The sequence below is a fragment of the Lissotriton helveticus genome, chromosome 7 (genome assembly GCF_964261635.1).
Source record: "Lissotriton helveticus chromosome 7, aLisHel1.1, whole genome shotgun sequence".
Lineage (NCBI taxonomy): Eukaryota > Metazoa > Chordata > Amphibia > Caudata > Salamandridae > Lissotriton > Lissotriton helveticus.
The window spans coordinates 61,653,097-61,725,185 of NC_136068.1; the positions used below are offsets into that span (position 1 = coordinate 61,653,097).

Below are 72,089 nucleotides of genomic sequence, written 5' to 3' on the forward strand. Positions count from 1 at the left end.
ACTTACACCATTGTGTAAATGTATGATTGGTATTCACAAAGGGATTTGTGAATAGTATCTTTAAGAGTACAGAGTCATTGCAAATAAAAGATACAGCCCTCTATCTTTATATATGTGAGGACTCCACGCCTGTAAAAATACGACGCATAAATCCCTTTGTGAATACCTACCGTTCATAAACTTACACAAAAGCGTAAGGTTACCAGTGTAAATCAGGCACAAAGGTGCTGAATACTTTGTCTGGCGGAAAGCCTGCGCCCGACACTGACTCGTGGTCAGCAGTTCTGACTGCCCAATTACAATGCAACTGAACACTGTTCGGTCGAGTCCCAAGGTTCCCTCTGGGAGCTCGTTTTCTGCCTGACAACTGGCCGTAACAAAGGCTTTTATGGGGAAATGGGGTGTGTGTAAAACCAATCACCCTCATGACTTCTACTTTGATATCCTTTATAATATCACTGTAACATTTTCAGTAAAATTATTGATGAGAAAACTGTGCATGGCGAGGGCACTGTGGCAAAACTCCCACTGCAAATGGCCAGGGGTTGGTTTTACAGATGGTAACAAAATATTACTTATGTCATAAAAAACACTAGAAATTCACTTAAGAAAACAAAGGTTACATTTCCATTGTAGCTAAGTGACAATGTCAGTTTTAAAAGTACAAAACCACTGATATCCAACAGTTAGGCTTATCTCTGTTAACTATAACTCTAACCCGTGCTCTAAGTTAACGTAACTCGGTCCCTTGCCATGCACTGTTAAATACCCACATATTACATCACTCATGACATCTATGACACCATTGATAATATCACTATAAGATTTTCAATTAAGGTATTGATCAGAAAACTATTCATGGCAGGGCTGCAAGAAGGCTGTTTTCTCATAACAGTTATGAAAGGTACTATGGTAGCTAATATTAGATCACATTTTCTCTATGTTTACACTTTGTTCCTTATTATTGGGGAAGTAAAAGCAGATATTCTTAGTAAAACATGTACATCCAACACCAGAAGTTGTCTGTCACTTGATTTACTTGTGTCCATCTGCAGCTTTAACACAGTGTCCTAATAAACAACTCGAGTGCTAGGATTCTGTATCTATGACAAAACTGTGGTACACCTATAGCCAGCTTAATGCAATTAAAGCTGTAAAACATGAAGCATTACTTTTAGAAATAAACAAAATAAAGGGGTGTGTTTTTGTTTGAGCGCTTGAAGGCTAAAATTAGAACAAGTTTTCTATGAGTTCTCAAATATCTTTCCCAATTATGTCAGTAAAACATTCTGAGATGCAGACTGAAACATGTACTTTCAACACTAGCAGCAATAGGTCAGTGAACTCTGTGAACTATGTTATGGATTTATATTTTTGTGCATCATTAACAATGGGCAATATGCATTTACACACACAATTTCACATAAACACATGGATTTCATATAATTGATTTTTAGATGGATTACCTATGATATGTTAAAGTGTATATTATGATATATTTTAGTTAGGACCCATTTCTGTGCAAAACGTAAGTTTAATTAACATGCAATCCATATTTGTAACTCACTAAGTGCTTCCCCCTCATGCACATCCATTCTCCACAAGTTCTGCAAAAGACAGTTAAGCTAGCTTGCATTAGAATATTTTTCACTTCTGTTATTTTTTTGTATTCATGGTGAACTTTTCTAACTCAGATGTAACTATGAACATATTATGATGTTTACTGCTACTTCAATGAAATCTATTAATTCAAGCAGCGTGAAATTGTAAATGTAACTTTTTTGCTCAGATATCTCTGGATGGAATTAGCATAGAGGATGCTCAATAATCTATATCTATACTACTATTAGAAAGGAAGAACTTTGAACCTTTGAGGCGGGTAAACTCGGGAACCACAGCGCCAATCCACACACCCGATACATCGTTGAAATTGTCAGGGTGTGCAGATTGACATAGGCTATATAAATTTAAAAAATATACGTTATTTAAAAAATGTACGAGAAAAAAATTAATGACGTGTTGTTGGTTCCTGCAGAGACTGGGAGCTCTGTTTGAATGTATGCAGTACTCATGGCGCAAGAAGAAATGTGTGGGACACGTTAATGATTTGTAGATCCAGTCATCTAACCACTGATTGCTCTTACCTGACCCAACACTACAAGAATGGGAGTAGAGCACATGAGTTTTGCTTCTAGGAAAAGACGTCTTCGCTGTTCTTTTTCCAAAACTCGGGTAAGGTTCGTAGCTAGGCCTCCCTCTGCACACCTCTTTTCACGTTTTGGGGGGTCTAAGGAGAGTCTTCCTGTGCAAGTGCTTATAATCACGGTCACTGCACTCATGCTATTTTCGTGTCATTTGCACACATTTGACACATTATCCGTCAACTGCTGCATAATCTGAAGATTTTAACAAAAAGAATGTTTTGTTTGTAGCTCACACCGATCAACAGTGACTAAAAGTGTGGTTACAAGTTGCAGTGCAATGGAAGGCCCCTCACAAAGTTTGACTGGTCACCTTTCTCTTGAATATTGCTATGTCAGGGTGTTAAACTTTTATTAATGAAGTAAAACCGACGCGCAGACAGTGTTAAGAATTGTAATAACGAAGTAATACTATCACAAAATGCGATGCATTATGCTGCATAGTTTGCCTTTTCTTGCCATCAAATGAAGTCAACTCTGAGGCATGATCGTCCCCGCCACATAGTTCAATTAACCCAGATTATAATTAACTGGTTCTGCCCTGGGTCTAATGAATTAGTGCCCCTCAGGCAGCTGTGCGCATGTTTAAATGTATGAACATTTATGTCCCACTTGCTCCCCGGACATTTTGATTTCCAGCAGCAATCGGGGCGAAGAAAACATTTTCATGGTCGAAATTCACTGTCCAGGTGTACACTATAGCGCTGTGTGATCTTCATAATGCCCGTCTGTAGCAGCAGAGGTGTTACCGCTCTTTCCTGTCACTTTTCTGTGTGTGGGGGTTATACTGCAAACCACAGACTCTAACATGCAGTCACAGCTGTTGCTCGCCCCCCTGCTGCAACTGAGCAGGAAGGACTAATCTTCTCAGACCACTGAGCAGTGATGGGAGATTAGCCCACAACACAATTACACTGAGAGGAAAGAGAAAGCCAGTGGCGTAGTGCAAAATGATTGCCCCCCCTACAGAATGTGATATGGTACACCCAAGTCTCCCATATCGATATCGAGATCGTCATTAGTCTTTGGGCTGTATGGGGCCACCCACTGAAGAATTTTGGGCACACTGGTAGTGACAGTCGCTCATTCCCAAAGCATTATTATAAATGGCACTGAGTTGAGGGCCCTTGGAGAATCTGCTCAACCCCTTACAGGAGATTGTGGGAGAGAAAATAATGCCAACTTATTTTTATTTAGCAACCCATACCACCATTTTGTCATTTTAAAGTGCTGTTATCAATGAGTTCTTCTTTTCACAGATTTGATGGTTCTCAGTTGACTGTCCTCGGAAGGATGGAAGGTTGTGTTGGCCGTGGTAGGATTCAAACTTATGGCCTGTAGTCTGGAACAGGCATTAGCAGTGATTATTTAACTAATAGAGACACATTTCCTACTAAATGAGGTAGAAAACAGAGGAAGGGGAAGCAGGATTTCAAAGAATACTGGCATGGAAATCTATACTACTATTATAAAGGAAGAACTTTAAACCTTTGAGGCGGGTAAACTTGGGAACCACAGCGCCAATCCACACACCCGATACATCGTTGAAATTGTCAGGGTGTGCAGATGGACATAGGCTATATAAATTTTAAAAATATACGTTATTTAAAAAATTTACGAGAAAAAAGAAAGTAGTCCCATGGAAGTAGCACCGGCCGCGACGTGCGTACTGACATCAGGAGCGCGGGGAGGAGCGACATCCAGGAGCGCGAGGAGGAGCGGCGGACATGAGCGCGGGGAGGAGCAGCGGACAGGCGGGGAGGAGCGCTGAGGAGCAGCGGACAGGCTGGGAGGAGCGGTGAACAGGCGAAGAGGGCAGGGGAGGAGCGGCGAGGAGCGGCGGACCGGTGAACTCAGGAGCGCGGGGAGGTGCGGCAGATGAGGTAAGGCTCCGGGGGACCCACGGACAATGTCGGGGCGGGCGGGGGCCCTGAGGCCAAGGTCGAGATGGGCTGCTACTCCGGGGGACCCACAGACAATGTTGGGGCGGGCGGGGGCCGGGGCGGGCGGGGGCCCTGAAGCCTGATTGCTCCCAGACAAGGTCAGGACGGGCTGTTAGTAAATCAATAAATGGAGAAAAAGGAGGGCCAATGGCTGAAGAGAAAAAATCTGGTAATCAGTACAGAAAGATAAACTTACATAGAGTGTAGCCAGGTAGTCAACATTAAAAGTAGGTATCAACCTACCACATGGGCATGTGGCCTGAAGCGTCTTATAGATTCACTTGCAAAAAATGTCAAACAAGAGCCTGATAGATGTGGTTTAATTATCATAACAAGCCCATGGAAGTAGCGCCGGCCGCGACGTGCGTGCTGACATCAGGAGCGTGGGGAGGAGCGACCTCCAGGAGCGCGAGGAGGATCGGCGGACATGAGCGCGGGGAGGAGCAGCGGACAGGCGGGGAGGAGCGGTGAGGAGGGGCGGACAGGCTGGGAGGAGCGCCGGACAGGCGGGGAGGAGAGGGGAGGAGCGGCGAGGAGCAGCGAGGAGCGGCGGTCCGGTGAACTCAGGAGCGCGGGGAGGTGCGGCGGATGAGGTAAGGTTCCGGGGGACCCTCGGACAATGTCGGGGCAGGCAGGGGGCCTGAAGCCAAGGTCGGGACGGGCTGCTACTCCGGGGGACCCACGGACAATGTCGGGGCGGGTGGGGGCCGGTGCTGGCGGGGGCCTTGAAGCCTGATTGCTCCCGGACAAGGTCGGGACGGGCTGCTAGTTATTCAAGAAAACAGGACATTGCTTAGGTGTTAAGGTAATGGCATTATATTATGTGCTCAGCTGATTTGGGGAAGAAATTATGCATTTGCTCACCCCACAATGATTCTTTCAAATGTCTTATTTCACATGCAAGTGTTGTACAAACAAAAAACCTTACATTTTGGGTTGAGCCAGAATACTTTCTTTTTCTACTATGGATGATGGCCTTTTTTTGTAGCTGTACATTGGGATTATTTTCAGATTTTTACTTAATCTATATAACTCTGGCTTTGAGAGCTTTTATAGCATTGAATATGCATTGCTTGTTTTCAAATGTTGTGATTAAAACCCTTTAACTTTTAATTTGTCTGGAACTAAGTTATTGAGTGAGCACAATGGTAGATTATGCGCAGGTTGGCAGACGTGGTCTGCCTGTTTTATTATATGCAGACGACGCAGTACTTTAATCTAGGACCGCAAGGGGGTTACAAGCATTGCTCGACTCCTTTTCGTCTTTTATGGCAAATTTGGACTTGACAATAAGTGATTCTAAGTCATATGTGATGCAGGTGGGACTTTGCTCGAACTTTGGGAGTTCCTCAAACTGACATTTTGTCATACTTGGGAGTCCTAATGGATGATCAAATGAACTGGGGCCCATTAAAACAGATGAAAAGGGGAGACCTAGTGTGTGCAAATACGGCTTTTTAACATTTTGCTCCAAATTAGGCAGGAGACCGATTGCTGTACTTTTAAAGATATACCAGGCCAAGAGGGTCGCTAAAGCCGCTTACGGTAGTGAAATATGGGGTTATGTTTCCACGAATGAGTTACAAGTAGTTGAGAACTCAGATGTGCCTCGAGAAATGTCGAAGGTGGTGTCCCGTGATGAACTGGGGGTGCCCTATCTTTGTGATTTACTAGGCTCACGCCTTTTAACATTTTGGCTAAAGATTTGGCTGAATGAGGGTACAATTTTGAGTCGTTTAATCCTGAAGGAATGTTTGTCCCTTGATTATGCCCATTACATTCCCTGGCTCAGATACATCAAAAGTAGTTTTTAAAGTTTGGAAGAGTAGAACTTTTTACAAACCGAGAATCGGTGATTAAGAGTGATCTGGGGTGTGTCAGGGAGTCCTTTTGCATCCTAAGGAAAATGGAGAGGGAAGAGCTGGAACTGAGGAAACCTAGTGTCCGTAAATTTTTATTGCTAATAACAACACATATGATCGAGCCATATCTTCTGGGAGCCTTTAGCACTTATGAACATTTTCTATTGACTAGGTTGCGATTAAACTTAATTCACCTCCTGTTGGGCCTACCAAGTGGGAGTAGTAGAGGCCAGATTTTAGAATCCTGTGACTGCAACGGTGAGTCTCCACATACATGTATTTAATATATAGCTCCCCGGAAAACTTTTATTATTCCGGTCCTAATGAGGTTGAAATTTAAGCAGGTGCGCCCAGCTTTTATTCATTTACAATTTTTGTATAAACATTCTATTTTTTATGTTCTTAATTTCTTAAAATCTGCAGTGAAGCTCAGAGCTGGCCTTGATTAAATGTTTGTAGCTATAAGGGCATATGTTTATTATTTGAGCCACTCTGCCAATATATATAGTCTAGAGGTGGCTTCTAGAATCATCCTTTCGACTGTCTTTTTATCTTTCATGGTTTATGATATATGCATTATAACAGATTGTATGCATTGTATAAGAATTTCTAGGGTAGTATTGTCTTCAATGTGACGTTTGTAAAAATATTTTATCCTTGTTATCAATGACGGCATTTTAGAATACGTCTATGGTTTGATATGTGAAAACCGAATAAAGGGGTCCATTAGGATGGCGGGCGGATTGCCACCGCCAGCCTGGCGGGGGCAATCCGCCCGCCATCCTTCCCTGTATTCCTCCCCGCCATATTAGAATGGCGGGGGGACCACGGCGGAGCAAAACACCACCGCCACTTTTCCGCCCAGGGACCAAGGGGGTGGCACATGGGGGGGGTACCTGTGGTACCCCCCTGCATTTGCATAATCAAAGCGGCATGCACCGCGCGGTGCCTGCCGCTTTGATTATGTAAATGTTGCAAAGCATTTTTAGTATTGTGGCGGGCGGAGCAGAGAGCTCCGCCCGCCACAATACTATGAATACAGGATGTGCCCGCCACTGTGGCGGGCACATCCTAATGGTGTGTGCAGGACCCCCGCCCTTAGGGCGGGCGGTCCCGATTTCCGACCGTAATGAGCCCCAAAGTGTGTTTGATTGATTGATTGAGTGAGCACAAATTATTTTTAAATTGAAATTATTTAACCCAATTAGATTATACTGATTCTGATGCTTTAGCAGCAGTCTTAATGCATGGACACATTGCTTAATGGATTTGAGTTTTAACACCCTTTCTGATCCAGATGAATGTGGGAGATCGACTTAAGGTACATTTTGGGTTGTTTTGGCTTAGGAGTATAGTGGTTTGCTCTCTATGCTCTCTCAACTCCCCAATGTTATACTACAGCTTTGCCAGAGTTCAAATGAACATCCATATTGCTAACGATCTGTGTTTATGACAAAAGTGTGTCACACAAGAACCCATCTAGAACAAGGCTGTAAAATCTAAAGCATTTCCATTTGGAATGACAGTCTGAGGGGGTTATTTTTGTCATGAAAATTATGGTGAGTTCTCCCAGAAGCTAAAATTATGGCATATTGTCTATGTGTTCTCAAATATGTTCCTCATCTTTATAAGTAAAACATTCTCACATGCATAGTAAAACACCAGCAGCAGTCTGTCAAATAACTCCCTAGTAATGAACTACAGTTTCCCACAGTGTTACCTGGAATAAATAGGGCAGTAACATTCTGTATTTATGAAAAAAGTGTGGTATGCCGTATGCCATCTTGTTTGGTTGGCTGATTGGGTGGCTGTATCTGGTGGGTGCTGGCCATGGGCAGGAAGAAAGTAACTGCGCAGAGCCCACTGCCCAGTTACAGTAAGAGCATTCTAAATATAAAGAACATACTTTCCTGCAAGGCTTGGATCAAGACATGCGGGACCTGAATCTCTGTTGAGGCTGTGATACCTGCACAAGCCTTCCAATTGCAGTGGTGGTGTGCACCTATTATTCTTATTTTGTTTCCAAAATGGAGGCACAATGTGCAATTCATCACCTGCATTACACTTTATTCCTAAACATGATAACCATAAAACCCATGTTACCCCTGATTATTGTGCCCTTGCCCAATCAAAAAATGCTGCTCCTGCAATCTAGCCTTAACTGTCAATGGAGTGGTTCATGAAGAAGGACGTGGCAGGATCTTCATGGGTAACACAGTGACTTGTTACCATGACAAAACAAAGTGCCCTCACTTTTCCAGTCTTTTTCCAAGTTGAGTTTCCCAAAAAGCATTTTTCCAAGTTGAGTTTCCACTTCACCAAAAGGTTGTCTCTGATCAAACAGGATCACAATAGATTTGTGGTACTCACATTTTTGTGCAGCTAGCTAAAGATCCTGCAACCCTGGATAAAATGCACCTACTATCAGATTTTTGATACATGCCATTCTCACAATTCTATGCTATCCTTATCGGACTTTGTGGAATACATTTATCCATCACAAGAAATGTTGCGGTACTCAAGTACTCGATGAAGTGGCAAATTTGACTGCACTTGAGCTAATATCTGATTGCTTGATGCCTCAACAAACTGTTTATCTCACAGAATGACTCTGTGTTGTATTTAAGCTGCACAGATCCAGATTATGAGTATAGCTTTTATTTATCACCCCTGATACACAACAATACCTCAATGTACTTTATTTATTGGGTGCAATACATAAAACCTATAATGAGTTTATGGGGAATAACATGCTGGTTACAGGTGTTTAATGCACCAAAATCTGCATGCTACAGTAATTACTGTATGTTTTCCCCTGTAAAATCTCAGCACGTTTGACCTGCTGAAATGTAATAATCCTTGAGGTATTTAATGTATATGATAAATATTGGATGTGTTAAAGATCTTCAAACTCATAATTCCGGCCAATGTGCAAGCAGGGTTTAATTCATGGGTCGGAACATTATGAGCAACTCATGATTAGGCCGTAAGGGTGGAACTTGTGCTAAAATTGGGAAAAGTGTTGTCCCTATGATCACCGCTATATCTATGGGGATCCACAAATGGAAGGAAACTATACAGGACTTGCACAACTGATGATGGTCTTGAAAGGTGCGACCTCTAGTCATGGGTGAAAAGTGCAACCGTTAGGGTCCAGCCTTCGAGCCAACTACAGCATCAGTAGTTTGGGTAAGTTCCATTTCCTTTGGCACCTTTAGATATATTCCTTGATATTTTTTCGCTGGGTATTTTATTTAATATGTTCCCTTATTTTTAGACTTTTCCAGCAAACTGGGCTTTGACAGTGGTAAGTGCCTCCTCCTGCGTCACCCTTTTTTCAACCTGTGTGTCATGTTTTTCCATTGTGTCATTGCCACATCTATCAGGCTCTTGTTTGACATTTTTTGCAAGTGAATCTATAAGACGCTTCAGGCCACATGCCCATGTGGTAGGTTGATACCTACTTTTAATGTTGACTACCTGGCTACACTCTATGTAAGTTTATCTTTTTGTACTGATTCCCAGATTTTTTCTCTTCAGCCATTGGCCCTCCTTTTTCTCCATTTATTGATTTACTAGCAGCCCGTCCCGACCTTGTCCGGGAGCAATCAGGCTTCAGGGCCCCCCCCCGCCCCAACATTGTCTGTGGGTCCCCCGGAGTAGCAGCCCATCTCGACCTTGGCTTCAGGGCCCCTGCCCGCCCCGACATTGTCCGTGGGTCCCTCGGAGCCTTACTTCATCCGCCGCACCTCCCCGCACTCCTGAGTTCACCGGTCCGCCACTCCTCGCCGCTCCTCCCCTGCCCTCTTTGGCTGTCCGCCGCTCCTCCTAGCCTGTCCGCCACTCCTCAGCGCTCCTCCCCTTCTGTCCGCTGCTCCTCTCCGCGCTCATGTCCGCCGCTCCTCCTCGCGCTCCTGGATGTCGCTCCTCCCCGTGCTCCTGATGACAGTACGCACGTCATGGCCGGCGCTACTTCCATGGGACTACTTTTTTTTTCTCGTAAATTTTTTAAATAACGTATATTTTTTAAATTTATATAGCCTATGTCCATCTGCACACCCTGACAATTTCAACGATGTATCGGGTGTGTGGATTGGCACTGTGGTTCCCGACTTTACCCGCATCAAAGGTTTAAAGTTCTTCATTTATAATAGTAGTATAGATTTCCACGCCAGTATTCTTTGAAATCTTGCTTCCCCTTCCTCTGTTTACTACCTCATTTAGTAGGAAATTTGTCTCTATTAGTTAAATAATCACTGCTACTGCCTGTTCCAGACTACAGACCATAAGTTTGAATCCTACCAAGGCCAACACAACCTTCCATCCTTCCGAGGACAGTCAACTGAGAACCATCAAATCTGTGAAAAGAAGAACTCATTGATAAAAGCACTTTAAAATGACAATATGGTGGTATGGATAGCTAAATAAAAATAAGTTGGCATTATTTTCTCTCCCACAATCTCCTGTAAGGGGTTGAGCAGATTCTCCAAGGGCCCTCAACTCAGTGCCATATATAATAATACTTTGGGAATGAGCGACTGTCACTACCAGTGTGCCCAAAATTCTTCAATGGGTGGCCCCATGCAGCCCAAAGACTAATGACGATCTCGATATCGATATGGGAGACTCGGGTGTACCATATCACATTCTGTAGGGGGCAATCATTTTGCACTACGCCACTGGCTTTCTCTTTCCTCTCAGTGTAATTGTGTTGTGGGCTAATCTCCCATCACTGCTCAGTGGTCTGAGAAGATTAGTCCTTCCTGCTCAGTTGCAGCAGGGGGGCGAGCAACAGCTGTGACTGCATGTTAGAGTCTGTGGTTTGCAGTATAACCCCCACACACAGAAAAGTGACAGGAAAGAGCGGTAACACCTCTGCTGCTACAGACGGGCATTATGAAGATCACAGAGTGCTATAGTGTACACCTGGACAGTGAATTTCGACCATGAAAATGTTTTCTTTGCCCCGATTGCTGCTGGAAATCAAAATGTCCGGGGAGCAAGTGGGACATAAATGTTCATACATTTAAACATGCGCACAACTGCCTGAGGGGTACTAATTCATTAGACCGAGGGCAGAACCAGTTAATTATAATCTGGGTTAATAGAACTATGTGGCGGGGACGATCATGCCTCAGAGTTGACTTCATTTGATGGCAATAAAAGGCAAACTATGCAGCATAATGCATTGCATTTTGTGATAGTATTACTTCGTTATTACAATTCTTAACACTGTCAGCGCGTCGGTTTTACTTCATTAATAAAAGTTTAACACCCTGATATAGCAATATTCAAGAGAAAGGTGACCAGTCAAACTTTGTGAGGGGTCTTCCATTGCACTGCAACTTGTAACCACACTTTTAGTCACTGTTGATCGGTGTGAGCTACAAACAAAACATTCTTTTTGTTAAAATCTTCAGATTATGCAGCAGTTGACGGATAATGTGTCAAATGTGGCAAACAACACGAAAATAGCATGAGTGCAGTGACCGTGATTATAAGCAGATGCACAGGAAGACTCTCCTCAGACCCCCCAAAACGCGAAAAGAGGTGTGCAGAGGGAGGCCAAGCTACGAACCTTACCCGGGATTTGGAAAAAGAACAGCGAAGCACGTCTTTTCCTAGAAGCAAAACTCATGTGCTCTACTCCCATACACAATCTTATTGCGCCATGAGTACTGCATACATTCAAACGGAGCTCCCGGTCTCTGCAGGAACCAACAACACGTCATTAATAATTACGGCGCAGAGGCACAGCACTGACGAACCTTACCTGAGTTTTGGAAAAAGAACAGCGAAGCACGTATTTTCCTAGAAGCAAAACTCACGTGCTCTACTCCCATTCTTGTAGTGTTGGGTCAGGTAAGAGCAACATGACTGGATCTACAAATCATTAACGTGTCCTACACATTCTTCTTGCGCCATGAGTACTGCATACATTCAAACGGAGCTCCCGGTCTCTGCAGGAACCAACAACACGTCATTAATAATTACGGCGCAGAGGCACAGCAGAGGCACAGCACTGACGTCAGCAAACACGTCGCGGCCGGCGCTACTTCAATGGGACTACTTTTTTTTTCTCGTAAATTTTTTAAATAACATATATTTTTTTTTATTTATATAGCCTATGTCCATCTGCACACCCTGACAATTGCAACGATGTATCAGGTGTGTGGATTGGCGCTGTGGTTCCCGAGTTTACCCGCCTCAAAGGTTTAAAGTTCTTCCTTTATAATAGTAGTATCGATTTAGGTGTTCCATGTACCTCTGACTCCTTCCATATTTTAGTGTTGATGATGATTCCTCATTTCTTGTGGTATTGAAGGGCTGTTGATTATAGGTGCCAATGTAAAAATAATGATGATTATCGAACAACACTGCTCTTTGTGTGTGCAAGGCTTACCCTTCTTTCTTAACACACATATTTTTCTTATTGTCACCCCTCTGTGTGAACAATGAGGACTGAGCACCTATACCTTATTATATCTTGTTGCAATTTTTAATGCAATGAATCCCATGATAGATAGCTTGATAAATAATGATTTTCATCTGTAATATTTCTGGCAGACTGTTATATATCTTTTTGTTCTATTGAACTGCATGGTGGCAATTTAGTCCTCTAATGCATTGCATTTGTATTTATATATTTTTCTGTGAGTAGTTCTGTTATATTGTCCCAATATATTTTGGTAGCTCAATTTTTCAGTAAACAATATTTTCATCTACAACTGTACAAAGCTTTCTTCTTTTTTTTTTATTATTCCCCAGTTGGGACAAGTCAACAGCAAAAAACCAAAAACAAACATATCACAAATTATATAATTCCATCTAACACCGTTTGTACTAACAGTTAACATTTCAGCATTTCACGGCTCTAATTGTTCATGAATTGCACCCCAAATTAACATGCCGAGTTTCCGTTTTTTTGCCCCCTTTAAAGCATACAGATTCCATTCTAGTTCATAAAGATTATATAGTTTAGCTCTCCAAAAATTCAAATGCTGGAGGTTCCTCTTGTAGCCAATCTGAGGCAATACATAAGCGAGCTGCAGTCATAGCAACAAATAAAAAAAAGCTATGTTTATATAAAACAGTCCCCTTTTTCACATTTTCCCCTATACCTAGTAACATAAGTGCCGGAGAAATCTTCACAGTAGTCTGAGTGATTATGGTAAGGAACTTTTCAATGTTGATCAAGAACTGATGCAATTTACTACAACTAAAAAATATATGAATACTGTCAGCTCCTTCAGATTTGCATCGGAAGCATTTCCCATAATATTGTGACCCCCATTTCATCATCCGCTCTGGGGTGTAATATAATCTAAATAAAGTCTTAAAAAACTGAGCCTTCAAATTAGCCGATAGGAAAGCTTCCTTAGACAGTGAGATTGCATCTTCTATTAAAAGACTGGGGGCCTCATTTATGAGGCTTTGCGTCAGTTTTGCGCTTCTGATGCGTCACTTTTTGTGACGCATCGGCAGCGTAAAACATGCCTTCTGTTGGGCACCATTTACAAAGTGACGCATCTAAGCAGATGCATCACTTTGTAAACCCCTGCACCACATTATACCTGCGCCAGGTATAATGTATGCAGGGTGGGGGCGTTCCTCCGCAAAAAGCCTCGTAGAAGTGACGCATTGAAATCTATGAGATTTCACTGCGTCACTTCTAGGATGCTGTTGCGTCAAAATCTTGCGCCTGCATCACAGCAGGCGTAAGACTGACGCAGGCCCTTTCACATGTGGCTTGCCCCATGTGAAAGGACGCATTGCTGGAGTTGCGTCACTTTAGTGACACACTCCAGCAATGCGTCACTTTTGCGCCATACAGATACGTCAGAAATACTGCTTGCGACATGATGCGTCATACAGTAAATATGACATATCAGGTATGTCGCAAGGAGGGCGCACTGAGAAATGACGCATCGTTGCTTTCACGCAGCGATGCGTCAATTCTCATAAATGAGGCCCTGGGTTCCCCCAACTGACTCTGCCAACACTTATTATTCTTCTGTAAATCATCAGATCTGTATTCCATAAGCATATTATACAGGAATCCAATTTTTTTTACGGCTGCGAATAGCCTCTACTATGGGATTAGCTACTACTTGAATATGCTTTGGAATAAAAAAGTCCCTAAATTGAAGATATTTAAAAAAGGACGATCTAGTTAATTGGTGTTTTAATGTCAGACTTTCATAAGTTGCTATCGAGCCGTCTGATTCAAACAAGTCCCCAATTTGCGTTATCCGAGTGTACGACCATTCTCTTGCCACCCGAGCCCAAAAGACAGAGGGTAGAATTTTATCAGCATTAAATGGTGTATATTATGCCAGTTTCACTAGTTTTATCATTCTGGATACATTCCTCCACACTCTAAAAGCCGAATCCAGAACCTTAAAGCGTGTTCTTTTATAATAATTACCTTCAAGTTCTCTGAATAAACTACGTCTAGCATGAGTCCCTAAAAGTAAATAAAATATGGATGGTGCTTCTGCCAAGTCCTCTTCAGACTCCCCAGTCAGTAACAATCGCAATCTTTGTAAAAAACATACATAGAAATATAACAAGAAATCAGGAATAGCACGACCACCTCTATCAACCAGAAGTGTTATTAGTCTCATTGCCCGGCGGGGTTTACCCGGGGCCCAGCGAAATCTCGCACATGGTGATTGCAACTGTTGGAAATAGTTTTGTGGAATTTCTAATGGTATAGCTCTGAACAAATATAAGGCTTTTGGTAAAATAATCATTTTGATGATATTCCCTCTTCCAATTATTGTTAGTTGTAAACGTCCCCATCTGTCCAGCGACTGCTTGATATATTGTAATGTGATGGCCCAATTAGTATCAACAATATCTTTCATAGAGGTCTTAATTATAATATTTATTTTTATTTATTTGCGAGTTTGTAACGCGCTAGGATCACCTCCCGAAGGAGTATCTCCGCGCCTTTGGCATCCTTGAAGCAAATAAACAACCTGTCACTGTGTCTCCATGATTTAAAATAAAAATGTTTTAAGCTGTCGCCTAAAAGAGAGATGCTCCTTGCAGAGTCTCAGGGAGAGTGGGAGAGTGTTCCACAGCGTAGGACCCGCAATGGAAAGAGCTCTGTCCCCTTGTCTCACCTTCCTTGCTCTAGGTATCTGCAGCAAGGCCTGATCACTAGATCTCAAGGACCGTGGAGGCACATAAGGAGAAAATTTGTTAAGCAAATATAAAGGGCCTTTCCTCAGGAGACACTTGTGCATAATGCAACACACCGTAAACTTCACCCTCTGTTTCACGGAGAGCCAATGCAACGCAGTCAAGAGGGGTTTAGAGGGTGTTCGAGGGGGTTTATTAAGTACAAGGCGGGCAGCCGTATTTTGTACTACCTGCAATCTAGAAGTTACCCCCTCATTTGCTGAGAGGAGCAACCCGTTGCAGTAGTCCAACCGACTTAGTACCAGGGCCTGTGACAGGGTCTTCCTGGTTGAGTATGGAAGTAGTGGAAATACCTTCCGCAACATCCCAATTATGTGGAAACAGGACCCTACCACTTGTGCAGTGTGGATTTTAAAGGAAAGGTCCTGATCTAGACAAACACCGAGATCCTTGACCACCTGTTTAGGCTCGGGGACTGGGCCAAGATCCTGCGGCCACCAGTCCGGGGACCAAAGGATTTTGGCTTCACCGAACAGCATCACCTCCGTTTTAGCAACATTACATTGCAGGAGGTTAGATGCCATCCAGTGGGCCACTGCCTTCATCCCCTGGGAGAAGGAGTTCTTGATCTCATCCGTAAGGGATTTAAAGGGGAAGAGGAGTTGGGTATCATCCGCGTATGACACAGGGATGAACCCATGGGATCTCATGATGTTAGCAAGGGGGGCCACATAGATATTAAACAAAGTAGGGCTCAAACAAGAGCCCTGTGGCACCCTCCCTCGAGATTCCCAACTCCTCTGACCGATAGGCACCCAAGGTGACTGTTTGGGTGCGATCCGTCAAGAAACTCCTCAACCATGCCAGAGCCTTATTTTCCAGGCCGATGTTAACAAGCCTGGCGGTCATGATGTCGTATGACACAGTATCAAACGCCGCAGACAGATCCAACAGGACCAGGATAACAGAGTGACCTTTATCCTGGAACCTGTGTAGATCGTCTGCGACTGGCAGCAAGGTGGTCTCGGTGCTGTGTCCTGGCCTGAAACCCGACTGGGAGGAATCCAACCCATTTGTCTCTTCGATGAATTTAGACAAATGTCGATTGACGTATTTCTCCACAATCTTTCCCATAAAGGGAAGAAGAGAAATCGGTCGTAGGTTGGCTAAGTCCGTCCAAGGAATGGTGGAGTTTTTCCTCAGAGGTCTCACTAGGGCCCGTTTCCAGTCTCTAGGCACTTCTCCAGTGCTCAGAGATAGGTTTATTAATTTTTGAATTTCCGGGCCCAGGACTTCAGACAACATGGGCATAATGCGAGCTGGAATGAGATCAAGGGGGCTGCCACTCTTGATCTGAGTAATTAGTGTAGTGACCTCTTCTAGTGAAATAGGGGGGAAGCTTTTGAGGCTAGCTGGGGTTGAGTTCAAGGAAACATTATTATGAGGGAGATTTATGACAGCTGTCTCACTTAACTTAGAAGCTATTATTTTGTCATAGATGGCACGAATTTTCTTCGAAAAGAATAGTGCGATCTCATCACAGAGTGCCTGAGAGGCACTCTCTGTGGTTTCACAAGCTGCCGGTTTGGTGAATGTTAATAAGATTTTATACAACAACCCTGAGTCTTTCCCAGCCTCCGCTAGTTGAGTTCCTATATAGTTTTTCCGGGCTATCCTAATAGCCTTGTGATAGGTCCTTAGGGAAATTTTATTCAGTTCCTTATCCTCCAACCTTCGAGACCGTCTCCATGCTTTTTCTAGCTTCCTGGTTTTTTGTTTGAGCAGTCTCAGGTTTTCGGAAAACCAAATTTCCTGTCTGTTTGCCTTGCGAGCTTTATATATTTTCAGTGGAATGGCAGAGTTTATGGCTACACTAACAGCCTGCTCGAACCGCTGGAGCTCAGTGGTTATTTTCGCTGAGTGGTTGGTGGACGACAGGTGAGCTTTATACACCTCTCCAAAAGCCTCCACAGTTAATTTATGCCAAGGTCTTCTTTTGGTGGTGAGGACAGTCTGTGTGCCTGGTGTATTCATGGCATCAGTGTAGAATTCTAGAATAAAATGGTCTGTCCATTCCACCTGGGTGGATGCCACACATGTTGTTCGAGGTGAGTTGGAAAACACTAGGTCCAAAGTATGGCCTGCCTCATGTGTGGGCCCATGATTAATTTTTTTTAGACCTAAGGTCTCAAGATCCGTTAGGAGGGTTCTAACATCCAAGCAATCTTCCAGTTCTCCATGCAAATTAAAATCTCCTGTTAACAGGAAGTTTTGATTTTCCTCTACAAAAGGTGCTAGGGCTTCCATGAGGGAGATAGAAAAATTGCCACTCGGGCCTGGGGGGCGATAAACCAGGGCACCCTTTCTCTGTTCCCTAGATGTGGAACTAAGTTTAAAATCTAATAATTCCATCTGCGGAGTACTAATTTCGTCCAGAATGGTAATTTTAAGTTCCTCCTTATGCACTATTGCAACACCCCCTCCTACTTTGTTGAGGCGATCCATTCTGACTATTTTGTATCCTAATGGGATGCTCAGCGCAATAGCGGGGACTAGGTGGGGCTTGAGCCAGGTCTCCGTTATAAAACAGATATCTGGTAGCTCCATGTCTATCAAGTCCCAAATTTGTGTGCTATGTTTTACTAATGATCGTGCATTACATAGTAGATTTTTGCTCCCCGCAAAAGAATTGCGCTTACTATGAGGTCCATCAACAGTGTTAGACACTGTGGTGGGCCTAACGTTGGTGTTCTGCTGTTGAGCAATTCCCTCAGTATTGTGGCAGAACTGCGTTCTACACGTAAGACACGAAAAAGGTCCTTCTAGGTGATGCTCTATCTTACCGGCACAGACAGTCGGTAGACGCTTACATACAGCTAATAGCGTCTGAAAAATATATGTGATCCTCTTATGTCTAGGGGCCTCAACCATACCGCCAGGGAGGGTCGCCATATCCTCCTGCCCCTAGCCCCGTCCTGTCGCGGACGGGCGCAGACGGGCTGGTCTTTGGCTCGTCTTAGGCGCTGGAATAGGCGCCACCCTGCGCGCCAACGCTGCGCGCTGGAGCCGACGAGGGGCTAAATAGCCCTGGAATGCTGGAGGTCTAGAGCGCTAACCGCTCGACTCTCCGTGTGTCCCGTCTCTGCCCCGCCCTCCAAACACCGCGATTGGCTGCAGTGCCGGTTCAGGGGTCAGGAGGCAGAAAGGAACAATCCCACTATTAAGCCCTGTGTGAGTGCAGGTAAGTGGAATTTATCAGCAGCGTGATAATACACAGCTAGTTGCAAACAATTGTACAGTACAGTTTCAATATTTAAAAGTAGTGACTACAGTGCCAGGTGAATTTTTAAAATCATTCAATTGCTCTGCTCTAGCCACCTCAGAGTTTCCACAGCGTGAGGGATGTAAAAAATGCAGGGTCGGCGCCAAGCGGGGTGGGAGAAGCTGCCACCAATATGTTATGTCAGCTACTACTCTGGGGTCATAGATTTGAATATTACCGGTACATAAAACTTGCGTCTTCGAGGAGTTTAATTTGTAGCCTGATATTAAACCAAATTCAAGAGCCAACCGCTCAATCTCTATTAAGGCCTCACCTGGCTTAACCGTCGCCACCGTGTCATCGTCCACATAAACAAATACTGTATGCGGTATATTTTGAGCAATAAATGGTTTAATAAATGGGCTATTAGATAATCTATTTGAAAAGTGATTAATAAACAAGGCAAAAAGTAAAGGGGAGCAAGGGCACCCTTGCCTGGTCCATCTTGTGATTTTGATCATTGCTGATTTCCTGCCCATAGCGGCAATTCTTGCATTCGGATCAGAATATAACACTTGAATTGCCATTAAAAAATTGTCTCCAAAACCTGATCTATTCATAATCTCCCATAAATAGTGCCATTTTACGCGGTCAAACGCTTTCTCGGCATCTAATAATATTAAGGCTAATTCGCGATTTTCTGCTTGAGCTATGTCAAAGAGAGTAATAACTTTATTTATATGAGTAACAGTGCTTCTATTAGGAATAAATCTGTCTTGATTTAAGGAAACTAAAGGAGTAATGACTTTAGAAATACAGTTAGCTAAAAAAATTTAATACAATTTACTATCGCAATTAAGTAAGGAAATTGGGCGATATGAGCCCGGCATCTCTGGAGGCTTACCCTTTTTACTGAATACAACAATAGTGGCTTTGTTCCATGATTTTGGTGCATTACCTAATTGTGCCGCTCTGAAAGTATCCAACATGATATGTTTTAATTGTTCGAAAAACAGTTGATAGACTTCTCCAGGAATGTAATCTGGTCCTGCAGCCTTACCAGACGCCAAACTGTTTACGGCCACTTCTAGTTCTTCCATGTCAAATGGGCTATCCAACCACTACTTATCATTGTCAGTTAATTGTGTAAACCCGCCTAAGTCGAATACAGAATCTAATCTGTCTACTTTTTGTTGCGTGTATAGTTCAGTATAGATTTGCTGAAAAATATCAAGAATTTTGTCTGGCTCATGTTGTGCAATACCATACTGATCCTGTAATTTCGCAATAGATCTTGATGTTGCCTGCACCTTTAAGCGTAAAGCCACGGAACTCCCAATTTCCTCACCATATTCATGTAGTTGTCGTTTATGCACCAAATACTTTCTCGCATTCTCTTTGCTCCAAATCCCCAATATCCTAGCCCGAGATCTAGCTACCTTGTCCTCGGCTTCTTCTATATTACATTGGTTATCCCCTTTTTTTATCTCCTTTATTAAATTCTCTTCCGAGCTCTTTAGCGACATATACAAATCTTTTATTACCGCCCTTAGCTTCTTCTGATGATAATCGCCATAGCTCAACACCTCGCCTCTAAAACAGGCTTTAAATGATTCCCATACTATGTCAATGCTAGCCGAGCATAAATTAAAATTAATAAATTCCGTTATCCTGCTTGACATATAGGATTTAAACTGTTCATCTAAGCAACATTTTCTGTCAAAGGGGAAAGTTTTATTCATATAAAAGATCTTTAAATCAGGTAAGTTTATCACAATTGGGGCATGATCGGATGATACTTTAGGAAATAGTTCTACTTGGGCACCAGTTAATAACGATAAAGGAGCAAAAAAAGAATCTAATCAAGCCAGTTTCTTATGAGGGAATGAATAATAAGTATAACCTGGTAGTGTAGGATTCAAGTTACTCCAAGTATCCACTAAACCATGATCTGTTATCAGATTATAAAGGGCTTTAAACACACGAGGATTGCGCCCACTATAGTTGTCCGGACCTCCTGTTAGCTCTGTATTGTTCAAGTTAATATTTATGTCACCACATATTATCAACGGTGTTGCCCAAGTTGCTAATTCCATGTTCAAATTCTCTAACACCTCAGCTTCATCCAAGTTTGATCCGTAAATTGAGCATATAGTGAACCGAGAGGAATTCATCTTTAACTCAGCGATAGCCCATCTTCCCCATTTATCAGTCAAACTGCGTATAGTTGTACATAGTCGTGGCTTAGATAAAATCATCACCCCCGGGTCATGGAAGTCTGTTGTGATGCACATATTAGGGAATATCCTATAACTCCTACTAGAAATCGATTACTCCATGATAGATGTGTCTCCTGAAGACATAAAATATCTGGTTGTATGTAACGAATTTCCGAGGCAACCCAATGTCTTTTACTCAAATTGTTTAGACCAGACACGTTTAAGGGGCATAATTTAATATTACGAGCCATTAGAATTTATCGTGACACTCAAACCTGAAGTTAATTTATTACATATTCTCTCAAAACTCCTTAAAAAGGTTAACATTAAGTTGATAGTATTTTTTCCCTTATGCTGTGTCTTGTGCCAACCGAGGATTTTACCCCTTTTATCCCCCATCGTGCTACCCACCCCTGCCAAACCCCACCACCCTAGTCGCCCACCCCACATCCCCCCTTCCCCCCCTTACCGAGACTGTACAAAGCTTTCATTCATACAAATGAACAATGCTTCTATTCATAGTAGCAGTTTCTAGAGTGAAGGTGCATCGTCTAAATCACATGGGCCAACGTGATTAAACAATTCACTGGAAGCAGTTCAGATTGTGGAGGGTGCACTGTACATTCCAAACAGATGTTGTGACTGTAGATCCAAATTATTATAAGTACCTGGATACCTTGGCGTTGTCCTAACGCATAACAATTCAGTCACTAAATTAAGCCTGCTGTTACTAGACTAAACACTGTGGTTTCCTGTCACCCACAGGTAGTTACAAGAAGGTGCACAGGACCTGGCACCTGGGGATGTACGTTGTTACAACGCAGGTTGTAACAACGCATACCTTTACCACACGGCCGCTACATCGCAAGTCGTTACCACGACTTGCGTTGGAGGGCGCGGATTTAGGATTTTTATAATTTTATATTCCAACACCAGTCCCCGTAACAGTAGGGAAGGTGTTGGAATATAAATTTATAAAATTCCTTATCCCACAGCGCCCTCCAGCGCAAGTCGTGGTAACGACTTGCGTTGTAACGGCCGCGTGGTAAAGGTACCGCGTGGTTAAAACTTCGTGGTAAAGGTTGTTTACCGTGTCCAGACTGCATGGGGGCAGATCCAACAAAAATCCTCTTCTGACGCTATAACTGGGCAGTTGAGGCAATGTCTTGGAATATGAGGATGGAGGTGAGATGGAGCATTTGAGGCTGTACTTGGGAATATGAGGACCACATTTTAGAAGATGACTGTTCCGCCAGCCAATGATTTGCTTGCCCTTAGTCTATTATATTTGCAGCTTTTACTTACTATGGCAGGACCATAGTTAATTTATGGCTGGTAGTATGAGTAACCTTTCATCAGTTTTAGTATATTTATTTTTACCATGAGATTCTTGTACGTTTTGTTGATGTTGAGTGATGTCACTTCCTGTATTATCATCCGGCCCAAAGGTTTGGTAGAGCAACTTCCTGTGATGACATCAGAGTCAAAGTTCATGTGTGGTAATTTCCTCTGCTATCATGAGGAGAGAGGTCAAAGTAATTGAAGCCACTTTTGCTACCCTGGCACTTTGGTAAACATCCAGTATATCAGTGCTGTGATGGTGACAATAAAGTTTTCCAATTCAAAATAGTGATTACACAAATGCACTCTTGAACTGTTGAAAATTGGGCTTTATTCGTTCTCAACCAGAAACAGATATAATCAAACAGGAAATGAAAACACTGATAATTGACTAGATTCCAATACTGGGGAAAAACCCATGGCAGAAAGTAATCCTTATTTTACACAAATGTACAAAAATGTACTTTGTTAATTTCATTTCATGGGGTGTTATTTGTTTAGATTTAAAAGAAGTACACAAATATTCTACTTAAACCAGCTAAAATGTAATATAATGAGAAAAAATGGCAAACAATCTAAAGTCGAGTAATCCAGTACAGCTGCACTTAAATGTTTCTCAATTCAGGGATGTAGCTACCATAGGAGCAGCAGGTGCAATTGCACCTGAGGCTAGGATCCAGCAGGGCATTCTGCACCAGAAATATCACTGGGTTTTTTCCTCACAAAAGGGGGCATTTTTGATGCTTGCATTTGGGCCCTACGGTGACCTTGTTATGCCACTGTCTCATTGATTGGATGAATATTGACATATGTTAATGTACTTCAGTTGCACCTGCAAGGAACTCATAAAGTGATTCCAGGAAGGCATTAGCCTATTGGTGTGCTCTGCAGCTACACATTCCAATCAAGGGTAGGAAGTGGGCATTCCAGGCAGGGTTAGTGATGTTTATGGGCATTCACAAGTTCTTCTTCTTCCTCTTTCTTGTCTGGACAGAGTTGTAGATCAGCCATGTGAGAAGAGGAATTATCATCTGGAAATGTGCTGGGTTTGTAGGTTTCCAAGGATGAAAACAAAATCAAAAATATGTATTTGCACAGGGACTTCTATTCTCTCTGTGTAGAGTGCGCTGCTATGGGTAACACTGCAGAGGAGTGGGATATATCTGTGAATGTCACATGACCATCCAATGATTGGAAATTCTATACCGGGACCATGCATATTCCTGGAAAAAATGTAAGCTTTCAAGAAAGCTGTAAATCTACAATTTAATGTATGTGTAAATCTACGAGTACAGCTTTAGGTCCTTCTTTGTGAATTGGTCTAAAATTCTTCAAGTGTGCTTTTCTGATATTGAAAACCATAGAGATGGTCCTACTCACCCAGGGACTTATGCTCTTGCTTCCAGTATTTGGCTGATACAAAAACATTGAGCAGGGCACCAGTAATCTAATATATAGTACATCAACTAAAGCCTTTGGGACAGATGTTCGACTACAGAGAACAGTAACACACAGTCAGAGTATGGATTTAACTCCTGTTATGTGGACAGCAGATGATTACATGTGCAGCTCTGGCAATTGGGTTCTAGGGTATGAATTAGTCTGATTTGCACAAGTTTTCAGCAAGAGATTTTTCAAGCAGAGATGCTTAGGGGATATATATATAAATATATATATAGCATGGAGTAATGCTATGTGCTGTACAACATATCCATTGTTGCTGCAATGAAACAAAATGGGCAGACAATTGTCCTAGCAGAGTTTTCGCTGAGAGCAGACAGACATTGATGCAGCAGTAGACATCAGTAGCAAGGTATGGCACACCTGCAGGCACAAGCGAATCACTGCCGCAAAGCACCTCAAGTGTGCAGTCAGCTTGAAGTGCATCATAAATGCACACTGGCCAATCACAGCACAGCCTTAAGGTATAAAACAACCAGCCATACATCAGTACCCCAGTGACTGCCGTTGAGAGGTTAGAGTATAGCCTTGTCTTTCTGACTCGGGGATACAGTCTTACTGCTATGCAGCAATGACAACCAATGACCCAGTTCATATATGCCATTGGTTGATATTCTTGTAAGGGGTCAGCATTCATTGTGAACCTACCAGAAAAAAACAAATTTTATGTCATTGAGCATTAGTTGGGTCCTAGGACGACTGCCTGCGATCTAATGATGTTTTGTGAAATATGGTGTGTGAAAATGAAAGCCCTAAAAGAATCCTTTAAATATTTCTCAGTTTAAAAAAAAGCACAAATAGCAAATCAATGTTGAGATATAGCCCCTAACAAGAAGAAGGTGTGGCAGGTACTACTATTTACTAATGGTTTCAGATTCCACATCTATGTAGATATCTGTGCCAGACTCACAGCGGTATGTGCCATATTCAGTCACCGTCTTACTCCCCTGGAACATTTTCAGCTCCACTGGAACTGAGATGGTAACCTCCTTGCTCATGAAACTGACTGTTATTTTTGAGCGTGGTGGTACCTTCATCGGCACACTTAACTCTGCCTTCATCCTCGTGGTGACTGCCTCAACCTCATCTTTCTTTACTGAGAAGGTGTTGGACGCCTCTGCTGAAATATTGGCCACTCCTCCCAAGCTAAATTCAGCACCCACCCTGATTGAAGACTCATTGCTGAATTCAAAGCTATGGGAGACATATTTCTCATACTCTTTGCAAGAAGCAGCAGTGAACTCCTGCTCACTGTCTGTGTTGTTGACGTAAAAATACTGATCTGCCTGAATGTTCTTTTCACTCTCTATCTTTTTCTTGCCCCACAGAAGTGTGGCGGTCACAGAGGCTTTCCCACGGCGCAAAGGATACACATGGGATACTTGATCGTTGAAACCAATATCACAGTAGTTTGCCAGATATTCACCAGTCCTGGCTACAATATACCTCCCCCCTCTATTTGGATGCTCGTACAGAAGCCATGCCCCACTCTGGACTCTGTGGGAGGATATCTTATCACTCATGTTTCCAAACATTAGATTGGTCTCTTGAGTCAGAACTGTTTGACTACCAGCGGCATTGGGATGCTCATAGACTGTGATCTTTGGATTGGTCAGGTCATCAGTGATCAGCTTAAGAGAAGATGCCTTGTCATTCATGTCAAGCGAAGGATGTTCTCCCTCCTCTAGAAGAATGAACCCTCCTTGGTAGTTGGGATGCTCGTACATTAGCCATGGCTGCCCCACCACCTTCACAGACGAGATGCAGTCTCCGAAGTTCTCCAATACCAGATTCACAACATCTGCTGTAAATGTTCTACTGAGCCCCTTGAACTGGCCATTTTCATAGACAGTGATGGTGTTCATGGTGATCAGCTATGAAGTTTCCAATGTGTTTACTGTAGCTGACCCTGTGATACAAAACAACAGCTGGTCAGCGGAGAAACATCATACGTGATTGTGTGAAAACTCACATCACTGTCTCCTCTTTTTAAAAAGGAAATAAGGTATACTTTGATGTCAATGTTCAATCTATTGTACGATTACTTAGTTAACTTATAAGTTACATAAAACACAAATACCACAGTGTGAGAGAACACGACAATAAACACTCCTAAAATAACATAACTTTCTTATATGAGAACATAATATACAGCACTATATGATTAAATCAAAACTTTAATGCAGTGCATTAGAAAAATCTGATCACAACAGCTTCCTCTTTTTCCTTAGAATCATTACATTTTGATAGTGCGTGCTAATGATATATATGTAGCATGTCATGATGGTGCGGAAGGTAGTAATAATGAAATTCCACAGGACTCGGGACGTTAATGTGTAAAGTGTACTGCCAGGTAGTGTACAGCTAAAGTATAGAGCTAAGGTGCAAAATAACAAGCCTAAATGTGAAGTGCAGATTACATAATGAAGAATCATATGCAGGAACTGCACAAGGTCTGTGTTTTATAAGGCACAGATTTCTCAGTATTTTACTAGGCATAATGACACAACCCCTAAAGCTAAAGTCCAAAGAACACTGCCTGAAGGAATTTGTGGTTTTTTTATGTGCAGAAAACATAATAAAAGTTTATATATGGAAATGATACAGTGTCAACAATTTTCGAGACTTCGTAAATAAGGTGCTGATGTGCCTAGAAGAGTACGACTCAAGGGCATACTGGGCATGATGAAACAAACCATAAATGCAAAGTGTGGTGTCTTTTAAAGTTCATTTTGTAAAGTGTGGATGGCTTTATGAAGGGTCGTATACAGAGGCTACGCGTGCCTAGGAGACTATGGCTCATGATCCTACTGGGCATGGTGACACAACCCATAGAGCCAAAGTGCAGTGCATTAAAATGTATGTTTGATAAAATGGCAATTACGTGGTGACAGGTCCATACAGAATGTACCAAAGGTCTCCAATTTGTGGGCCGAGGCAGCAGAATTGATCAAGATTTGTTGCAACAACGGGCCTTATAGTTAAGATGTTATGTGCCTAGGATAGTGTGACTTCCAAAGTGCAGCCAGCCTCATAAGTATTCTTGTGGGGGCGACATCTCAAGATCAAGACGGTCATGATGGCTGTTAGGGGACCACAGCAGATTAGGTACTAGTTGTATGTACAAATTGAGGTCTATGTTATTCAGATACAAAGTTCCGTAGTTTGTAAAGACCCAGCGACAGGGTTAGTCAATGCTTGTTACTTCAATACAAAGCCCATTTAATGTTGCCAACAGTGGGAGATGAACCCCAAAGTGTGAAGGCTGTAGACTATTCATGTTCTTTAACAAGTTTCGGTCTTGCATTACGAATTTCCCAAACTTGGCCTTGTCTGCCACTGAGTCCATGCTGTACAAAAGAGGGATGACCTCTTTGGCCGACGGAATCCCACGCTGTAAGTAGGCCTCAGTAGGAGTCCGCGGGGATGTTGCAATGCTGGACTGCAGGGAATTATGTGTGTCGAGGATTCTCTTCTGGGGTTACATTGTCTACAACTGTTGATATTATCAATGGATTTCCAAGTTGGGTTCAAATCTCTGATTGGAAGCAGGACTAATGTAGCCAAAAGTATAAGTTTTAAAATGTGCTTTTATACTGCTTGATGGAGATGGGACTTGGCTGAGCTGTGCAGTTGTGGCGCCATGAAAAGCCCGGGTAGGGAGGTCTTCTATGTCCACTTCTAATAAACAATGTCACATTTGTTTTTTATTGCGGTTTTAATGCAAGTATAAATAATCAAATTGTCGTCCCAGTCCTCCCCTGCAAGTTGTAGATATTCTTTAGCTACCACCAGATTATTGGACCTGGGCTAGTTTGTAGATGTAAAAATTATTTTTATTATGGCCTTCATGGTGTTGTTGGGGGCTGTTGCCTGAAAACGGTGCACAGACATAATATCGACTCCAAAATATCGTTTGGACATAATATCGACTCCAAAATATCGTTTGGAGAAAATATCGACAGGACAGAATTTAGACAGCCAAAATATCGTTTTTAAGGTAAGTGAAGTAATATCGTTTTTATTTTTAGGGTTCAGGGTCAGTTTTGGGTTTTTGGGTAAAGGGGTATTTTTAGGGTTCAGGGTCAGTTTTGGGTTTTTGGGTAAAGGGGTATTTTTAGGGTTCAGGGTCAGTTTTCAGTTTTTGGGCAAAGGGGTATTTTTAGGGTTCAGGGTCAGTTTTCAGTTTTTGGGCAAAGGGGTATTTTTAGGGTTCAGGGTCAGTGTTCAGTTTTTGGGTAAAGGGGTATTTTTAGGGTTCAGGGTCAGTTTTCAGTTTTTGGGTAAAGGGGTATTTTTAGGGTTCGGGGTCAGTTTTCAGTTTTTGGGTAAAGGGGTATTTTTAGGGTTCAGGGTCAGTTTTCAGTTTTTGGGTAAAGGGGTATTTTTAGGGTTCAGGGTCAGTTTTCAGTTTTTGGGTATTATTTTATTATATTTTATTACTATATATATATATATGTTTAATAAATATGAAATAACATTTTTTTATTTAACTTTCATTAATTATTTAATTATTATAAGTTAATTTAAGTAATTTTATGTATATTTTAGTAATTAATTATTAATATTAATTTAATTTAACACTGTTTTTAGTAAATACGATATTTTTTACAACTATATTTTTGTAAACGATATTTTTAACTCGATATTTTTGTACTTACCTGTTTGTAGATAGAAACTCGATATTTTGACTGTCGATATTTTCTCAACGATATTTTTGATGGTCGATATTCTGTCCGTCGATATTCTTTCAGTGATCCCTGAAAACAGTATTTAGCAAGAATTGCCTAGCTTTCCTGGTTTTGTTGCACCAGCCAAAGGTACTCCTTGTGTGAGATGGAAAGTGGAATATCTTCTTGTAGACTTTGCACTGGATCTTTTCTACGGCAGTGCCCATCATGCCGGGAAATGTTTGCTGAGCATAGTTGAGGGCAGGGAGAAGTTTGGCACGAACCATCCTCCGAATGGCAGTAGTTGTGGGGCTGTCATGTATTGAGTTTAATATGCACAAGGCATATGTTGACATTATTGCTTTGCTTTTCATTTTGTTTAGCTGCAAAGTCAGTCAGTCAGTTTCACATAGTCATGCTTCCAGATGGATATAATGTTGAACAAAGTCCAGCCTCATTGTCCCAACTGGTAAGCCTCTTCTTAGGATATCTCCAGAAAATGTCTACTTTTATTTACCTCCCATTAGCCACAAGCTCATTCCTGAGATTGTATATGTTCAGGGCATTGAGGGCTTTTTGCAGACCAGATTTTGCATGGTTGAACAGTACTAGATCATCAGCATATTGTATGAGTGGAAGTCTCCAGTCTCCAATTTTAGGTATGACTAGGTTGGCTTCTGCTAAGGCTGGGCCTACCTTTGCGGTGTAAAGATTGAAAGCAGTGGCGCCAGCACAAAGCTCTGTTTCAGACCACGGTCAGTGTTAATCTTGGCGGTCGCCATCTCTCTCATGAACTTTACTCGTACCCAGGTCCTGGGGTAAAAGCACATGATTGCTAGTAGCAATTGGGATGATGCTACTAATCCACTAACTCATGCCATAACATGTTCCGGGCAAATCTGTTGAATGCTGCTGAGTTGTTGATGAAACAAACAAACAGCAGCAGTGGGTCGTGGCTTCATGGGCAAGGAATGAGAGGACAACTATACTGATACATAACACAAGAAAACTGATGGTCTAGGGTGCAGCCAAAGGAAGGTGTATATAACCATAGACAGAAGTAAGCCAAACAACCCACATTGAATGTTTCATCAATCTAGCTGTAAAATAGAAAAAGATTGATAGAGCCTTTACGACTTCATGTCAGGAGAAACCCTGAGGAGGGCAGAAGAATAAGGATTTCCATCAACTGCCCTTGGTGGCCAGTGTCATCATTTGGAAAACCAAAGGCGCCCTATGTCACCTCAGCTCTTCTGGCAATGAGCCAAACGTTGGTAAACTGGGCGTATAGTGACACAGTAAGAAAGTGCAGTGCAAGAAGTATAAATGTGAGTGAGTTAAAATAGTTTCAACAGTGGTCCAAAACCCTTTATTACTGACCACTGGTGGACTTATTAAAAAATACAGTGTCGGTTTCGAACAAATCTACCGAGAATGGTCTACTAGTTTCAGCCGCTATGGATTTAAGAACCCCAATGATCAGGGCCAATACCATCCCAGAGGGAGAGGGAGGAGACCGTTCAGGAGGGGGTCAGAATGTCCCCCAATTCCAACAGTGGTGGCCTCCAACCCCATGGGGTTTCCCTCCAACACAATTTCAACCACCCAATCCATGGCAACCTTTCCAACCTATGTTTCCCCAGCAGCCTTTTTTAGGAAGAGGCCAAGGAAGGTCACGTGGGCGACGACGGAACCCACAGAACCAACAAGTACCAACGCATGCCAACCCAGCATCGACAGCTCCGAACCAGATTGGAACTCGCTCCAAAACCAATCAGGGGCAGAACCAAGGACAGTTGTGATGGATTCAGGACATCAGGACCTGATAGTCAATCTTAGCTCTAAGACACTGACACAAGATGAGGTATCAGTCCTCAATAGAGGTCTAGGCTTTGTCACCACAAACAAGGGGGATGATTTCACAGTACAACGTGAGCTATCCCAATTCTTTAGAAAAGTGCAGGCTGCATCATTTCTTTAAGGACAAAACACCGTCTGATACTCAGATTGGAAGTACAAACACGGGCCTCAAAAATCGGTCTAGTTTTAATCCTCCAACACACTTGATACCACCTCAAGTTTTGGCCTTTGAGAGAGCCGTCCTCGAGGATGTCAGGCTTCTATGTGAAAACAACAAAGGAAAGGTGTACTCTAACATCCCCAAAAAAGAGTTGCAAGCACTGGAAGCATTGACAAACGACCGGTTGATTATAATCAAACCGGCCGACAAGGGGGGGAGCTACAGTCCTTATGGATTCAGAGAACTATAGATCTGAGTGCATTCGACAACTAAGCGACAGAAACTGCTATCGCCCCCTCAAAGAAGATCCTACTCCTCGGGTATGTAAAATCATTAAGGAAACAGTGGATGAGGCTCTGACATAGGGATGGATTACTAATCAGGAATCAGTATATCTACAGACAACCCACCCTGTCATGCCCTATTTTTATATTCTCCCCAAAATTCATATAGTCCAAAGGCCTCCGCCAGGGAGACCTATTATCTCAGGCATTGGTTCCTGTTTGGAACCACTCTCGACGTTTGTAGACCATTTTTTGCGGCCAATTGTACAAACGATGCCGACCTATTTACAGGATACGAAGGATGTACTTAGACTCTTGCCCACAGTGGACTTTAACCCTGATCTTGACATCCTTGTATCTCTAGATATAGTGTCGTTGTATACATCGATTCCGCAGGATGAGACCCTTGAAACTATTTCTGACATTCTAAGCCATACTGAACTTGATTCCATAACCCCGGTCAATTTCATCATGACCTTAGCTTACCTTGCCATGAAAGAGAACTTTTTTCAATTTGAGGAGACCTACTATCTACAGGTGTCAGGTACAAGTATGGGCAGTGTTTATGCGCCGAGCCTGGCGAATTTGTATGTACACAGGTTCGAAGAAATGCATGTCCTGTCCACCATCAATCCCTTCCATGAGTCGATTCGACTCTGGAAGAGGTATATTGATGATATTTTATTGATCTGGCGGGGTGACGAAGAGTCAGTTCGAGCCTTTCACGCTTGGCTCAATACACAAAACAGCTACCTAAGATTCACCTTAGAACTTAGCAAACATAGAATTTCATTTCTAGACCTTTCTATTTATGTCACTCCGACTGGTCTATCGAGTGAACTCTATCGGAAACCAATGGCTTGTAATTCTCTTCTGAGATTTGACAGCCAGCACCCCAAATCATTAAGAGAGAATCTCCCTTTCGGCCAGTTTTTACGCCTTAAGCGGAACTGTTCCACATCGGAGACTTACAGACACCATGCTAACAATCTATCCAAACAACTACAGGATAAGATGTATCCCAGACACTTGGTAAAAGTGGCATGTAAGAGAGCCTCTAACAACCATAGAGAAGCCCTTTTGGAGCCTAAAGATGTAAAACCACCATTGGAACGCATGACTCTTGTCAATACCATCAGCACTCTGAGCAATTCCTTACAGAAATGTATTCGAAAGAATTGGCGTTTTTTGAACACACGCAATGAACGGATCCCTATGCCGCTCTTTGCATTCAAGAGAGGGTGTAATTTACGAGATGCTTTGGTACATACAAGGCCATTGATGAAACCGAGCACGGACAACACCTTATGGGACCTACCACCGGTCAAAGGTCACTTTCCCTGTGGTAACTGCTCTATGTGCCCTCAGACGAAACAGACCAAAAGCGTTGACATTGGAACTCAAAGACCTTGGATCCAGACACAGTTTTCAAACTGTAACAGTGACCATCTAGTCTACTTAATTGAGTGCCCTTGTAAGATACGCTATGTGGGTATGACCACTAGGAAAGTGAGACAACGGATGTTGGAGGATAAGAGTACTTTTCGGTGTGGCAAATCCAATACCAAACTCACGAGACATTTTATAGAGCTTAGACACAAACCCGAAGATTTCTTCTGGACAGTTCTGGAGAAACCAAGTATACCCCCCCATGTGAGTGATAAGACTAGATACCTATTCCAGAAGGAACAGAGATGGGTGTTCAGGCTCAAAAGTGATAAACAAGGTCTCAATGATGATATTCCATGGACACTTTTATGAACAGTCCCTAAATAGAAGGGTTCCAAAATATGTGCCGGACAGTGAGCTACAGGACACTAACACTTACACACATGAGAGCATTACAGATCTATTCTACCATGTAAATAGGGTGTGGCAATTAGAGCACAGTAATAAGACATGCCCTTTGCGACTTTTCATTGCCTCATCACTAGAACTTTTCCCAATACTGTGAGGTATACTATCATTTTAATATCCGTTCGATGAATGCATCGTTAGGCTTCACAAACACCGTTCACATCCTATCACCATAATATCCACTTCATAAAATGCCTCGTTTTCTCTGGAAATCAGCATATTCTAAATTTAGCCCTCTTTTGTGTATAATTGTTTGTACATAACAGGGCTCTATTGATTCCCATGCCACAAACGCTGTAGGCAGGAAGAAGAGCTTTACAGCGGACTACTTCAAACATCCCGCTGACGTCAATTTGTAGTTCTTGCTTCCTATTGGCTGAGATTTGGTGACGCCAGGAGTCATGTGTTTCCTCGCGAACTATACTAATGGCGCCGCCACGGAGAAACGCTACCTCCCCCTGCCTCAGGACATACCCGGGGTACCGACGGTGAGGTAAGCGGAATGACACACGCTACGATTACAGCCCCGTTTGCAACAGAAGCAATGCCTCCATGGCGTTCCGCTTCTCCCGTTTTTAACTTCGCTTGGGGCGGACTAGTGTAACTATGCTATCTTAGTCTATGTAGCACACTGGGGCACCGACATGATTCGCGCTGCCGCCGATCTTGTCTGGAGTCCTGTTCTTTGTATATCTTTGTATTTTTCTGTATTTTTCTGTATATGTTTGCATACACTTTGCTCCTATCCATGCAATTCCTGGGTATATATTCGTCTTCACTAATGCCTTTCTCTAGATAGAGATAAGTACACTTGGGACCCTCAATTATGTCTCATTTCCTGACTATCTTGAACATTTAAGAACCTGTCATAGCAGTCCCATTTAGGATTTCATTATGGTCTGGAAGTAACTTTGCAGACATTTTTTAATTTTAATTATACTCATTACATATTTGACTCGGAGGACAGATGGATTTCTTTACTTTTCAATTGGATTTTATTGTTAGAAACTAGCCTGATTAAAAGAGTTTGACCTTACATATAAATGTATATATGTGAGGCTAATGGCTGTATCCTGCACGTGTTACTTTCATTTTGCAGGGCGGTGCCTCCTTTTCGACCTGAGTCAGAGCCAGGTGAGGTGAGGCTTTTTACCTCATATAGGATAGGTGAGTGTATTATTTTTGTTGTAACGCTATATGACAACCCAGAACAGGCCAGTAGGCAACTAATGAGACAGCACTCACACTGTGGATTTTGCTCTTGATGCTTGTTTTATTCTTACAGGTATGAAGTATCAACCATCCTGTATGGAGGTATTGTGATTGGTCACATATATTTTACACTATGATGTGTGTTAGGTTTTCATATTATCACTATACTTAATGCAGTAGCAAAATTAATTAGGTCCTGAAGAAAGCCGGGGTTCTTACATCCATAGCGGCTGAAACTAGTAGACCATTCTCGGTAGATTTGTTCGAAACCGACACTGTATTTTTTAATAAGTCCACCAGTGGTCAGTAATAAAGGGTTTTGGACCACTGTTGAAACTATTTTAACTCACTCACATTTATAATTCTTGCACTGCACTTTCTTACTGTGTCACTATACGCCCAGTTTACCAACGTTTGGCTCATTGCCAGAAGAGCTGAGGTGACATAGGGCGCCTTTGGTTTTCCAAATGATGACACTGGCCACCAAGGGCAGTTGATGGAAATCCTTATTCTTCTGCCCTCCTCAGGGTTTCTCCTGACATGAAGTCTTAAAGGCTCTATCAATCTTTTTCTATTTTACAGCTAGATTGATGAAACATTCAATGTGGGTTGTTTGGCTTACTTCTGTCTATGGTTATATACACCTTCCTTTGGCTGCACCCTAGACCATCAGTTTTCTTGTGTTATGTATCAGTTGATTTGGAGATTAAAACTGTTGGGTCTTTAAATATTTTCCCTAGGACCCCCTCTCTCTCCCTTGTTAGGAGTTGAGTATTGTGTGTGTAGGACAACTATACTGCCTACCATTGACCCTCCTTCACGAAAGCCTGTTTGATAGAAGGGTAGTAGGCCTTTTGCATAGGCCCATTGCATTAACTCCCGGAGCATTAGAACATGTATTTTCAGACTAAGAGATTAAGGGCCAGATGTAAGTAATTTTAATTTACCACCTCTTAAATACCGATTCATACCGAATCGGTATTTAAGAGGTGGTAAAATAGAGGGGGGGGATGTAGGTATTTCAGAGTCGGTAAATACCGAATCGTTAAGATTCGGAATTTACTGATTCTGTAAATACCGATTCGGTATTGCCCATTTATTCCTATGGGCCTTGCAGCCCATAGGAATCAATGGGCAATACCGATTCTGTAATTACAGAATCGGTAAATACCGATTTTAGCAAGGGTGCAGGGGGTGTCACTTTGACACACTTTGGCACCCCAAAAATAGGCATGTGCGCCATGTGGCACACAGACATGCCCTAAGGGCATGTCTGTGTGTCACATGGCACAGGTGTGCATGCACACATGTGCATGCACACCTGGATTCGGTATTTTACCACCCAATTGGATTGGGTGGTAAAATACCGATTCTTAAAGCCCTGTGGCACTCTGACATGTGCCAGCTACATCTGCATTTACAGAATCGGTATTTTACCGAGTCTGTATTTACCGATTCGGTACTTTTACTGAATCGGTAAATACAGAATCGGTAAAATACCGATTCTGTAAATGCATGCCCTACATCTCAAAATCCAATTACCGGTCGGTAACGGCCGAATTCGGCCGTTACCGACCGGTAATTGGCCACCTACATCTGGCCCTTATTTCCTAATGATGTAAAGCCCTCACACATAAAGTTGTTTCAGGTAAACCAGTTGGCTCAGGGTTTGTTAAAAGTGTAGGTTACAAAGAGCCCTTAAGAAATAGTATAAGAAAGAGACAGGATTGGACAAGATCACTGGGAAATTTCCAAAAGCTAATTCTTGAAATTTAACAGCAGTTAAACCCAAATCATCAAATGTAGATGTGCAACAGCAGAAAGTATTCCTTTATTAACATTTATTATATCCCAAAATAGCTTCCACTTTTGGATTTTTAGGAGAAGACCCACAGTGCACTATCAAATAATGTGTCCAAGCTTTCAAGTGAGTGTTTGCTCACGTATAACTGAATGTTCTTACAGTGTTTTTATCCACACACTTTATTATTTACCCCAATATACCTAGGGCCAGATGAACGACACACCAATTTGGGATGTATGACATCACAACGCATGCTTTTACTCCGCATGCCATTACAACGCAGTTTTTACAACACAAGTCGTTACAACGACATGTGTTGGGGGCGCTGGATAGTGGAATAGTTCAATTTTCTATTCCAACTCCAGTCCCCGTGGATAATAGGGAAGGTGTTGGATAGAAAAATTAAACTATTCCCTCCCTATTCTACAGCGCCCTCCAACGCAAGTCGTTGTAACGACTTGCGTTGTAATAGCTGCGTCGTGATGGTAGTGCGGAGTAAAAGTTGTGTTGTAAAGGATGTTCCCCCAAATTTGTGACTCGTAAATTGCATTGCATTTGCGAGTCGCAATTTGCAACTCACAAATTAGGATGTACAAAAGTGTCTCAGACACTGTTTGCGATTCCTAATGGGTTTTCAAATTGCATGCCTCATTAATATGACTGAGACATGCGCAATTTATGACCCCATTAGGAATGGCTAGCACTCACAGGGATGGCGGCCTGCTGGGATCAGCAGACCACCATGTCTGTGACTGCATTTAAATAAAGCAGTAGTTGTTTATATGCCGCCCACTTTCCGTAAAGGAAAACAGGATGCATTGAAAGAAGAAAAAAAAAAGTGAAACTTTTCAGTTTCATGTTTTAAGGGCAGTAGGTGGTACCTGGGACCACTACCTGCCCTTAAAAATATTTTTTCGACCCATTCACAAATGGGTTGAATGCATTGAAAGAAGAAAAAAAAAATTAAAACTTTTCAGTTTCATGTTTTAAGGGCAGTAGGTGGTACCTGGGATCACTAATTGCGGTCACAAAACATCCATCCATACAAATGCGATTTGTTATTAGGAAGGGATGCCCTTGGCACTACCCTTCCTAATAACAAGTCTCAAACCTCATTTTGCGAATCAATAAAATGTACTGATTCACAAAATGAGGTTTGTACATGGCCATGCCCTAAATTGTGGTCGTATATTTGGCCCATAGTCTACTGAATTGCTAAACTTACTTTAAACATGTGATAATTGTCAAAGATGGTAGCCCAGGTTTTTTTTACCATTCACAGATTTAATGCTCTAGTAATTTGCGCATAAAACCAATATTGGTCTTATACTGTGATCGAGAACAATGTCACATTGCCAATATCTATGTGTAATTTAGGTTTGAGGGTTCTCAGCCTGGGTGAGTGCTAATTCTCAGCCTATTAGATTAATCCTGCCCTGTAGCCAGCATCCAAAGCTACACTTTGGAGCCTTCCACCCCATCTTCCCAAACTCACACTTGCATAATCTGCACCGTTCACTATGGAGATGGAAGCAAACAGATACATTCTTTGGCACTCGACCAGGGTCTCTGACCCTGAAGAACACTCACCTGATGATAACCCATAATCCACTCTTTGGATATTGATACTTTCCTATTGTACTTTCCCACGTACTACCTTGTCTGGGTGCCTGATTGTGTCTATAACCCTCAATTATCTGTTGCAGGGGGCTGCTCTGCTCCTAGTTGGACCTGGTAGACCCTTATTAACTGGTGGGTCTAGAAACCTGTTCCTCTTAGGGGGTTGTGCTTTTGCATCTTCCTGGTTGGACCCTTATAAACCCCATAAAAGACACTACTTTCTGTTGGATGCGCCTATGATGCACCTCTATAGACCCAACAGACAATCATTAATTGTTTCAGGGAAGCTGCACCCTTCAATTTTTCGCAACTAAGCCACTCCTGGTTGAACTCCATAGACTAATGATAACTGGTGGTTTTGGGAACCTGTATCTTCCAAGTGGTATGGCTGTCTCCCTTCACCTTACAGCCACAGTATCTACAATGGCACTCTAAAATCAGAAAGAGACCATGGGCCCAATTCAAAAAGGTAAACTTAGACCTGAAGTTTAAGTTTAGCCCTGAAGTTTAAGATTTGACTTGAGGTATAAGGGTCAATTCACGAAGGCAAACTTAAACCTAAGTTTAAGTTGACCTTTGTGAATATGGCCATTTTAATTCAGGCCTAAATTTAGACTTCAGGTCTAAGTTTGCCTTTGTGAATTGGGCCCTCTATGTTGGCAGTGTTTCGCATGCAATCTTACATCTCAAAGAGGTCTTTTTACATTAACCCTATTTCTTCACCGAACATTCCCTTCTCTTCTGTCCCTCTTTCTCTTCTCTTGTCATTATTTTGAATCTCTCTCAACTTAACTCTTTCACTACCTTCCTAACCTAACTAGTCGCCAATCTGTTCCCTCTTTTGCCTTGGTTATCGTCCTCCTTTCATTCTATCCTGTATTCTCATCCATCCATCCCCCCAGTGATTGTTTTCTTAGGGAGAGGAAATATAAGTGTGAAGACACAGATTCAACAAAAACATTAAAAGTATTTGCACTAACACCCAGCTTGTTGGTGTTTGACACTAATGTAGCACATGCATTTTGTGTATGAGTGAACTAGAGTAGTGGAGATCAGTGGTATCCTTTTAAATACCCCTGACATGTCCTTGCACAAAATGGAAGGTGACAACTGTGCTCCCAGACAGTCGAAGTATATAGCATATATTCCCTCAGCTGGAGCGGGGAGACCCGGACAGTGAAGTGAGGAGTGTGGAGACAGTGGTCCTTTATATATTCCATAAGCCTTTTTGGTTAGCAAGATGCTGCTGCTGATATGCCTTCTGAGTACTGCCAATTGGTGGATTGCAGGTGTGAAGGGTGCAACTGAAGACTGGTGAAAGGTAAGGAAGTCTCTATGTTAAGCCTACCCCGTTTTCTTTCCCTGGTTATTGCTTTAGCTTGGCAGATCACATTGAGGTCCAGAAATGGTACACCTCTTAGTGCATCTGTTGTTGTCTGGAGTACAACCTGGAAAGAACACTTGTTTATCAAAGTGGGATCTGAGCCACCCACTTTGTTGCATGGTAAACATGGGTGCAGATCCAGAAAATCAAGTATAGAATATGTGACCAAGATATCTAGGACTAAACTATCGATATTTTAGTTCTCGATATTTATATATTCAAGGGATATAGATTTCGAGTTGTGAATAGTAAATCTAAACTTAGCTATATGCCCTTATCTTCTCAATATTTTGGGCTTTGATATTTTGGTCATAATATTGCAGCCACTTGATATTATATACTCATTATTTACATTTTCATTATTTTCCTATTATATTGAGGCTATTTGATATTCTGTGCTATATATTCCGGACTACAACTGTAAGCTTGAAGATATGTCTGCATTCCTTGATTTCTCAAACCAACATATAAATACAAGTATGGCTAAAGTTATGCTTGTTTTGTTCATTGTTGTCTCAAAAATTAAAAGATTTGTGAATGCAGATGTCTTTTTTACCCTTTTTATACTTTCCTCCACATCTCATCCGGAGTATTTTGATTTTCTTTTTACATATATACTGCAAACTTGACCCAAAGGACTTTAAATGAGCAGCAGTTACATTGCACATTCATTTGTTTTGCTTTTTTGATTTCGAGTGCATGTGACCCTCCAATGTCTTGATCACAAAATACAGAAGATAGCAGCTCTTTACTCTAGGGTAAATATCTTCCACTCTCAGGTTTCTGACTTTCCCAAACTTCTTTGCTAAAATAACTATTCCATTTAGACTGCTGTAAGTTGCCATTTGTGAGTGAGAATTCACTATTTTTCCAATAATGTAGATTCAACATTGAACCAGGATAGAAGCTCCATGAATAATTTTGACTGGGTCTCAGAAGATTTCTGAATATGGGCCTATTGCTGGACCCCCTAGGTCAAGTGTTAGCCTTCCACCCCCAAAGTTTGAATCCTGTTTTGCCCTGTGTTGCCTGTGAATTTGTTCCCCGGTTTGTTGTATGTGTGTTTTTTTCTGTGCAGTGCTTGTTTATGTGGATCTTTACCTGTATGCATGTGCAAGTGAAAGTGTGTGTGCTTACACAGAGTCTGTGTATAATGCAGCCACAAAATTGAAGGTTTCCTTATAATGCAACTTTTCATAGAATCCATTTTACTCTCCATGCCAATCACAGACATACAACATGCTTCAAGGCTTTGTCTCAATTCATCAGAATTAGTAAATCTGCAGCAGTAAATGTACTCATAAGAACAGGTACAGATGTACTGCTTTTTGGAATCCAGAAACATTGGTAATAGAAAACTGAATTAGTAGGAGATGTCCAGCCACACTATTCACCAATGCTTTTCCATTCACATGGCAAAATTGAGCACCAAGGAAAGTGAACCCGGCTGTGCAATTCTACTTTTTATGAGCGTCAGACAATTGTGTGAGATCCACCAGGAGAGAAGGGTTTTGTCTCTGCCCACATCTTGGGAGACAGGAGTACATGATTTGATTGATGATGCTGTGTGCTTTCCCTGGAAGAGTGAATATAGCTACTGTTCTTTATAATTCATGTTTTCCCTTCAGTAGACTTTTGCAACTGCAGAGGTAGCCCTTTTCTTTCATTATGTTTCCTCTACAGGACATTTCAGGTGGACATATACCAGTGGAAACCATTGTATGTCTAGCTTGACAGCGCATCTGATTGTCAGACATTAAATGATCAACCTAAAAAAAGAGCTGGAGAAGCTCTGCCAAAAGAGGGGCTTTGGCTCCACTCACATCTTGGTAGCTGAGAGTGCATGTGTTGATTTGACAAAAGTGTTGTACTTCTAGAAAACACATGCTATTTATCCTCCTGCCTGCCAGGAACACATCTATGACATTGTAATGCCATTAAAGTGTCTTAGATAATTAGATATGTACACTGTTTGCTTTCTCTAGTGGCAGTACAGGTGTGAGAAGCACAGTCATAGATTTCAGTTTTGAGAGCCCAGATGTACACTCATCGAAATGGATTTTCAATTCTGACTTGACAGTGCATCTGTCGCCTGACTTTATGGGATTAACACAAACAAGGGCTTTCAGAGTCATACATTGGAAGGAGCTTAGACTCCACTGACATGTTAGTGTCACTGAGTACAGGACAGGGTTGCTCCCATTAAAAAGCTTGCTTGTATTGCAGGTATTGGCTTGTGTCAAATGTATTAGCCAATACCGCAGGACGGAGTTGATTATGGTGCAAGCCAGTGATCATGGCTATTGGCCTGATCTGTTTCTTACAAAACAGTATGGTTAAGGCACTAGACCTGACATATTTATTGAGAAAAGCATATTTTAACATTGATATGCATTTAAGTGTGTATTGTTACTATTCTACTTTAAAGCCCCTACATGTAGGTATTTTGTTGCATGGAATTTCATAGATTACTGTTGTAGGCAATGATTTGGTGTTGATCATACAGGGTGACAAACCATGGTTGTAGAAAGTTTCCTCAGTGAGAATCCTTGGTAGGCAGTTTAAGGAGAGATAATCTTTTGCTTAGTCAACTCTACTTTTATATACCTTTCTAATTTTATGACTGTGTGTTTGATGGGTGTCTTGTGGAAATGTTTACGCTGAAAACTGTAGGCCTGAGTTGGCTACAGTGAAATGCTGTATACCTGTTTGGTGCACTGGAACCGTTATGTCCAATGCCATAGCTCTTGTTTGCTTATTAGGAAACTTTGTAACATAGGCAGTTGGTCTAGTTTTTGTTAAAGGGTAAAGCCTTCATCAGTTAATGGGGAATTTCATGCCAGATTTCATAGGTTTTATCTGTTTATGATGAAACCTTATGACACAGCCAATAGGCCTGACCCATTTATTGTGAAAACCATGACTGGAGACAATAGGCTTTTGAGGATGGAATATTATCTCTGCTAAAGCCTGCAGGCAGGTATTTTGATACACATAATTTCACAGATTACCCTAGTAGGGATAGAATATATACACTAAAATGATCCTTGCTAGTCCTTGATTTCTTAGGAGAGAGAGTATTTTGCTTTGCCAACTCTATGTATGTATACATTTCGATTTTTAAGATTGTATGCCAGAGGGTAGCCTTTTTGGAAAGCTTATACTCAGTACAAAGGGCTTGAGCTGGGTATGGCGACAAGTCAATGAAAAAGGCTAAATGTCTGATTGTTTATTAAAAGAGTTAGTGGGCCTAACATACTGAGTGTGAAAAACATGCGCTAACCTCAATAGCATTTAGTGCACACCATGGGTATAGTAGAATTGGACTGGCAGAATCCTTGTTAGGCCCTCATAGGAGAGATTGTACTTTGCTTTGCCAACTGTAATTTTGTCTGCTGTATAACTGGATGACTGTATGCCTGGTAGTTTGCCTTGTGGGAAAGCATATGATCAGCATAGGAGGTCTCAGTTGGTTATAGTGTCAAGCCAATGATAACAGCTACAAACATGATTGATTCACTTTTGAAAAGCATCCTGTTTGCCTTTAAGGGAAAACAGGCTGCACTTCAACAGAAAAACAAAGATTAGTTTATTTAGAAGCAATCATAGACATGGTGGTCTGCTGACCTTAGCAGGCCGCCATCCCTGTGATGGCAAACATTCCTAATGGGTTGCAAATTGATACCTACCTCATTAATATTCATAGAGTAGATTGATTTGTGAGCCATTAGGAAAAGCTATTTAAAAAAATAAAAGATTCATACATTAGGAATTGTGATTACCTAAGTGCGATTAGCACGAAATTGCAATTAGGTATAACTATTCCCAATGTTAGTACATCTGGTGCTTAATCCCTTAATCAGTCTTAAAACTATACTTTCAATAGCAGATAGTTTGCCTTAGGGACTTTTAAAATAGATGCACGTTGAGATTTCATTGATTGATTGATTGATTTTGATACTTATATAGCACAGTAGTCACCCAAGGACATCAAGGCGCTAGAGAGAGGGCGTACATACCACGGAGTCCAAAAGCAAAATGAAAGAACTTCAGCTCACCGTTTATCTGTGAACAGCCAGGTCTTAAGGGCTTTTCTGAACCGGAGCAGAAGAGGGATAGATCTAAGCGCCAGGGGTAGGGAATTCCAGAGCGTACAGGCTGCCACTGAAAAAGCCTTATCCCCCCACTTCCTCTTCTTGGTTCTTGGTACCAGTAGTTACATTTGAGGTGAGGAGCGTAATAATCGACTTGGGGAATACCATTTTAACATGGTCTTCAGCCTTAAAGGGTAGGAAGCGTGCAATGACTTATGAACCATACACAGTGATTTAAAACTGATACGTTGTTCAATGGGAAACCAATGTAGGTGTTCTAATCCCTTCTTGGCTGATTGTTTTTGGGGAATGTCCAGAATGAGTCTTGCCAGTGCATTCTGCAGTACCTGGAGTTTATGTTGTAAGCCCTTATTAGCAGTCAGGTACAGGGCATTGCAATTATCAAGTCTGGACATTACCAGGGCCAGTGCTACCTGGATCCTAGCTGAGCGCTGGATGAAAGGGAAGATTTTTCTTAACATCCTTATGAGCCAGGAGCATGTAGAAATGGTACGATTCACTTGGGTCTTGAGGCTAAGTTCCATGTCCATCAGGACTCCCAGATTCTTAGCCTTTTCACTCAGGACCGGACAGCATCCCAAAGATTGAGGCCAGGAGTTACTTTTCCATTTGGTTGCCACTGATCCGAATATCATCACCTCAGTTTTTCCCCCGTTAAGTTTAAGGAAGTTAGCAGACATCCAGTCTGCTACTCCGGACATACATCCACGGACATTCTCTGACCATCAGCCCAGCCCCATGGGGATTGTAGCCATAATTTGTGTATCATCTGCATATGACTCAAGTGTAAGAACTTGAGGCAACAATAATATCAACATCATATGATGGACAACAATCAACAAGACAGAATATATAAAAAAAAAACAGAGAGATCCAACAAATACTAATTTACCTATATGAAAAAAATGTTTTTTTAATTCTTTTTTGAATAAGTGTAGCACGTTTATTTCATTATAAAACATCACCTCATTCATACAGCTCAGACATATCCTCATTCACACACTATACGACAACATACAATAAAAAATACAGCTTATTATTAGAGTCTAGTTCACAGAGACAATAATGACATTTGATATCTGATTTTCACAATCATCAAGGAACAATATGGCACAATGATCACAACTTGTTGAAATGACACCACCTCTAATCCAAAAGAATGAATTACTGTTGCGAGGGGTGCCACATATAGATTAAAAAGGGTAGGATTCAAGGAAGACCTCTGCAGGACTCCACAAGGAAGTGAATAGGAGTCTAAGTGAAAAGATTTTAAGTTCACCCAATGGCATGTCCCTGTCAGGAATGAAGACAGAAGGGCAAGTGCTAGAGGAGAAATACCAAGACTCCGGAGTCTGTCCAGCAGCAGCGTAGGAGAGATGGTGTCAAATGCTGCTGACAGATCCAAGAGAATTAGCACTACTCGCTGCCCTTTGTCCACTGTACGCCTGATGTAATCCGAGGCTGAAACCAAGGCCGTTTCTGTACTGTGATGCCTTCTCAATCCGAACTGCGACTCATTGAGCCGGGATTGCCGATATGCAGTTTCCCTAAACTGCTTGTTGAGATGTAATTCCAGAATTTTCGCTGGAACAGGGAGCAGGGAGATGGGACGATAATTCTTACAGTACCTAGAGTCCAGATTGGGTTTCTTCAGAAGAGGTCTAATGATGGCTTGTTTCCAAGAATGAGGATACATTCCAGAATGGATAATGATATTCATTTATTTGCAGAGGGGTTCAGCTATAGTATCAGCAGCCATATGTAAAATTGCTGGTGGACATGCCTCCATAGGAGAGCCTGAAAGCATTCTCCTAAGATAATGTACCATAAAAGGAGGCGTAAGGTCACAATATTTTGAGAGACCTCTGTGTTCACTGTTGGGCATCAGTGTACCATCTTTGGTAGGGCTGTTGACTGTTGGATTTATAATGGCTTACAAAGATATCGAACCTGTGATTGACAAACCCCTACTCAGTAATCCCTCCTTCGTAATCTCCAGACCAGCAGTCTTAGTGGGATCAGGGTCTGCAAAGGAAAAGGAAGGTATCTAGCTCCTGGGAGAGAAAGTTAGCAGAAGGATCCACTTCTGCTCCACCACTAGCTAAAAAAGTAATGTGGACCCTGGTCTACTCTTTCAGTATGAGAGGACAATCACTGCCTCTGCAACTCCCTCAGTAATCTTGCCTGGATCATTGGGGTAACAAACGAAATGTTGGGAAGGAAGTATGCAACCATCAAGCATTGGTACAGCTTGAAACAAAACATAGCAGCCTCGGAACTGAATAAGGCTCTGTGGGACGAAATAGAGAAAGACGCAAAGTCCCCATAACCCATTTCCTAACAAAGGCCTTAACAGACACTTGTACAAGAGAACTCTGGGAAACTAATCTGCCTTACCGGACTTTTAAGCAAGCTGTAAACAAATCAGCTAAGTTCCACTCGTTGCTAGTAGACAAAACCACTTTTACCGCAAGAAAACATGCTTGGATGGTAATATCCAATTACAAATCACTTATCCCAGCTTCATATTTAACAATTATGTTCTCGGCCCACAGAAAACTACAGTTAATGGCTCTACTTCTGGGTAAATTTCCATCTATCATGAACCAGCCAACTTGGGTCCATGATGGGCCCAAAGACTGCAGACTATGTGGGAGCAGTAAGGAGGAATTCATCCACTTTGTCTGTATTTGTCCGAATTTATTTCAAGCATGAGCCCCTTTCTAAAAAAAGCCATGAACACTAGAGGCATAAGAGCGTGCAGATCGGCAAATTATGGCGACCTTAGATCCAACTGACACTCCATTGAATTGCCAACTAATAAAGTTCCTCTTAGCTCATGCACAAGTATTAAAATTCAACCTTGTGCCCTGCTCACAAAAAGCAAACAAGACGGCCAACTCAGAAGCTCTTGAACACAATACGGAATAATACCAGAACATTGGGAGGAACACTTTACATGGACCAATTAATGCTTCAGACTTCCAAAAACTGTATATTATGTATGTTAAAATGTCTATATATTATTTTTTTAAACCATGTTATTTTTATATATAACCGCAGCAGAAATGGAAAGTTTATGGTTTTAGATGTGGTGTCATTGGTCTAGGGGCACTTTTTAACGAGAAACGACCGAACATGGGGGTCGCAAAATTGTGCATGATGCCCTGAGATTGTGAGCCCTGTATTTACATTAAGAATGGGTGTAGAAGGAGTTGATACGAGTGTTTTACTTCCTGTTACTTCCTTCCGTTGGGCTGGTGATGATCGCCAAACGATGTACTTTTTAGTAGTATTGGGTGCATGTGAATACTCCACAACATCAGAATACATTAAGGGAACCCAAGACATCTATCCTAGGCTTATGTTCATGATTACAAAGTTACATCGTGACAGTTGGTGCAACAATATGTAGTATGTGTGAGTACCAACATATTTTTTTTAAACTCTTACTTCCTTCTGGGGCATGGGTTTAGATTGACAAAAGGACAGAAGGGTCAATCATAAAGGAGGACTCACATGAGGAGTTCGTTACACTACAAGGTTACCTCACAAGCTGGCACGAGCGATATAAGCTGATTGAGGGTAACTATCATGTTTTTAACTTCAGAATATGGATCTACCTGGGGGTGAACAGTTGTGTTTTTAACTCAGTGGTTTTTGTACTTTTTCCAATTGACAGTCCACAAGAATGGTGTGTCCAACACTGGTGCTGTGACGAAGTTGTCTGGACATGAAGAATTTGCCAAAATTTTGTGGCAAAGAAACATGTTGGCATTTGGTTTTGGTCTGCAAGGATAGCAACCTGCCAATCTTTTAATTTGACAGATCACAATCTGTGAAGTAATTGTGAAAAAGGTGTGTCTGCCTATTTTAATCACTTCTTGTCACAACGTGGAGTGCGATCATTTATCACTCTACTGCACTAGCACGGTTTATTTTATTTTGTTGGACACTTTTTCTTTGGGATAAAAATGACCACCTATGATGAGAACAGGGGGCCTATCTGGTGAGGTTGTGAGGGGTCGCCAGTGAGGGGTCATTTTATCCCCCCACTTTTTTCACACTATTTCTGGTGTACTGAATGGTTTGAGAAGTCTGTAAACTAGTCACCATTCGTTTTTCTTGTGGTACTGACCGTTTGAAAAAGTTCTTTTAAAAAATAAGGCAATAAGTGTTGCACACTACCACATGTGAGGAGTTTTATCGCTGAATATATAATAGAAGCGACTTACACACTTCATCTATGAATAATTTGCCTAAGAGACCAGGTTTTGTTTGTTTATGCCTGAATAAGACACCCTTAAGAGACAATTCTTCTGGATGGCACCCACTTCCATCTTATCAGATATCGATGGTGCCCCGCGGCTACTGCCCCTGCTGATGCAATGCCGGGGTTCTTAAGGTGTCAAACATCAGGTCTTAGAGATACTTGGCTTGAATCTTCATCTTTCCCATCAGTTGAGAGTAACCCTCAATTTCCTGAATGTTGGAGGATAGAGCCTGGAAGTCTTTAGCAAGTGAGTGGGAGGTATAGACTGTATGAATATCGAAACGCATTACAAGACCTGCAAGAGATCTTTTAAGGGCAGGCTCCCCAATCTTGCCAACTGGGACTGGAAACGTCACATCCTCTGAAAGCGGGAAGGTTTCTCCAGGAGACTTGCCTAGAGAGGATCCACTGTTAAATTCTGAGGGAGCTGTTTTTGCTTTTTGCCCAAAGGATGTCGGCTCTCCATAAACTTTGGTATCAAGACCGTTTCAACAGGCAATTGAAATTTTAAGGAAAGATAAGGAATGATTGGTTTGAAATGCTCCTTCTGCATATATTTTCCCTTAGTTCTAAACCAGTCTCTTTGTCATCATACTAAGAAGACACCCAAGAAGAGGGAGTATGGAGAGGAAACTGAGACAAAAGAAACACAATGAAAAAGGAGGAGAGGCAGGCGCAGGAGAGGACTTGTCCGCTGGTGGGTATAGCTGCCTGTGACCTGACCATGATTGTAGCTTCTTCTCACAGAACAACGGGGACCTACATTTTCTATGTACAACTCCATGAAGATACACTGCCGGCCAATGTACTCAAGCAGGGGAAAAACCAGCCGAAATCCAATCCTCTTTCTGTAGTGCCGAGGCCCAAAACCATAGGTGAGCATTAACATGCCCAGAAGGGCCATGTACCCCTTTCAAGATTTCCCGTCTTTTTTTACTTTATGGGGAGCTCCAAGGAAGTCAACATGAGATCTAATTAATTTTATACAACAAAACATAAAATGTAAAGTGTGACCAAGACATCCTGCTTCTATGAATGAAAAGCCCCTCCCAGACTGTATACCTCAAGGTCGAGACTGGAAGTAGGTGAGACCTGCATGAGGGCAAAGAGAGCGGGTCTATGCCCCAGCTTCAGCCCTTGCTGCCTGCGGCTAATAGAACAAGAGGGGGCTACCACCTGTGGCTAATGCAAGAGCAGATAGGTGCACTCACTGAGGCTATAGAACAAAGGCCGGTGTGGAGAAGTGTGGCTCAATGGTTAGAGCGGCAGACCCTGATGCAGAGGTCTAGCCCGGGACCAGGGTTCAATTCCCCGCCTCGGGCGGGTCTAGGGCTCAAAATTCCACGGACCTGATAATTCTCGCCTCGGTGCCTATTCTAATCATGGGCCCCACTCTGCAACTCTGGGCAATAGCTTGCTTAATCTCCACAACGGCCCCCACAACACTAAGGATACCTGGCCTCCACCTTGGGGGTGCCCAGGAGTGGACACCTCACAGGGAAAGCCAGGATGGGTTCCACAGCGGTATTCGTACAAGCGCCTTGAAACCCTTGCGGGTGAGTAGTGCGCTATACAAGTATCAATTTACATTTTATCAATTTACATTTTACCACACACGTATTCACATACAGCGCAAGTGAGCCAGTGCACCACTTATGGAGGGCAGAGAAAAGGGCTCCTGCAGCACACTAATCATTTTGGGTTCCAGAGTAGAGTGTGACTCGTTGATAAGCGCTTCAACGCCTCTCCAGGGGTAGTAAGCGCTTTATAAGTACAATTACAATTACATCGGATAGAAACAAAATGGAACCGAACACCTTTCAAGGCCACATGTTCAAGGTCAGAGTGAAGAGACACTAACAGCCTGCTCCAGCTGATCAGATGAATAAAGTTCCTTACCTTAAGAGAACGAGTTGTCCCTCACTCTGTCTACTGTAAAAGGGGCTCCAGCATCCCCAGTGAAAGTGAATGGAATGGCACAAAAAGACACTGGAAATGCAGCAGAGAGGGCATTATAGGAGGACTTCCCTTGGAGTTATGGGAAGTGTAAAAAGCCTAATAATTGGGTGAACAAGGCGCAGTAAAGGTGGCATGTTACTCTTGTAGATAAGCAATGGGACGGGAAAGAGGAGGTAATAAGGGTTCCTTGCTAAATGTATGAAAAGTGGTATTTTAATACTTATTGTTGCTTCTGTCTTCTAGCAAAAACAATTCTGCCACTGGTCTTGCAAAGGAAACATGAAAAACAATACATTTTTCAATGTTTGTATTTAATGGAATAGCACTACAAACCAGGCATTACATCTCTAAATGGGAACTTGTGTAAAATATATTTACCTTCAGTGTAGCGCTCTTTCTCTGTCTGAAGTGGAAATCTGCTTTTCCTGCTTGTCTGTCTGACCTATAACACAAAATAATGCAAAAAGTCAGCACGCCTTTAGTCTGTGTGAATCCTGCTGAAACATGGGAAGTGCTGCACTGATTTGTGCATCTTCACCACCCACCCACCTCTAGGCAGGGGTGTACAAGCAGAGGTGCAGCAGGTGCAGTGGCACCAGGCCCTAACTCACCCCAATTAATGAATGTAATACAACACTCAGGGAATGGGGCACCGAGATTCTTCATTACACTGGGGCCCATGCTATGTCACTGCCTCTAAGCATCTTGCTAGAATTCGTACTCCTGAACTTCAGCGCCTCACTTAATAAACTTCACACCGGGGCATCATTTTGATGGCTTCAGTAAAGTGTTTTCCCGATTAGGTAAACAGGGGATCGAGTGCTTCCATTGTGCGTAAAACTTCACCAACTGAGGGGCATATTATTAAGGGAGTTTATCTCCGCTTTTTTGGCTTTAAAAGCCAAAAAAGCTGAGATAAAATTATCTCCCTATTACTTAGCTGTCGCTAACACCAGTTAGCGACAGCTAGTAGGAGATAGCGACCATCTTGGGCCCCACTTTGCATGTCAGTGATATTTATCACTAATGACATGCAAAGTGGGCGTGCCAAGATGTTAGCGACTGGAAACAGTCGCTAACATCGCTATCTCCTATTACCAACTTTTGGAGATATTCGCGCTAAGCGCGAATATTTCCAAAAGCTAACACCTGCCCTGAGCAGTTCTTAGCCATGTTATCCAATGGGAGGTGGATAACATGGCTAAGAGCATTAGCTCGGTAATGCATGAATATCGCTGACTTTTCAGCGATATTCATGCATTGCGGCCGTTTTTTATCGCATTTGCGATTAACCTTGGTAATACCAAGGTTTATCTGCGATAAAAATCGCCGCAGCTCAGCGGTAAATTTTTGTCTCTAACCAAGCAATAGCGATAATTATCGCTATTGCTTGGTAATATGCCCCTGAGTCACTTTCACAGGCGCACACTTGGATACCATGAACTGACACTAAATATCTCACTCACTGACTCAATCCATCAATCAATCACATTTTTTATTCGATTTTACAGATAAAACCAGAAAAGACATAAGATATCATTAAAATGAACACTGTCACTCACTTACTCACCCGCAGAAGGGTTCGCTTACACCTTCACGAATGCATTCACAGTCACTCGCTCATCTATACATTTACTTACACACTCACTGCCATATTCAGTTACTTATACACGCCTCACTATTCATAAAGATAATCCACAAATCAAACAATCACCCAATTCCCACATATGCACTCTCAGCATTGCATTACACACTAACACTTGAAAACTCTCACACTTGTCGCACCCACACTTTTTTACACTCAGTCACAATCTGTACAATTACCTGCAGTCAATCACAAACACACTCACATACACACATCCATTGACACTAGTTTGACCCTTCAATGTCACAAAACTGCCCATGCGCCTACCTGATGTGACCCTTCAGTGTCAGAAAACTGGGCATGCACCGACTTCCTTGTTCACTTGTAATTTGTTACGGTTTTTATTCACTAGACAATAAACAAATTATTGTATCATATTCACTTGTATGCACACACACACAATTAAAGCTCCCACCCTCCAGTCACCTGTCCCCCATAGGCATTATTCTGTCCTTCTCTCTATCTGCACCAAGCGTGAGATGTGGAGATCTCTGGCCCCTCTCTCACTTCTTCTGTTGCCCCACCTTTTTATCCATCAGCAGCATCATTATTATTATTAGCATCATGTATTGGTGTTAAAGTGTATTTTAGTGTAACGCTGTGTCACGTGTGAGGATGCCAGTTAGTGCTTAACAATCAAGGTGTGTTGTGTTTGTCAGTGTATTACTTTGTATCAAGTGGTTTTTAGTTTGAGAAAGTGTATCACAACATGCACTAATCACAACAAAGTAAATGTCGTAGTATCCGCGGCCTAATGTCTACCTGGCTTTAATGCACCAACACATGCAAACACTGGCATGACAAATGTTGTTTCATTCAGATTCAGGTCTCTAAGGGAAAACGTGTGGTCTTGCAAGCAAAACCACCCCCGTTGACACAGATTTCCTCTTGTATAGAGGATAATGATCGGTGGAATTGGCTGCATGGAGCCCTGACCTCAAAAATTAAAGACAACCCCAGACTATTCCAGCATCTTTAGCACTTCGCTGAAGATTATTTCTTGGAATGCCTCAGGGATTCATAGCAGCCCAGAGAAATTTGATTTCCTCTTTTCTGTAGGAGCCAATGTGATTTGTTTACAGGAAACTTGGTGTGTCAATATGTTGAATGTGTCCAAAGATTTTTATGTCTTGGAAGTGCCTGCTGCCCCCTCCAAGAAAGGACACGCCAGGGGGGGAATCGCCTGTTTATTGTCTAATAAATCGCAATGGAGATTCTCCCATTATATTGACCCCAGTAAACTCTTCCATGCTATAACTATAGAAAATTTGTTTAATAATGGCACTAAGTCCCCTATCGTGATTTTAAATGTTTATATTCCTCCAGAAGAACGTTTTAATGTGTTAATGAAGCGGGTATTTCGTTATGTGGATCAGATTAAAAATGTTCCATCTCCTCCGGAGGTTCTGATCATGGGCGATTTGAATTGTAAGATCTCTAATGTAAGCCTGGATCTTTTTAGGAATAAGTCTAAAGAAGAGGCGCACTTTATTCCTCAAGCTCTCTTCCCCGAAAAGTCAGTGACAAATAAAAGAGGGAAGATCCTGCTAAATGAATTAGTGGCCGTCGACGGGCTCATAGTAAATGGTAGATTCCCGTCGGACGTCCCTGCAAAATTTACCCATAAGTCTCCCTTTGGGTCTTCCATCTTGGATTATGTCATCGCTGACTATGGCTTGTTTCCATCTATTCTTGACTTTAAAATTGTACCCACCCCTCTGAGTGATCACAGTTTATTATTTGTAACTATTTCCTTAAAAATCCTGCCTACTGCACCTTGGTCTCTTAGCGGCAGCGATGTTGCCTTCCATGCTTCTTCTGGAAGGTGTCATTGGAATTCCGCAGCCGTTAAAGGAGTGCAGGAACTTTTATCTGATACCGTTTTAGTGCTTAATGAGTGGCGTGGCAATGAAATAGTATACTTCGAAGAATTTTTGCGGAAGATTACTTCTTGTGCAAAAAAATCTTCCCGATTAATAAGAGGGGTTGAAGTTCCCAGGGCACTGTGCACCTTAAATAAGGAAATTAACAACCTTGTCCGGGAACAATACTTGGATAGAGGTATAGAACGTGGAAGAGAAATTTCAAGGCTAAAAAGGAAGAGAAGTAGACTTAAACTAAAGATAAAAAAGGCTAAGGAGGACATTATCTGGATCGATCTGCGGGAATCGGTCGTCCATGGTAGGATTAGAGATTTCTGGGCAATAATAGGTAAGGGGTGTGGGTCCAGACTAAGCCCCTCCCCTATTCCCATAGCGGAAGAGGTATGGGCCATTTACATTCGGGACCTTTATGCAGGGAATGGTATCTCTGATACTATCGCTTCTGATGATTTTCTAGGTAGTGTTAACACTATTGCGCAGGATGCGGACGGCCTTTCGAATTTTCCTTTAGTAAGGGAAATCGAGATGGCCATAAAAAATATGCGTGCATCTGGGGCAATGGGACCTGATGAACTCCCCATGACGATCCTTAAACAGGACCCGCTCGGGTGGAGTAAAATACTGTACCCCCTGTTTAAAGCATGTTTTTTGTCTAAAAAGGTTCCTGCCTCGTGGAGGGGGAGTATTCTGGTCCCAATCTTCAAGAAGGGAATTAGGGATTGCCCAAGTAACTATCGTTTGATTGCGCTCCTCGACTCAATCGGGAAGGTCTTTGCGAAATGTCTTCTAGGATTTCTTTCCGCTTGGGTTGAGGAGAACAATATCCTGCCGTTTGCACAGACTGGGTTCCGTAGGAATCACGGAACCCTGGATAACCTTACTGCTCTACAGGTAGTTACGGACAAATACGTACAGGTGAGACGGGGGACGGTGTACGCAGCTTTTATTGATTTCTCCACTGCGTTCGATAAGGTGGATCGTGGAACGCTTTGGAGAAAGTTGGCTGCGCTCGGTCTCCCGCCTAACCTGTTGGAGCTGGTGCGGGCTCTCCACACAGAGACCTGGTGTAGGGTCCTGTTGGGGGGTGAAGGGGGGCTTTCTGACCCAATTCCATCGAGCAATGGCCTTAAACAAGGCTGTTTACTGGCTCCCCTCCTATTCTCTCTATATACGGCTGATTTGCCCGCCACTCTGTCAGCCACTGAGGGTATCGCCCCCTTGTTGGGGGGGAGCCCTGTATCTTGTCTGATGTATGCCGATGATGTCCTCATTCTTGACTTAACGCCCAAAGGACTTTCAAATCGGCTGCATGCCCTCCATAGTTATGCGGTGGCTCACTGTATGAAGATTAATATAACCAAGAGTAAAGTCATGTGTATAGTAGGAAAAAAGAGGTGTCGAGCAGCAGATTTTGGTTGGTGTATCGGGGGGCAAAAATTGGAGGTTGTAAAGTCATATATTTTTCTGGGGAAAATTGTTACGGCTAATCTGAGTGAGAAGCTCCATATAGAGCATTGTTCTCGTAAAGCTCTTGCCCATGGCAAAGGCTTAAACTCACTATACCATGCAACGGGGAAACGGCACTTTCAGATTCTTCTGGAGGTGTATAGATCTAAAATCCCCGCGACAATCTTGTATGGTATAGAGTTAATAGAGTTGAAAAAGTGGGACTTCTGCCATAGGATTGAGGGGAAACTCTTAAGATCTCTCTCCTCATTAAATTCTGCCTGCTCTCTGGCCGCCTGTAGGCTTGAATTTGGTCTAAGGAGCAGTTGGGTACAGGGTCTCTGTGCCCTAGTAAGATGGGTGGCCTGTCTTGCAAGAGCAGAAGCAGGGACACTGAGAGCACTCATTAAAAGTGAATTACTAGGTAATTTTAATGAGTTCTCCCAACTTGTTTGTAACTTCAGAAAAGCCGTAACTCTTTTAAAAGTAGACGAAAAATCTCTTTTTGTGTATTCCCCTATTCAGTTAAAACTTGTGCTAAAAGCAGCCTCCTGGGACCTCTGCTTTCAATCGGATAAAAAATTAATCCATGGGAAAAGGAATGTACATATCCTTCTCGATACTTATCTGATGAAGCAGCCACAATCCTATGTGCGATGGTCCCTTCCACATGGTATACGTAGATTTTGGTTCCTGTTGCGATACGATTTAATTCCTTTAAATCTTTTGCTATCCAAATGGTACGGCTCCACCTCTTTGTGTAATCTATGTCATTTAAATATTCAGGACTGTACACATGTTCTACTGATTTGCCCTGCGTTATGTAAATTGCGCTCTAGATGGATAAAAGTTATTTGTCTCCGTCTGGGCATTCTAACTCTGAATGATTTTCTTCATGCACTTTATTGTCCCCCTAACGAAATGTTCTGCTTCTACATTTTTAATTTTTTTAAAGGTTTTTTAGCTATTTATTAATAATCAATGGAGACGCCTTCTTGATTTGCCAAATTTTCTACTGCTCTGGTGTGTGAATTAGTCTATATGTAATTTATGTACTTGTTGGCGGACACTTTTTGCAGTTGTACTCTTTTGTATTTTATTTCTGTATATTTTATGTGGCCCTCTGCTGAGAGCCAAAACATAATAAATAAATTGAATTGAAATTGACAAATGTTGTTTGCAGCTGCTAGCACTTTAAATCCAGATCTATTGGCTTTGCCAATGCTTGTTAACATTTTCCCCTTGGATAGATCCCTTTCCCTACGCCCCTTGCATGGGTTTGGTTGCATTCCATTGTCTTTCCCACCCTGGATACGAATTTACTCCAACCCTTTGCTGGATCAATTCTCTGACCACTTCCAGGATGAGAATGGGTGCCATTTGTGAATGTCCACAAACTCACCAGCTTGTGGTGTTCACAAGATCTTAAGACAAGCAATGTATGGGTTTGGCCATTTTCATCATTGCTCAGGGATTACTTCTGTAGAATATACACAACTGTGCAGACACTCACTAATTAGTAAATGCACTGCCACATGATAGGTATCATTTTGTGCCTACTTGACAGGAGTAAAAACGAGGGTTTAATCAATCTCCCAATATCTGTGTTTGTGTGTATGTGTGGGTGTGTATACATGTGTGTGTGCACGTGTGTGAGCGCACTCTTGTATATGCGTAATTCAGTTTAGATGTGACATGTCTGTGTGGGTTTTACAGATCTGTATTTGCATGTGTATCTGCTTGAGTGTTATGTATGTCAGCATGCATGCGAGTTAGGCTTATGAGTATGTGTGTGAAATGCATGTATGTGATGTGTCTGATTTGTTTATGCCCCAGTATAGGCAGAGTGACAGTGCATCACCGCCACAATGACGATAGGAGTAGCACCTATTCTACCTACTCCCTCTCTGAGACTATGTTAGTTCACAAATAGGAGTGCTACCATCCATGCACAGTACTCACCAGCAGATAGATGTCCCCTCTTCAGTCTCTCCTTGCACTTGCCTACCAGACACCCACTATATAAGGCCTGGCTTCTGCCCTTCCCAGGCCTCCGGGTCACTATTTTCCATATGTAAACAGCCCCCAGTTGAGTTTTAAGCAACTCTCTAATCGAATCAGTTTCTAAGCATGCATTGAACTGTCTAATAATGCAAATATAAGCACATATCTTCAGGCACACAGAATACATTCTCAAAGTCACAAGTGTGAATAAACCAACCCTGTCCAATGTGCTGAGATGATGTGACACAGAAGTGGCTCGGTTTAGACAGACGCGGATCAGCAGGAACTGGTGACGTGTAAGAGCCCTTTCATGACTAGCTGCACAGATTGAGATCCTGACCTCAGTCAGCGATTGTTGCAAGTATTATATCAAATAGGTGATAGGTTCACCCCACCACAGGGTGAAAGTGCTATGCTAGTTCATACATTTATACTTGTACCTAAATTTGAAGTTAAATAAAAGATTACATCTTTAAGTTAGAAGATCACATGGTTTGTATGATGGGCAACTTTCCAGCACCATTCATCGGACACTTTGCCTGCATATAGTCACTGTACGCCGCTGGTGACACTTTGTGCACACAGAGTCATAACCTTTGTGGGGTGGCATGAGTCTCTAAGTGCATTTAGGTGTTTCATCCCATAACAGCTTCTCACCTTCTTCTACATCCTTCACCTATTCTGGTTAAAATATATGTGTCTCACCCTTACAGAGTCAAGGGACTCATTTAGTTATTGAATTGATCCTTGGGACATCAATGGCAAATGAGAACATCCACCATGAATACTGGCCACTAACCTCCTGCTGAACTAGACCACAGAAAAAAGATTTACAACCATCTGCCTTTATTTCCTTCAGTCGTTGAGTTCACCAAAAGGCTCCTTCCAGGCAGTAAGATCTATAGAAATAACATTGACACCTCCACATACAGGTAGATATAGCAAGCACAGAAATACACCGGTTGCACAAAGATTCAGCACAAACAGCCTGAGTTTCTTTGTACATGCCTGTGTTCCCTTTGCCAATGCTTCTGGGGGTCAATGGTCAGATATGGTAGCAGCAGTCACCACTGCAACAGAAGGGAGGAAGGTTTCAGATTATATTACAAACCTGACACGTGGTGGTTGCACTGACTTCGCTACGGGGGGAACCGGTGATGTTCCTGGTTACAGGTAAGGTCCAGTGCAAAGAGGAACTCAGCATGTGATATTGGATACCCGTACTGCACCGATGTGATCAATCCCATTGTTGTCCCACATCCAAGCAAGAGGGAATGCTGGTTTGTGTCCTACTGAGACTCTGTCAAATGTAACACAGCCATTATCAAGAGCAAGTAGTATAAAGAAATGTGTCAGTCTAGTGTTATACTGTGTTAATATTGGTCTTGGCATAAACCCCTTCTGTGGAAGAGGTGGCAACTGATGAAGTTTGACCAGGTTCAAACAGCTTAATGAAGTGGGGAAGCAGAAGCTAGAATCCAGGTCTCCAGAGGCAGGCAGCAAAAATAGGGCTGCAACACCTCATCACTCCCGATCCTGAAAAGCAGCTAAAAATGCCTAGAAAGATGATGGTGCATCATCAAAGATGCCACAGACTGAGCAACATTCAACAAATACCATCAATGCATAGCAGACACAAAAAGATGCTCCTTGATGGACCCCACCAAAGTCAGCTACAGCCACAGCAAGGATCTCTTCTAAATCATCGCACATTTTTTCTGCATGTCAGCCACTGAGAACACTATCTTCCCCTCCAGGAACTCTACAACACCCTGGCTGGCTGCTTCCACAAGATATTCACCATCTACAGCAACTCGGAACCCCAACCTACTGACCACTACAGCCTCTTTACGCCAACTAATGCCACCCACTACCATCTGCTCCCCACATGGAAACTGCTCACCACACAGAGCACCACAGCGATCATGAACTCATCCACTCTGGAGCACACATGAACCCCTGCCCACATCCTCTTTAACCTCAGGAGTAAGGAAATCACCTGTGTACTCACCTCCATTCTCAACGCATCCATCACCACAGTCACCTTTCCCACTCAATGGAAACACAAAGTGGTCAGACCCCCTCCTCAAGAAACACTCTGTCATAGTTCTTGAGAAGACCATGAAATGCTAACGCACCGAACACCTGGAGAACAAAATTCTACTGGACACCTCCTAATTCGGGTTCCATGCAAATCACAGCTCCAAGACCACCATGATCCCCACTACAGATATCATCAGGTCCCTCCTTGACCACCAGGGGACAGTGACTCTGATCTGTATCTCACCACACCCTCATCAAAAGACTCTGCCACATTGAATCCAGAGAGACATCCTCAAATGGATCACGCTGTTCCTCACTGGAGGAACCAAAAAGATCTGCTTACCACCCTTTACTTTAGAACCCAAGTGCATTTAGGTGTTTCATTCCATAACACCTTCTAAATCTGGCACCTAGTCTGGTTAAAATATACCTGTCTTACCCTTGCAGAGTCATGGGACTCATTCAGTTATTGAACTGAAATGAAATAGTATCTTGATTCCTGAGACATCATTGGTAAATGACAACATCCACCATGAATACTGGCCACTAACCTCCTGCTGATCCAGACAACAGAAAGGGATTTACAACCATCTGCCTTTATTTCCTTCAGTCATTGAGTTCACTACAACAGACTCCATCCAGGTAGTAAGAACTATAGAAATAGCATTGAAATCACCACAAACAGGTAGACATAGCAAGCACAGAAATACAATGTTTGGACAAAGATTCAGCACAAACAGGCTGAGTCCCTGTGTGCTCACCCCTGCTTGCATACATTAGCAGCTTAATGCCAGACCTACTTGTTTTGCCAGTGCTTCTGGGGGTCAATGGTCAGATATAGTAGCAGCAGTCACCACTGCAACAGAAGGGATAAAGGCTTCATATTATATTACAACCCTGACACCCTGTGGTTGCACTAACTTCTCTACTGGGGGAACCTGTGATGACCCTTCTTGCAGGTAAAGCCCAATGCAAAGAGAAACTCAGCATGTGATATGTGATACCAGTTCTGCACCAATGTGATCAATCCCATTGTAGTCCAACATCCATGCAAGCGATAAGGCTGGTTTGTGTCCAACCCAGACTCTGTCAAAAGCAACACATCCGTTCTCAAGAGGGACAACTGTAAAAAACATGTGTCAGTCTAGCGATATATAGCATTTAATATTGGTCTCAGCTTAAACGTCATCTGTGGAAGAGGTGGCAACTGACAGACTAAACTGGGGCTGCTACACCTCATCACTCCCTGACCATGAAATGCAACTGCAAATGCCTAGAAAGATGATGGCACATCAGCAAAGAACCCTCAAGTCGACCCTCAACAAATACCATCGATGCCTGGAAGACACTAAAAGATGCTCCTTGGTAGACCTCATTGAAGTCAGCTCCAACCACAGCAAGGAACTCTTCTAAATCGTAAGAGAGTTAGCCTGCCTTTCTGCCACTGAGAACAGCATGTATCTTCCATGAACTCTGCATCACCCTGGCTCACTACTGCCACAAGATATCCACCATTTACAGAAATTAAAAACCCCATCCCACAGACCTCTACAGCCTCTGTACGCCAACCGACGCCACCCACAACCATCTGCTCACCACATAGAGCACCACAGAGATCATGAACTCCATTTCATCTGGAGCCCCCAGAGACCACTGCCCCACCTCCTCTTTAACCGTAGGAGCAAGTAAATCAGCTATGAACTCACTTTCATTCTCAATGGATCTTTCACCAAAGTCACTTTTCCCACTCAATGGAAACACGCAGAAGTCAGACACCTCATCAAGAAACGCTCTGCCATAGTCCCTGAGAAGGTCAGCAACTGCTAACGCACTGAGTAACTGGAGAGCAAAAATCTGCTGGACACCTCCTAATCCGGTGTCCGCACTAACCACAGCACAAAGACTGCCATGATCGTCACTACAGCCATCATCAGGTCCCTCCTTGACCACGGGGAAACAGCGGCCCTGATGTGTATGCCACCACACCCTCATCAAAAGATTCTGCCACATCGGATCCAGAAAGACATCCGCAAAGAGATCACCTTCTTCACAGGAGGAACCCAGAAGATCACTTTAGAACCCAAGAACATCATCTGAAGAGTCCCACAAGGCTCATCCATAAGCTCCACCCTGGTCAGCACGTACATGACACCCCTGGCTGACATTGTCAGAGCCAAAGCCTCAAAATTATATCCTACAGAGAAGACACCCAGCTCATCCTCTTGCTCTTAGAAGACCCCGCCACCACCAGGATCAACTTCCACAATTGCATTACAAGAGTTGCCAGCTGGATAAAGGCCATCTGCCTGAAGCTCCACACAGACAAGACCCAAGTGGTGATTTTTGGGAACAGCACCTCCCTGTGGAACGACAACTGGTGGTCCTCAGTACTTTGACCCACAACAACAGACCACGCCCACAACTTCGGCATCATCCTTACCAGCAAACTCACCATGATATGTAAGATGAACGCAGTCCCCTTCACCTACTTCCACATCCTCCCCATACTCCGAAAGAACTTCAAATGGCTTACCGTCTGCACCAGGAAAGCCGTTGCTCAAGCCCTAGTCACCAGCCAGCTGGATTATGCCATCGCGCTCTACGCAGAACTCACCACCCAACTCTTAAAGAGACTCCAACAAATATAGTACTAAGCTGCCGAATCATACTTGACCTCCTCAAACTGACCTATTTCATTCCCTACCTCAGGAACCTCCACTGGCTCCCCATTCAGAAGCCCTAGCTCGCACTCACCGCATCTGCCGAAGTAAGAGTAGAGGACACTCCATCTTTTACCTCACTGCCAAGACCAGGAACAACCTACACCTCAAAACATCATCCTCTCTCCCTAAATTCAGAAACAAACCCAACATCCAGCTCTTTGACTGATCCCAGCAAGATCTCAGAGCCTAGATACCCTCATGGGTGGTTAGTAACCCTGGGTGGGTAACTTCGCTCCACCAGCAGAGTTGGCGGAGATTTGTATACTCCGCACTCTGTTGCGAACGCGGAGGTAGGCAAAACTCCAACTCCATGGTGGAGCGGAGTTAGCCAGCCCATCCTCCGTCCCAAATTATTTAAAATTAAAAAATGAAGGCACCTACCTGCGTGGCTGTTGCCTCCTTCCTGGCCGCTCTCCTTCCTGCACCTCGCTTCAATCTTCAATGAAAAAACCCTACGTTGTATGACTTGTGCGTTTTCATTGAAGAAGGATGCAAGGAGTAGGAAGGAGAGCGGCAAGGCAGGTGAGGCGACAGCCACGCAGGCAAGTACCTTCTTTTTAAAATGTTAAATAATTTGGGAGGGGGAGGGAGCAGAGTGGAGCAAAGTGAAGCGGAGCTCCATGAAGTTGTTTTCAAACTCTGTGGAGCTTCGCGTAGAGGCACTACGCCAGCACCGCCCACCCTTAGTGATTAGCCACGCCCTACAAATCGGAGTTGATTTATTAATTGGCTGGAGATTAATGAAAATGTTGTTTCAAAGTTGAAAATAATGAAATGTGTTTTCTTCAAATCAAGAAAACATAAAACTGATGTGGCTCCTTTACTATTTGACAAGTTGGGGTACTTGCTTTAAAGGAGAAACATTAAAATTCCAAGAGTAATGCACTGTTTATGGCGTTACCCTTGACATAACAGATAATTTCATAAATAAAATAAAGGATCTAATTAGAAACTGGACATGTTGCCTGACAATTAACTTTTGGAATGACTATGAAGTCTTCTTATTTATTGTTCTAAACATTGTGAGGTCATAAGAGTTCCATTGTGTCTGTGAGCTATGACTTGTGTGACATACTATGGTTTGACGAGCTTGTAAGGTCATGGCTTTTACAATGTTATTTTTTTAACTATAACTGATCTTTAACACTGTTTTTTCAAGATTTTCTCAGATTTTCTTTTTAAATGCATTTAGTTGTAACATAACTTGATATTAACTGTACGTTATATATGGCAAGGTAAAAGTGTTCTCCTGATGGCCTTGTGGATATAAGTGGTGGGTGCATGTTAGAAGTAACAGTTAATAAAATAGCCTGTGCATTACACAGCAGACTACTTCCTATGCTGCATTGGTTTCAGCTGTGTGCAGTGTGAGTTAACTGCAGATTCTGGCCACAAGCCGGATGTTGCACAAAACCACTTTGAGGCTAACCACAGCTACACATAGCCTTTTGTCATGTGTAATGGTGGTTTACTTCACTCAACCAAGCTGCCAGGGGGGCAATCACCAGCTGCACATACATTTTAAAACCAATTATGTACCTCCACATTTCTGTAAATCTACCAAATAGTGCAAGTATTATTAACAAATCAAAGTGTTTTTAACCCTACTTTAACCGTACACTCCTTTTCTGGTCTGCATGAAACTTTGGACCGGTGTTCTGAGTTTAACTTGACATGGGAAACAGTCACTACCATGCAGGCATCATTAGAAAATAGTATAGTTTGATATATCAACATAAAATTAAATGTGTCATGCCAAAATGTGTACGCACTTGTCAAAGGATGTCAAAGTTAGTGAGAAATGAACACTTCTTGACCCCACGTTTAAAAATTTCCCCTAAAGGATCTCTATGAAACTGCCTTTGCCAATTCTAAGACCCTATTTTGATTTAATTATTTGGTACAACTGGAGTCCAAGTCTCCATTCCTGAGTTCAATACTGCCACTGTCCAGATACTGCAGAAGCAGACAGTGGCAGTGTCCGCAAAGTGCATGACTCTTTTGCGAAGGGGAACAAGCACGTCGGTTCTCACCGTGTTTTTAACTGGTTTTAACCTTTAAAAATGAGTGTAATTTTGTGTCTTATACTCTGTTTACCACTCTTACCTGCATCTTTCTCTGATTCTTGCTGTTGCTCTCTCCCTGTCCGCCACAACTGCAGTGCCGTTTGAGCAGAGGGCGGGATCAGGCTTTTACTCACCTCCGCTGGGCCTGTTGTACATGGAAGTTGGCAGACTAGTCTTGGCGGCTCTGCACCTATTTCAGACGCATGAAAGAGTGGACGCGCAGCGAACGCGCTGCCAGTGCACCGAAAGGGCATCAAAGGCAAGCCCGTCTGGGCCCGTGCGTGGCCGGCCGGGGCTAAGGGCCAGAACCCCTGTCTGTTTTGGTGTAAATCAGCGCCTGATATTTTCTGCGGAGCAATTAAAAGAACTATATCCTCGTGTTCTTGATATATGTAAGCACAATTTATTTATGGATGCAGAGTCTCTGAAATGCACTCCCTGCCCATATAAAACAACTGTTCATAAGGTAGGGCCTAGGAAAAGGCATCAGCTAAAACTAAAGCTCATTATTTGCAGGTCTCTTAACAAACACAAGTTTGAAATCCACGCCTGTATTCTAGACAATCATCTTATTCTCTTATTTCTCACGGAAACCTGGTTGAATGAGGACTCTGCACCTGAGATAGTATAAGCCCTCCCTCAGGATTATGGCATCCTTAGATTGGGTCGTCAAATTAAACACGGAGGAGGAATATCCATTGTCTATAAATTATCCTTACAATGTACTCTGGATATTAACAACATTGACAAAAGTAAAGCAGCCTTTTTTTCATTGACAGCAGCTGGTAATCACACTGTGAAGGGTTTTTTGATTTACCGACCTCCTGGTTCCGCCACTAATTTTACTTCTACCTTAGTGGAGCAGTAGATACAACCAGCACCTCACTATAAGAAATTGATAGTTTTAGGTGATTCTAATTTCTACTTTGATGACCAAACTAACTGGGAAGCCCAATCCCTATGGCATGAATTAGCCACTCTTCAGTTAACACTCAAATCCACTCACCAAACACACCAACAAGGCCATATATTAGACCCTGTTTTCACTAATTGTGTAGATTTAGAAATTGAACCTCCGACTGCAGTCCCCTGGTCTGACCACCATCTCTATTCCTTTAGCTAAGATCCCCCCTACAGCTACAATAGGATTATGTACTTCACACAGAATATGGTCCAGATTTACCTTGGCAAACTTTATTCATGCCCTCCAGCATAGTCGCCCTCTCCTGGGAAAGGATATTAATGGGGCATGTAGCTCTGTGATTAAGTGGATTACGGAAGCATTGGATATGCTGGCCTTTGGGACCTCCACCTTTCCGTGCAGATGGACCAAATCTGCACCATGGTTTAAGGAAGCCCTAAAATCAGTAATAAAATCTTGTAAGCACCTGGAAGGCATATGGAGGAGCGATTTCTCAGATTACAATAAGACTGCCTATAAACTGATCTTAAAAATGTATCATTCCTTTATCAAAAAAACTGTGTGGCCTACTATAATGAAATAATAGAGCAGGCTGATAGCTTTTCCAAAGAATTGTTTCCCATCCTTAAAGATCTGTCCTCGCTTGCAAGAACAACGACTCCTGTTGCCAGATCATCTGAGTCATGTAATCAAATTGCAGATTTCTTAGCCAAAAAGGATCCCAAAATATATGATACCTTTCCGGCTGAGGCTCGCAATGAGATGCTCTGCCAATTTGAGAGGACCATTGTGGACAGGGCCAACTGCCTCTCTAAATTTGACCCACCCTCACTCGAAGATCTCAAAGGTGTAGCTTCAAGCATTAAATCTGTCTCTCCTACAAATCCAGCTGCACCTAAGGTCATGAGAGGAGGCCTGGAAATTATAATGCCTTATATACGGCAGCTTCTTGAGCTCTCCTTCTCCGATGGTGTGGTCCCAAAATTATGGAAGCAGGCAGTTGTCCTCCCCCTAAGGAAAAAGCCTGGAGCTGACTTGAGTCAGCTGGAGAACCTGCGCCCTATTTCACTCCTGACCTATTTTTCCAAAATAGCAGGAAAGGTGCTGAATGTACAATTAGTTGTACATATTAACCAGCAAAATCTACTTCACCCCACACTATCGGGCTTCAGAGCCACATACTCTATGGAGTCAGCACTGCTCCCTGCTACTGAGACAATACGCTGACGTGTGGATGAAGGTCAGACCATTGCCTCGGTCCTATTGAACCTCGGTGCTGCTTTTGATACGGTATCCCACAAATTGCTTTTACAGCGTCTCAGATTAGGAGGGCTGGATGATGTCACGCTTAAATGGATGGCTTCCTTTCTGCAGGATCGGAGCTTCCAGGTGGCACAACGTCCACATATTTCCCAAAGAATATCTCTGTCCCAAGGGGTCCCTCAAGGCTCCATATTGAGCCCTGCTCTTTTTAACCTTTATGTTGCTCCCCTGGCAGAGATTGTGGAATGGTAAGGAGTCACCATTGTGTCATATGCGGATTACATGCAATTGGTTGTCTCGCTATCACACACATCTGATGTAGCAGCCATTAAGTTCTCTTCTTGCATGAAGGACTTCGCCTCCTGGATGACAAACAACTGCCTTAAATTAAATGGCAGTAAAACAGAGATCTTGGTGGTGGGGAAATCCCCCTCCATTTGGTCATTGGTATGGTGGCCACAGATATTGGGCCCTACTCCTACCCCAAGAAAACAGATTGAAAACCTAGGAGTGTGGTTGGACTCCACTCTTTCCTTTGAGGCACAGACCTGAAAGGTAGAAGGGAAGTGCTTCGAAATCCTAAGAATGCTACGTAAAACTGTGGACGTTCTTCCGACCCCAGCCAGGAAAACCCTGGTCCATGTCCTGGTAACATCCCAAATGGACTACGGAAACGTTCTCTATTTAGAAGCAAAAAAAAAATGCCTTCACAGGCTGCAATGTATGCAGAATGCGTCAGCCTACCTAGTTCTGAAGCTTCCCAGGAGAGCTTCCACGGGGAAGGCTCTTGATGACCCTGCATTGGTTGCCGGTTATGAAAAGAGTCCTTTTTAAAGCCGTATTCATTAGTCACCGCAGCTTTCAGGGCAAAGGTCCAAGTTATCTGCATGGCCTGCTTATCCCTTATAATCCTACACGCCATCTCAGATCAACTGGGACCTATCTAGGTAAATTACCTAAAGTACAAAAAGTAAGAATGGGTGGGCATTCGCTCAGCTATCTGGCAGCAGAAAACTGGAATGCTCTTCCTCTCTTTCTCTCTCTGTGCGGAACCATCAGAATTCCTCACCCAAAAAAAACTGGAAACCTGGCTTTTCCAGGTTTAGTTCCTCTACTCTGTCTCCTTTCTCTGAAGAGTTTTGCCTCAGTACGGGGGGACACCAATGGGTATAATCAAGGGCTTTATAAGTGATAATATTATTATTATTATTATTATTATGGTTATTATTATTATTATTTCAAGAAGTAGCCAAACCATAGGCTTACAAACTCTTCACCACTAAGTTACTTAAAGCCAAGCAGTGATGCCAGTCCTGGGTACGCTGTCAATAAAATCTCATGGAAGATGGCTGACATTTTCTTATAAGACTCCCAGATCCTGTGGCAAACCTGTGGGAAGAGGGGCTCTCACAGGATTTGGATTTTAAAGTTCAGCGTTGATTCTAGTTAACAACACAGCATCAGAGTGAGGTGTAAACTTCAAGATGGGGCTCCTGACATGTTTTGTGATCTAAGGCAAGGCAGAACCTGCGGGACCTAATGATATATTATGGTCTCCTTTCTTCCTCCAACAGTCTGCTAGAGATTCCCCAGTTTTGCAGCTCATGTATGTGTGCCATGCCATCTCCATCCAAGTGGGCGTAAGCTGGAATTCTCTACCTTAAATCCTCTGAGCCGATGATCAGCCTCCTATTTACCAAACCTTTTCATCACTCTGTTTCTGCTTACTTATCGATGCCAATCCTGGACACCTTTCTGGGTAACTATACTCTATAAATTCATAAATGACTAAATAAAATAAACAATGGTCAATTGTTTACTGGCCCATGACTGGGCGATTGGTGCTCCCAGGTTCCTGGAGATCAAGATATGTTGCGCCCAGATTTGGGTGATGTTAGGGCAGAGATGTAGGTGATGTAGGGGGGGCCGAAGGATAGGGGGATGGCGCAACTTAGAGGAATGTGGTGATTGAGAGATGGATTACTGAGTTCATGGATTGATGGCTGCCTGAAAAGATGAGTTCATTGATCGACAAGGAGTGTTCATGAAAGGTTGGATGGGTGAATGCATGGCTGAATGTGTTCATGATTGCTTGTCCCCTGGTTTTAGTAAATCATCCAGTTCTCCTTTCATTTCATCCTTCATCCAACATTCTCACATCTATAAATCATAAACATACTCAAACTCAACTATCAATGAAGAAGCACTTGCAAAAATAGTGGTACCTATTAACGTTGCCAATGCCAACTCATTCACAGTTACAACCCGGGGATGTCAACTGTAGGTCCAGGAATGATGAAATAATTCCAGATTCTTAGAGCAACCTCATTGTAAATGTTTTTCATTTAGATGCAATGTATTACAATTTTTCTTATGTGGTTTTTATGTGAATATGCTTGACATCTATGGAGAATGTGAACCCTGATTGGACCCTACACTTCTACAGGATTCAGATTTGCATCTTCATCCTTTTAACTTCTAATGCTTTATATGCTCCACTGAAGACTAGAAGTAAATTAAGGGTGAGGCCAGAAGGATGACTGTCTACACAACCCAGGAAAGTGTGCTAAAGAATTTCATTCAGTAACAGTCTGAATAGTAGTGGGGCTGTGATTGTCACATGCCTGGCTCCGAACTGATTGTGTTGGCCTCAGTGATACAACAGGGATGTCCAATGCAGGCCTACAAGAACACAATCTGTGACTCACTTTAGGATAATCACTGGTTATGTATATAATTTCCATTTTGATGTAATGAATGTATGTGTTTTTGTAGATAATTTGAATGCATCTGCCCCTCCTTGACTTGGTTTGGACATTTATGGCATAAAATAAGCTCATAGCAAAATATGTTGTCTGCACTGAGGTCACAGGAATTTATAGTTAATTTAGTAATCTCATGATCACAGACTGGTCTATCTACAATCGGATCATTAGCACCAGTCTGTGTGTAAATGATCAATCTCATTGTAGGTGTTTTTATAGAGAACAATCAACCAATCAGGGGTTTGTAAAGTGTGGCTACTCACCCAATAGGGTCTCAAGGCACTGGGGTGGGTGCCGTAGATCCATCTGGGTGCTGGGTTCATTCAAAAAGCCAGGTCTCTAGATCCTTCCTCAATTGGGACAGTGAGGGGGAGTGCCTGAGTTAGAGGGGCATGGGGTTCCAAGCAGTGAGATATGAGAAGGATATTCCTCTGGTCCTGGTCCTATGGATCCATGAGACTGTGGCTGGTGGCAGCTGTGCGGAATGAGAGGCGGTGGTTCATGTATGCTTGTCTGGTGTTGTGGAGAGCCTTGTTTGCGTCAGTGAGAAGTATGAAGATTATATTTTTGTCAACTGGGAGCCAGTAAAGTTCACACAGGTGTTGTGTGATGTGGCTGAAGCGGGGTCTGTTTAGGACCAGTCTGGCTGCGGAGTTTCGAATGTTCTGTAACTTCCGGAGGATTTTCTGGGTGATGCCGGCATACAGAGCATTGCCATAGTCGAGTCTGATGCTAATGAGGGTGTGGGTGACCGCCTTCTTGGATTCATGGGGATCCATCTGAAGGTCTTTTGGAACATGTGGAGAGTGTTGAAACATGACGAGGAGACAGCGTTGATCTGGCAGTTCATAGTGAGCACGCAGTCCAGTACAATATTAAGGTTGCGTGTGTGGTCAATGGGGGTTGGGTGGTGTTCCCAGTGCAACGGGCCACCAGGAGTCATTCCAAGCAGAGGCAGTGGAACCCAGGATGAGGACTTCTGTCTTGTCTTGAGTTGAGCTTCAGGCAGCTGTCTCTCATTCAGGTTACGAGTGCGACAGTCCTGGGGCACTCCACAGATGATCTCTGTAGGTTCTGAAAGGTACAGTGGAAGACTGACCTGCTGTGTTTGTCAGGTGAGGAAGAAGATGATCCGGTCCAGGACTTTGTCGTGGATGCCAGCATTTTGGAGGCTTGGGCTTAGGGTGCGGTGGGAGACAGTGTTGAAGGCCTCTGAGAGGTCCAGGGAGGATAAGGGCTGATTTTTTGCCTTGATGGAGGCGGGAGAACAGATGTCATTGGTGTTGGCAAGGAGGGCAGTCTGGGTGTTGTGGTTGCTTTCGAAAAAGGATTGAGGGATGTCCAGGAGGTGGTTGGCTTCAATGAACTCAACAAGCTAGCCATTGACTTTTCCGATGGCTTTGGCTGGGAAGGGGAGCAGAAAGATGGGCCTGAAATTCTTGAAATCCGTGGGGTGTGTGGAAGGCTTCTTTAGCCGGCGGTTGATCTCGGCTTGTTTGCAGTCATCGGGGAAAGGTGACGGTTTTGATGGAGCTGTTGATGGTGTGGCATAGCACGGGTGTGATAGCTGCTCTGTGGAGGATGTGGTGCTGACAGTGATCTGATGGACCTCCAGAGTGGATTCTCTTCATTGTGTTGAGGGTGTCGTCTGTTGTGAGTGAAGTCCAGTTGAGCGGGATCTGGTGGGGGTGCTGGCCTTGGCTGCGGTGGTGGCGGGGGTGGTGAATAGTTTTGGGCATCGAACCTGTCATAGATCTGCATGATCTTGTGCTGAAAGAAGGTGCCTAATTTGTTGCAGAGGTCCTGGGAGGGTTGGCACTCCTGTGGTCTCACTGATAGGCTTGGCAAGCTCTTTATGGAAGGCGAAGATTTCTTTGCTGTTGTCTGAGCTGGCATTGCTTCTGTCTTGAGGGCAGTTTTCTTTGTGGTTTGGATGAGGTGGTGGTGGGCGGTGGTGGCTGCTTTGCAGCCGGGGTGGGATTCTGGGGTTTTGTTGTTCCTCCATCTCATTTTGAGCCATCTACAGGTGCTTCTGGACTCTTGGATGGCGGGGATGAACCAGCTTGCTTTCTTGACGTGTTGTTTTCTGGGTGGTTTCTTGTGTAGAGCCAGGGTGTCAGAAGTGTTGGTGGTCCAGTGATGGAGGTTGCATGCTGCTGTGTTGGTATACATGGAAGCCAGTGGCAGGTTCTACTGAGGAAGGTGGTGAGATGTTCTTCATTGACTTTGTTCCAGCTTCTGCGGGGGAAGCAGTGGTTTTGGTGAAGGAGAAATGAATGCTGTCATGGTCGGTTCAGAAGAGTCTGGTGGTGTGGCTGAAAATTATGCTGTCGCTGGCAGTGTGTTGTGGAGGTATTTAGCTGCTTGAGTCATATGTTGGCAAGGTTCTCTAGGAGGGATGAGGTGTTCTGGTCATTGGGGTTGTCCAGGTGGAAACTGAGTAAAATGTAATTGGTGGATGCGAGGGCCTGGGGTGTGATGAAGTCAATGATGGCATTGGCGAAGCGAGCCCGAGGACAGGTGGTCTGTAGATGAGGGTGCTGTAGAGCATGGTGTTTGGGTTTGTCTGGATCAGGAAGGAGAGGTGCTCCATGAATTTCGTTGGGTCATTCACGTGGGTGGTCAGGCAAAGTGTGTTTTTGTGGACAATGGCGATAACTCCACCTAGTCAGTTGGTGTGGTCCTTGCAGATGATCTTGTAGCCATCGGGAATGTCGGTGGTGATGCACCGCACTGAGCTGGGGTTTGTCCAGGTTTCCATAAGGAAGGGCACGTCGGGTGAGGTGGAGTCGAGGAGGTCCCAGATCTCACTGGCGTGTCTGTGCAGGGATCGAATGTTGAGGAGGATGCTGTTAAGGCTGTTGGGTTTGGTGAGGCTCAGGTGGAGGAGCTGGAGTGTGGAGGTGGATGGAGGTGGGTGGAGGTGTAGCAACAGCGGTGGCAGGTGAAGGAAGGGGCAGTGGTTGTTATTTGGCAATGAGACCTGGCAGGTGGTGTTGCGTCTGAGGTTGAGTGTGTAGAGGGTGCTGAAGTCATAGCAGTGGCGGGTCCGAGGTCGAGGGTCTGTGGCATTGGGCACGTTTCAGGCATGGACAGGTGCAGACAGGCATGCCTTTGGTGTCCCCGCGGTGCTGCCACTGGGCGCAGACGCGCAGCTATTGCCATAAAGTAGTGTGAGGGAGAGGGCTAGACAGCTGGAAAGCAGGAAGTGGGGAGCGGGAAACACTGCCACGGAAGGGGGCATGTCCTCAATGTCCACATCAGCATCAAAAAGGGTAAAGTGAAAGTGGGTAAGTGACGAAAAAAAAGAGTGAAAAGTGGCAAAAAGAAAATGAGAGCAGAAAAAAGGTGGAAGGAGAAGGAAAAGAGGGAGAGATGGCAGAACAGCAGCTGAGCAGAGACGCTCTAAAACTGGTCCACCAGGGATGAGGCACAGGCGGATGCCTGTGGGTGGAGGAGGGCCTTGAACTGCCGCTCGCAAGCTGAGGACGTTGTGCTGACCTTTCTTGCTTCTTTCCCGGATTCTGGATTGCCGCTGAGCGGGGAACCCTGTGCTGTGCTCGACTGGGGCTGCGAACTTGGAGGGTTGACTCGGATCTGTTCGAGAGAGAGGACGGGGCCGGGACTGCGAGGCCCAGCATTCCGAGCGGCCTGGCACTCGCCGCAGCTGGAGCCTCTTCCCGCCCCACCTCCCAGTAACACCTGATATACGACTCGCGGCCCCCGCTCCGCGGGAGCCGCTCGCAAGCCGAGGACGTTGTGCTGACCTTTCTTGCTTCTTTCCCGGATTGTGGATTGCCGCTGAGGGGAGAACCCTGTGCTGTGTTCGACACTGGGGCTGCGAACTTGGAGGGTTGACTCGGATCTGTTGGAGAGAGAGAACGGGGCCGGGACTGCGAGGCCCAGCATTCCGAGCGGCCTGGCACTCGCCGCAGCTGGAGCCTCTTCCCGCCCCCGCCTCCTCCTACTTAACTCCTCCTACCACCGCGTACGCGGGACGCGCGCGGGACGACACCGGGCGAAGCCCGGGCAAAGGGCAGGCTTGCTGTGGCCGTCAGGGGCTGCAGGAGGCTGGGCTGGGCCTACTCTCTTATACTTGGGCCAGGACTTCACTTTGATTCTTTGTCATCGACACCGTGAGTTGCCCCTTGTCTGATATCCTCAACTCCTAATGTTAATGGTCTATTGGACTTTCGGGACTCTTTTACTTGGTCGCCTATTGTGATTAAGTTGTACCTTGACTATTGAGCCTTGGTTATAGAATGACTGAGTGTACACCAAATCCCTTACCCTCTTCTGTAGGTGTTGCAATATTAGGACCCTTAGATAAATATTTTGTCAGGGCAACCCGAGAGTTAGACAGAGAGATTGCACTGGCCGAGAGACGTGCTGAGCGTCGATTATCCACTGAACTTCTCAAACACCTCCCGGAGAAGCGGTCGTCATTGGGCTCCTTGGCGCTAGTTAGTAAAGTCCACATTTGTCCACATTTGTAAAGCGCACAATCACCCGTAAGGGTCTCTAGGCGCTGGGGGCCGTTGGGAAGATTAAGCGAGCTATTGCCCAGAGTCAAATGGTGCTGGGCTAACCTGCCGCCGGAGCCGGGGATCGAACCGTGATCCCCAGATTCCAGCGTCAGTCGCCCTGGCCGCGGCGCCACACCTCTCCCACCGCCAGCAAGTGCATCGGATT

At 43.3% G+C, this 72,089-nt stretch overlaps 1 pseudogene across 2 annotated transcripts; it reads right to left on the reverse strand.

Moving 5' to 3' along the window:
- Positions 1–22,380: 22,380 nt before the first annotated feature.
- On the reverse strand, positions 22,381–55,596 carry LOC144768047 (epidermal differentiation-specific protein pseudogene; annotated as a pseudogene). 2 transcript variants are annotated; one of them, XR_013598432.1, is made up of 3 exons: positions 55,574–55,596; positions 49,016–49,079; positions 22,381–25,348 (listed from the first exon to the last, which is right to left on the reverse strand). The product of XR_013598432.1 is annotated as an epidermal differentiation-specific protein pseudogene, transcript variant X1 (transcript). The 2 variants fall into 2 exon arrangements; XR_013598433.1 differs by lacking the exon at positions 55,574–55,596 and adding an exon at positions 50,550–50,564.
- Between the last annotated feature and the right edge of the window lie 16,493 nt (positions 55,597–72,089).